This window comes from Schistocerca cancellata, chromosome 4 (assembly GCF_023864275.1).
Source record: "Schistocerca cancellata isolate TAMUIC-IGC-003103 chromosome 4, iqSchCanc2.1, whole genome shotgun sequence".
In the NCBI taxonomy this organism is placed as follows: domain Eukaryota; kingdom Metazoa; phylum Arthropoda; class Insecta; order Orthoptera; family Acrididae; genus Schistocerca; species Schistocerca cancellata.
Genome location: NC_064629.1, coordinates 319,275,396 through 319,347,484, shown reverse-complemented (window position 1 = coordinate 319,347,484; position 72,089 = coordinate 319,275,396).

The following is a 72,089-nucleotide window of genomic DNA, read 5'->3' as shown; positions in this document are numbered from 1 at the left end:
CATGAAATGTGCAATTTACAACAACAATATTAATAGTAAAAATAATTTCCATGTAGTCTTTGCAGCCTTTCCTAGGGCTCAGTTTACTTGTTTATCACAGTGTAAAACTGTATAACATGTTGCCAGCAGACACCAGGCATGAAACTGAAAATTACCAGATATTCTGTCACAAAGCATAAGAGGACATTATTAAGTACTTCTCCTATAAACTGTTGAAATATTTGGGCTACAGGATTTAGACTCTGATTAACAGCACTGTTCATATTAAACATGTTTTTAGCTTTCTCAGTCTACAGACAACTAAAGGGGCTTTAAAATCAATGAAATTGCATAAATGCTTAATATGAAGTAGAAAATAAAAACAGTAGTTTGGTAGTATAAAGGGAGAACAAATGGCTTTTTTTCAAAGTAGCAGTTTATTTCTCTTTATGTGTATACCTGAAATAATCTAGAAGTAATTCCTGTAATTATCACTGTGAGGGGATTGACAGTAAGTCATGATTTGTCATTATGTTGTTTTTTAGAACAACCCTTTAGTGACTATTTATGCCAGTAATCGTGCAGCTCGACTCTTTCCACATCTGTAGAGACTTTGCTTCATGATCAAATTTTGAGAACATGACATGAGACTGAATAAATGAAGAATGAATGAAATCTTCATTCCACAGAGGCTGTACATAGAGATTTCATATAGGTAAAAGGGTATTCAAAAAGGAATTTCAGATCACAAAAATAGAAATTACATTACAGTAAGAATGAACTGCACTGCAGTGGTGTTTCATGTACTCATAATTGTTTAAATACGTATTTACAAGATTTATGTCTTTGAACTTGTCTCACTGTTCTTATTATACTTCTCTTAGGAATGAATGATTCAAGTTTCATTGAAGCATTATCTCAGAATATAATGTGGTGGGAAATTAATGTAAGAACATGACGTTTACATACTGATTTATGTCTCCATGTTATTCGCATTGCAAATAAGGTAAATGTTTGATTTTGAAACTGTCATCAAATAAGTGTCTTAGAGTTCTAATAAAATGTAGCCATGCCAACACAAAATATGTTGCCACATTTAATGATAGTTTTAATGATCTGTATTTGCTACTGTGCTATTTTTAAGCAGTACCCAACTTAATGAACTGCTTCTATTGAAAAATTCAGAGAACACTAGATTGAGGAAGAGCAATCCAGCATTTTTACAAAATGTCGTTTATAGCCTAATTTACTCTGTAAACGCTTCTTTATTTGTCTCAACAGCAGTTATTGTATCATCAATGAAAAGAGATAACTGATTTTATGTCTTAGGAATTGTGGCCTTCTGTTATAATAAATAAACAAAGACCATCTGGATCACAGGATAACATCATTTTGTGTGTTGTTGGTGGTATACACTACTGTTGCAATACTGCACTTTGTGGTGTCAGACCAGAAGATGACCTGCAAAGCAGACTGAAACCAGTAGTTGATATATAAAACATTTTATTCCAGACAGTGTTTCTTTATTTATTATAAAAAGATATAGTTTTGACTCCAGCTTCAAATAGTGTGGTACATAACACATTTATGGAAAAACAAGCCGTGACTACTTACTTTAGCAATCATTCTTCCCCTAAGTGATGGCTCTGTCTCAGATAAGCTTTATGTTAATGAAATAATAAAAACTGAAATATCATCATCTTCAAGCTTTTATACTTAATGATGGCCTCCTGTCTGTAAGCTGCTTAAAGTGCTTGTTATAAGTTTATGAATTAGTTTTTTAATATCAGGTAACTCAATCCAGTTTTGTACTTATATATAGCAAACATAATTTGTTGTAACAGGATGTTGAAGTTCATACAGTCAAATACTCTGAATAAGTAATAGAAATTCCCAACAGTCGCTAAGCTCACCAGAGAAATAATGGAACAGAACAGAATAGAATAGAATGGATTTATTCCATTTGATCATTTTGCATTCAGTCAGTGTCATCAGAGTTTATATGCAACTATAATTACAGATATACTTTACACTTTAGACTTTACACATTACATTAATATATTTGCTGTCGTATTGGTTCAAAAAATGGTTAAAATGGCTCTGAGCACTATGGGACTCAACTGCTGTGGTCATAAGTCCCCTAGAACTTAGAACTACTTAAACCTAACTAACCTAAGGACAGCACACAACACCCAGCCATCATGAGGCAGAGAAAATCCCTGACCCCGCCGGGAATCGAACCCGGGAACCCGGGCGTGGGAAGCGAGAACGCTACCGCACGACCACGAGATGCGGGCTGTCGTATTGGTGTTCAGTCCAAATACATGTTTTGTGCAGCTCTTCATGTTACACTATCCAGTGAAAACGTCATCTCTGAATAACTACTGCAACTTACATCCTTCTGATTTTGCTAAATGTATTCATCTTTTGGTCCCCCCCCCCCCCCCCCCTGTGATTCTTACTTCCAACACTTCCCTCCAACACTAAATTGGTGATCCCCTGATGTCTCAGAATGTGTCCTATGAACCGCTCCATTCTTCTAGTCAAGTTTCGCCACAAATGTTTCTCTCCAGTTCTGCCCAGTACCACCTCATTAGTTACGCAATGCACCCACCTGATCTTCAGCATTCATCTGTAGCACCATATTTCAAAAGCTTCTATTCTCTTTCTGTATAAACTGTTTATTGTCCATGTTTCTCTTCCATATATGGCTGCATGCCATTCAAATACTTTCGGAAAAGACTTCCTAATATTTAAATCTGTTTTCGATGTAAAAAAAATTTCTTTTGTTCAGAAACTCTATTCTTGCCATTGTCAGTCTTCATTTTATATCCTCTCTACTTCAGCCACAGACAGTTATTTTGCCGCCCAAATAACAAAACTCATCTACTACTTTAAGTATCTCATTTCCTAATCGAATCCCTCAGCCTCACCTGACTTAATTCGACTACATTCCATTATCCTTATTTTGCTTCAGTTGATGTTCATCTTATATCCTCCTTTCAAGACATTGTCCATTCTGTACAACTGCTCTTCCAAGTCCTTTACTGTCTCTGGCAAAATTACAATGTCATCACCAAACCTCAAAGTTTTTATTTATTCTCCCTGAACTTTAATTCCTACTTGAAATTTTTCTTTTGTTTCCTTTACTGCTTGCTCGCTGTACAGATTTAATAATGCTGGGGATAGGCTACAACCATGTCTCACTCCCTTCTCAACCACTGCATCCCTTTCATGCCACTGACTATTTTAACTGCTGACTGCTTTTTGTACTAGTTGTAAATAGTATTTTGCTCCCGGTATTTTACCCCTGCTACCCTTAGAATTTTAAAGAGAATATTCAACATCTACATCTACATCCACACTCCGCAAGCCACTTGATGGTTTGTGGCGGAGGGTACCTTGAGTACCTCTATCGGTTCTCCCCTCTATTCCAGTCTCGTATTGTTCATGGAAAGAAGGATTGTCGGTATGCCTCTGTGTAAGCTCTAATCACTCTGATTTTATCCTCATGGTCTCTTCGCGAGATATACGTAGGAAGGAGCAATATACTGCTTGACTCCTCAGTGCAGGTATGTTCTCGAAATTTCAACAAAAGCCCGTACTGAGCTACTGAGCGTCTCTCTTGCAGAGTCTTCCACTGGAGTTTATCTATCAACTCCGTAACGCTTTCGCGATTACTAAATGATCCTGTAACGAAGCGTGCTGCTCTCTATTGGCTCTTCTCTATCTCTTCTATCAACCCTATCTGGTATGGATCCCACACTGGTGAGCAGTATTCAAGCAGTGGGCGAACAAGTGTACTGTAACCTACTTCCTTTGTTTTCAGATTGCATTTCCTTAGGATTCTTCCAACGAATCTCAGTCTGGCATCTAATTTACCGACGACTAATTTTATATGGTCATTCCATTTTAAATCACTCCTAAATCGTACTCCCAGATAATTTATGGAATTAACTGCTTCCACTTGCTGACCTGCTATATTGTAGCTAAATGATAAGGGATCTTTCTTTCTTTGTATTCGCAGCGCATTACACTTGTTTACATTGAGATTCAATTGCCATTCCCTGCACCATGCGTCAATTATCTGCAGATCCTCCTGCATTTCAGTGCAATTTTCCATTGTTACGACCTCTCGATGTACCACAGCATCATCCGCAAAAAGCCTCAGTGAACTTCTGATGTTACCCACAAGGTCATTTATGTATCTTGTGAATAGCAACGGTCCTACCACACTCCCCTGCGGCACACTTGAAATCACTCTTACTTCGGAAGACTTCTCTCCATTGAGAATGACATGCTGCGTTCTGTTATCTAGGAACTCTTCAATCCAATCACACAATTGATCTGATAGTCTATATGTTGTGGACTGGCAAGACAGCCAATCCACTAGGAGGAAGCCGAAAGGCACGCGTTTAAGCTCACGCAGGCTGGCGTGAGGTCTGGAACAGGACAAGGCCGGCCGGTGTGGCCGTGCGGTTAAAGGCGCTTCAGTCTGGAACCGCGTGACCGCTCCGGTCGCAGGTTCGAATCCTGCCTCGGGCTTGGATGTGTGTGATGTCCTTAGGTTAGTTAGGTTTAATTAGTTCTAAGTTCTAGGCGACTGATGACCTCAGAAGTTAAGTCGCATAGTGCTCAGAGCCATTTGAACCATTTGAACAGGACAAGGAATTTATAGAAGCAAAGAACGTACGTAACTACTGGAATACTTAACTTTAATCCATAATAGGTGAACATCGCTCTTGACGGTACATGTTTTACAGCATCAATAGTAACTGGTAATGGCGCCTTGCTAGGTCGTAGCAAAGGACGTAGCTGAAGGCTACGCTAACTATCGTCTCGGCAAATGAGAGCGTAATTTGTCAGTGAACCATCGCTAGCAAAGTCGGCTGTGCAACTGGGGCGAGTGCTAGGAAGTCTCTCTAGACCTGCCGTGTGGCAGCGCTCGGTCTGCAATCACTGATAGTGGCGACACGCGGGTCCGACGTATACTAACGGACCGCGGCCGATTTAAAGGCTACCACCTAACAAGTGTGGTGTCTGGCGGTGACAACACACTATATGCTCTTACTTTGTTCATTAAACGACTGTGGGGAACTGTATCGAACGCCATGCAGAAGTCAAGAAACACGGCATCTACCTGGGAACCCGTGTCTATGGCTCTCTGAGTCTCGTGGACGAATAGCGCGAGCTGAATTTCACATGATCGTCTTTTCCGAAACCCATGCTGATTCCTACAGAGTAGATTTCTGGTCTCCAGATAAGTCATTATGTTCGAACATAATACGTGTTCCAAAATTCTACAACTGATCGACGTTAGAGATATAGGTCTATAGTTCTGCACAGCTGTTCCACGTCCCTTCTTGAAAACGGGGATGACCTGTGCCCTTTTCCAATCCTTTGGAACGCTACGCTCTTCTAGAGACCTACGGTACACCGCTGTAAGAAGGGGGCAAGTTCCTTCGCGTATTCTGTGTAAAATCGAACTGGTATCCCATCAGGTTCAGCGACCTTTCCTCTTTTGAGCGATTTTAATTGTTTCTCTATCCCTCTGTCGTCTATTTCAATATCTACTATTTTGTCGTCTGTGCGACAATCTAGAGATGGAACTACAGTGCTGTCTTTCTCTGTGGAACAGCTTTGGAAAAAGACATTTAGTATTTCGGCCTTTAGTCTGTCATCTTCTGTTTCAGTACCATTTTGGTCACAGAGTGTCTGGATATTTTGTTTTGATCCACCTACCACTTTGACATAAGACCAAAATTTCTTAGGATTTTCTGTCAAGTCGGTACATAGAACTTTACTTTCAAATTCATTGAACGCCTCTCGCATAGCCCTCCTCACACTACATTTCGTTTCGCGTAATTTTTGTTTGTCTGCAAGGCTTTGGCTATATTTATGTTTGCTGTGAAGTTCCCTTTGCTTCCGCAGCAGTTTTCTAACTCGGTTGTTGTACCACGGTGGCTCTTTTCCATCTCTTATGATCTTGGTTGGCACATACTCATCTAATGTATATCGTACGATGGTTTTGAACTTTGTCCACTGATCCTCAACACTATCTGTATTTGAGACAAAACTTTTGTTTTGAGCCGTCAAGTACTCTGAAATCTGCTTTTTGTCACTTTTGCTAAACAGAAAAATCTTCATACCTTTTTTAATATTTCTATTTACGGCTGCAATAATCGATGCAGTAACCACTTTATGATCGCTGATTCCCTGTTCTGCGTTAACTGTTTCAAATAGTTTGGGTCTGTTTGTCACCAGAAGGTCTATTATGTTATCGCCCCGAGTCGGTTCTCTGTTTAGCTGCTCAAGGTAGTTTTCAGATAAAGCACTTGAAAAAATTTCACTGGATTCTTTGTCCCTGCCACCCGTTATAAACGTTTGAGTCTCCCAGTCTATATCCGGCAAATTAAAATCTCCACCCAGAACTATAACATGGTGGGGAAATCTACTCGAAATATTTTCCAAATTTTTCTTCAGGTGCTCTGCCACAACAGCTACTGAGCCAGGGGGCCTATAGAGACATCCAATTACCATGTTTGAGCCTGCTTTAACCGTGACCTTCACCCAAATTATTTCACATTTCGGATCTCCGTCAATTTCCTTCAATGCTATTGCACTTTTTATCGCTGTAAAAAGGCACCCTTTTCACTGTCCAGCCTGTCTCTGCGGTATACATTCCAATCTGAGTTTAGAATTTCATTACTATTTGGGCATTTTGACCGTTTGTTAATGAGAGCACTTCTGGAACCTTTCTATAGACGCTCCAGCAGTTTACTATTACCACATTAATATTGTTATTCGCTGTTGCGTTTTGCCTACTACTACCTTGCCACGTCTCAGGAGGCGTCTTGTCGGGCCTAGGAAGGAAATTCTCTACCCTAAAAAACCCACATGTGCACTCCACACGTACTCCGCTACCCTCGTAGCCGCTTCCTGCGTGTAGTGCCCGCCTGACCTATTCAGGGGGACCTTACATTTCTCCACCCGATAGCGGAGGTGGAGAAATTTGCACCCCAGATATCCGCAGAATCGTCTGAGCCTCTGGTTTAAGCCTTCCACTCGGCTCCAAACCAGAGGATCGCGATCAGTTCTGGGAACGATACTACAAATAGTAAGCTCAGATTCCACCCCGTGAGCGAGGCTTTCCGCCTTCACCAACTCCGCCAACCGCCTGTATGAACTGAGGATGGCCTCTGAACCCAGACGGCAGGAGTCATTGGTGCCAACATGAGCAACAATTTGCAGTCGGGTGCACCCAGTTCTCTCTATCACCGCCGGCAAAGCCTCCTCCACATCTCGGATGAGACCCCCCCGGCAAGCAGACAGAGTGAACACTGGCCTTCTTCCCCGACCTTTCCGCTATTTCCCTAAGGGGCTCCATCACCCGCCTAACGTTGGAGCTCCCAGACAGAGCGGGTGATGCCACACGGCCAGCCTCCACATTGACCCTCCGCCTCGTGTGCCGCGAACGCCGCTGAACCCGCCACTTTCCTTGTGGAGAGGGTGGCCCAACCGCGCCCCGCACCCGCGAAGATGTCTCGACAGCAGGGACAGTGGGTGAAGCATGTAACACTTGGGGTGTACCATGCAACACACCAGACTCCCCACTGCCGCTACACTCCGAGGCAGCAGCCTGAAGATGGCTGACCGCAGCTATCAAAACGTTCAGCTGTTCGCGAACAGTGGCCAGCTTCTCCTGCATCCGTACACAGCAGTCACACATCCTATCCATCCTAAGAAATCAATTTACTATAGAGAGTTAATCAACTTTTAACTAGACTGCTAATTCACTAAAGGCGGCTGATAGCTGACTAAACTGTGGTTACTAGACCCTTCTTGTTGAAAACAATGAAAATAGCACTACCTGCCTATGGATTGTGTTCAAAACAAATACGAGCTCTACTGGCACTATGGCTGGCAAAAGGGACTCTCTCTGACTGTATTCAAAACAAACACGAAATCTATGAAACACTATTACTAGCACTCGAAAATTAAAGCTTTCTAAAAGCAAAAACGCACGGAAGATGAAGCGACAAGTAAGAAAAATACAGTTAATACTTAAATTAACGTAGCTCGCTGCGCAGCAGGCGTGACGCAGATGGCAGTTACGACGACACTGCCACTATTCCAGTCAACACTGTCAAAAGCTTTTTATAAATCTCCAAATGCTGTAAACTTAGGTTTGCCTTACCTTATCCTATTGTCTAAGATAAGTTGTAAGGTCAGTATTGCCTTGTGTGTTCCTACATTTCTCCAGAGACCAAACTCATCGTCCCCAAGGTTGCCTTCTACCAGTTTTTCCCTTCTTCTTCACAGAATTTTAGGTAGTATTTTGCAACCATGACTTATTAAGCAGATGGTTCAGTTTATCCACATGTGTCAGCACCTGCTTTCTTTTGAATTTGAATTAGTACATTCTTTTTGAAGTCTGAGGGTATTTCACCTATCTTATAAATCTTCCATGCCAGATGGAAGAGTTTTGTTATGGTTTGCTCTCCCATGGCTGTCAGTAGTTCTGACAGCATGTTGTCTCCTCCTGAGGCCTTGTTTCCACTCAGGACTTCTAGTGCTCTTTTAGATTTAGTATAATATCTCATATCTCACCTTCATCTACATCCTCTGCCATTTCTATAATATTGCCTTCAAGTCCACATCCCTTGTATAGACCCTTTATCTACTCCTTCCCGTTTTCAGCTTTCCCTTCTATGCCTAGTAGTAGTTTTCCATTTGAGCTCTTGATATTCATGCTGCTGCTTCTTTCTCGAAAGGCCTCCTTAATTTTCCTGTAGGTGGTATTTGTCTTTCTCCTAGTGAAATATGCTTCTAAATCTTTACATTTGTCCTCTAGCTGTTCTTGGAGCCATTTTGCACTTCTGTCAATTGCTGCATTTTTATATTTCCTCCTTTCATCAGTTGAATCCAGTATCTCCTGTGTTATCCGAGGATTTCTTCTAGGCCTTGTCTTTTGACCTGTTTGATCCTCTGCTGCCTGCACTATTTCATCTCTCAAAGCTACCCATTCATCTTCTACTGAATTCCTTTCCACTATCCTACTCAAGCATCGCCTAGTGCCCCCTCTGAAACTCTCAACGACCTCTGGTTCTTTCAACTTATCCAGGTCCCATTTCCTTTTTTCCTACTTTTTCTCAAGTTCTTCAGCTTTAATTACAGTTCATAACCTGTAAGTTGTGCCCCTGGAAATGTCTTACAGTTTCAAATCTGTTTCTGAAATCTCTTTCATAACATTATTTAATCAATTTGAAACCTTCCAATGTCTCCAGGTCTCTTCTACATATACAACCTTCTTTCATCAATAGTCAGCCAAATGTTAGTGACGATTAAATTTCGCTATGTGAAAAATTCTATCAGGTGGCTTCCTCTTTCATTCCTTTCCCCCAGTCCATATTCACCTGCAAATTTTCCCTCTCTTATTTTTCCAGATATTGAATTCCAGTCCCCCTACACAATCAAACTTTTTTCTCCCTTAACTATCAGATTAATTTCTTTTATCTCATCATACATTTCTTCAATCTCTTCATCATCTGTGAAGCTACTTAACGTATAAACTTGTACTACTGTGATGGATGTTGGCTTTGTATCTATATTGGCTATTATGAAGTGTCCACTATGCTGTTCATAGTAGCTTGCTGACATTCCTAGTTCCTTATTCATTATTAAACTTGCTATTGCATTACCCGTATTTGCTCTTGTATGTGTGACCTTGTATTCACCAGATCAGTAGCCATGTTCCTCCTGCCACCAAACTTCACTAATCCCCACTATATTTAACTTCAACCTCTCCATTTATCTTTTTACATTTCCTAAATCACGTGCATCCTTAAGGGATCTAACATTCCATACTTCGATCCCTAGAACGACAGTTTTGTTCGTCCTGATGATTACATCCTCCTAAGTAGTCTCCACATGGATTCCAAATGGGGGACTATCTTATCTCCATAATATTTCACCCAAGAAGATGCCATCATCATTTAACCATACAGCAGAGCTGCATGCCCATGGGAAAAATTACGGCTGTATTATCCCCTTACTTGCAGCCACTCAGAATACCAACTTAGCAAGGTCATATTGGCTGTTATTACAAGACCAGATCAGTCAAGCATCCAGACTGGTGCATTGACAACTACAAAAAAGGCAGCTGCCTCTCTTCAGGAACAACACATTTGTCTGGCTTCTCAACAGGTACCCCTCCATTGTGGTTGCATTTGTGATATGGCTATCTGTATCACTGAGGTCTATGGTTCATGTAGGGTGGACTAAAATGAAGGGCGCCAACGCACCCATTGTTCTCAGGCAGTCACCCATCCAAGTACTAACCAGGTCCAGTGTTGCTGAACTTTGGTGACTGGACAAGAACCAATGTATTCAACATGGTGTGGTCATTGACTAATATATTTATATCAGTTAATTAACACAGTTATGGTAATACATAATGTTTGCATACTAGACTTTAAATATTACATCTACATTACATAAATACTGGTCATCCCGATAAAAGAACACAATGGTGACACCAGAGCCCTGTGGATTCTGTAGAGCTGGTATTAGGCGGCCTGTGACGCTCCACCACTGATGTAATTCATGGCAGTGAAATGGCGTGCAGTTGTCGGTCAGTTGTATTGAGCCAGTACGGTAATATGGGCTGATGTGGAGACATGGCAGAATGACAGAAAGGAATTGTCATGTTTGGACATGCCAACACCGCACTTGCTAGTTTATCAACATGGCGAGTTCGGCATGTCAACAAGAAACTATGTAGTACTCGCAGCTATGTAACATGTCATAAGAACTGTGGTCATGAAAAGATCCTAACCGACAGGTACCACAGACAGACATCATGCCTAGTTGATAACAATTGGTTTCCAACCCAATAGGAGTCATTATGTTAGTGAGTATAAATGAATCACAACTAGTTTCCAAGGGAAGATTGTGAATGAAACTGCATGCAGTACACACTTGGAGCCAGATACCTCACAAAATGCCATTTCAATACCTATTTAAAGAATTTCTGCAATGGCTGCAATTTTTATTTTTCATGAGCTGCCAAAACTACAATTTTAGTAAAAAAAATTGATTTCATTTCTGTGCCAGGCTATTTTAATTATGTCATTTTGTGCTGTAATATAAACATAAGACTGCTGTTATCCTTCAGAACAAAGATTTTATTTAAAAATTTACTTTTCTCTTACAACTCTCACTCTTACAACATATAGGCAGGATGTAGATCTCTTAAGTCTTTTTCTTGTGTTTACAGGATCTGCTTGCTGAACCAAAAGGGACTGATGAATATTATGCTAATGATGCAGAAAGTACAGTTACAGAAAACAAGGTTTCATTTCTCAGTATTAAGCATCCATAACTATGTCATCCTTTATTTCAATAGTCCATGATGTAATAGATAATTTAGAGTTCCATGCTATATTGCCTTTTATTGCCTTCCGTTGTTTAGTCCTTGGTGTAAAAACCTACTGAGTAAAAACTTGTGATGGGTCATAACTCTGCTTTGAACATATCTGCCCACTTCTTGTAAAATGAACATTTGAGCTCACTGTACCTTTCCCTCTTTAACGTGCTCAAGATTCTGTCTTCAATTTCTCCTTCTTGAGAAGATTGTCATACATATACAAAGTGGCCAAAAACAGTCAGAAAAGCTTCTAAGGTTGTTGAAGAGTAGTTCATGCTGAGAAATAATTGTTCAGAAAAAAATTCAATACTTTGCACCATTTCTAAGTTGATTAGCATTGAAGCTAGCCACTCTGGCTCTTGCCCACACAATTTCAAGCAACCCACCAGGTATGGTGTTGCCAAACATGTCTTTCATTTGGTTTTCTAAAACTGAACAAGAGAAAGATACAAAAATTGGACATGAGATGGTAGTAAGGATTGAATCTGAGCCAAAGGTTCAGCAGTCTAATGTGCTATCATCTATGCTATAACATCAACTGACACTAATTGTATCTGGCAGGCTGCATGAAGTTGCAGACAATGGCTAATTTGAATATTAATTAACCTGGAAATAGTGCAATGTATCAAATTTTTTTCTTAAAAGTTATTTCTCAGCACCACTTACCCTTCAACAACCTTATGAGCTTTTTAGACTGTTTCTGACCACCCTGTGTATATATACTTGCCCAGACATCTCCATTCCATTATTTACAGCACATAATCATAGTCTCTGAAAGAGCTGAAGCTCAAGTAAGATGATTGGTTGATTGGTTGCATTGAGGTTAATCTTTCTAGTATGACAAGGGTCAATATGTCCCTATAAGCTCAATTGAAATGTGTATCTGTCTTGTTTCTAAAACTATTATCTTCAAAATATATAAATTTCTCCCTCTGACTCAATTGTATACAGTGACGTTTGTTCAGTTTTATATTTACTACATATTAAAACTTATTGAAGGTTTTGGGCAGAATATGCCAGAGATCAATTTTTTAATATAACATTATGAAAATAGCATGATGACTGTTACACTGAACAGCTATTATATGAAACACCTGCATCAATGTAAATAATATTTCCCACTTATTTTTGTATTCATTCATGTAGGTCTTGTGTGGAAGGAAGAAGCTAACTAAAAAATAACATAATTTCTTATAGAACTAGGAACATCTCTAGTACAGAAAAACCTAAGTCACTGCAGCAAAGTCCCTTCTCTTCCTCTTCCTCTCCATCAGTATAAATGCAAAGGGGGCAAAATGTTGTTGGTGCTCCCTATGTAAATGTCCCATGGATAGAAGATATCCAGAAAAGTGCAGGAGATGTGTTTTTTTGGCTGTAAACAACACTAAGTGCTACATCTAAAAGTGCCTGTACACATAGTTTTCCTATTTTCTATGAAGTAATGTATTTTTTATGTCAGTTCATTAAACAAACTGAAATTCTGTCAATATAGCCTGCATAAATTATGTGAGGTCTTTGTGATCCCATTGGTACTCTGTGAAGCAAAAAGTCCTGTAAGTAGCCATAACTGTGGGTTCTTTGATTGCTCTGAGAGAATGCTCATTAAACTACACTCCTGGAAATGGAAAAAAGAACACATTGACACCGGTGTGTCAGACCCACCATACTTGCTTCGGACACTGCGAGAGGGCTGTACAAGCAATGATCACACACACGGCACAGCGGACACACCAGGAACCGCGGTGTTGGCCGTCGAATGGCGCTAGCTGCGCAGCATTTGTGCACCGCCGCCGTCAGTGTCAGCCAGTTTGCCGTGGCATACGGAGCTCCATCGCAGTCTTTAACACTGGCAGCATGCCGCGACAGCGTGGACGTGAACCGTATGTGCAGTTGACGGACTTTGAGCGAGGGCGTATAGTGGGCATGCGGGAGGCCGGCTGGACGTACCGCCGAATTGCTCAACACGTGGGGCGTGAGGTCTCCACAGTACATCGATGTTGTCGCCAGTGGTCGGCGGAAGGTGCACGTGCCCGTCGACCTGGGACCGGACCGCAGCGACGCACGGATGCACGCCAAGACCGTAGGATCCTACGCAGTGCCGTAGGGGACCGCACCGCCACTTCCCAGCAAATTAGGGACACTGTTGCTCCTGGGGTATCGGCGAGGACCATTCGCAACCGTCTCCATGAAGCTGGGCTACGGACCCGCACACCGTTAAGCCGTCTTCCGCTCACGCCCCAACATCGTGCAGCCCGCCTCCAGTGGTGTCGCGACAGGTGTGAATGGAGGGACGAATGGAGACGTGTCGTCTTCAGGGATGAGAGTCGCTTCTGTCTTGGTGCCAATGATGGTCGTATGCGTGTTTGGCGCCGTGCAGGTGAGCGCCACAATGAGGACTGCATACGACCGAGGCACACAGGGCCAACACCCGGCATCATTGTGTGGGGAGCGATCTCCTACACTGGCCGTACACCACTGGTGATTGTCGAGGGGACACTGAATAGTGCACGGTACATCCAAACCGTCATCGAACCCATCGTTATACCATTCCTAGACCGGCAAGGGAACTTGCTGTTCCAACAGGACAATGCACGTCCGCATGTATTGCATGTATTCTGTGCCACCCAACGTGCTCTAGAAGGTGTAAGTCAACTACCCTGGCCAGCAAGATCTCCGGATCTGTCCCCCATTGAGCATGTTTGGGACTGGATGAAGCGTCGTCTCACGCGGTCTGCACGTCCAGCACGAACGCTGGTCCAACTGAGGCACCAGGTGGAAATGGCATGGCAAGCCGTTCCACAGGACTACATCCAGCATCTCTACGATCGTCTCCATGGGAGAATAGCAGCCTGCATTGCTGCGAAAGGTGGATATACACTGTACTAGTGCCGACATTGTGCATGCTCTGTTGCCTGTGTCTATGTGCCTGTGGTTCTGTCAGTGTGATCATGTGATGTATCTGACCCCAGGAATGTGTCAATAAAGTTTCCCCTTCCTGGGACAATGAATTCACGGTGTTCTTATTTCAATTTCCAGGAGTGTAGAATACATGAAATATTAATTCACTTTAGTACATAAATGAATAAAAGATTGTCTTAACTTTGCCACAGTATTGCTTGATAATTTGCAAGTGTTACTGACTGTGAAAGCACCACTTGATGCAGAGATTTATGTACTGCTCTCTTGCATTACAAAATGCAACATTTACGAAAGTACATTTCATCAGAAACTTGAACTCTCACTGTCCTACATGCTGATGTTGACTATTGTAGCTGAGATCTCGAACTGGGCAGTGGTCTTTCACGCTCTACACTATACTGAACTCAGCATGAGGGTGCTGCTATACTGAGAGGGAGGGTGTGTCTTCTCGACTGTCTACCATTGGTTGTTACTGACTGTAGCAAGCCCTCGCTAATGGCTACAATATCATTTCACATTGCCATCTTCGGTGTAGAACCGCGATCTCTGGACAATACCACTCAAACTGTTTGGTCATCAGTCTCTCGTTCACATGTAAGCCCTAAAATGGTACTGTTGCCAGCTACTGGTAAAGGCCATATGCTTGTATTACATTAGTATGAAGTAGTGATAGAACCGAAGCATTTGGGTAATGATGATGCTTAGGGTTAAAGTAGTTGCACAGGGTACAAAATGAATGTAGTGTCACATTAGCTTGTAAGCCAGGGAGCTGATATGAACCCTTGGTGCTCATCTCTGGTGAGAGGCACTACACATACACAGAAAAGCCCTCGTTTTTCTGCCACTGGGCTGCAAGTATTACCTTGGTTTCCCAGCTGCTGATGAAGTTTGGACAGCTAACTAATCCAGCCCTAGTATTCAATAATTTAATTGAATATTCATTTTTAAAGGAGCACCCAATTAAAGATGAATCACAGGTGTTTAGATGCCAGTCACTCATCTAAAATTGACTTGGTCTCTATATTTGTGCATCTACATCTACATCTACATGACTACTCTGCAATTCACATTTAAGTGCTTGGCAGAGGGTTCATCGAACCACAATCATACTATCTTTCTACCATTCCACTCCCGAACAGCGCGCGGGAAAAACGAACACCTAAACCTTTCTGTTCGAGCTCGGATTTCTCTTATTTTATTTTGATGATCATTCCTACCTATGTAGGTTGGGCCCAACAAAATATTTTCGCATTCGGAAGGGAAAGTTGGTGACTGAAATTTCGTAAATAGATCTCGCCGCGACGAAAAATGTCTTTGCTTTAATGACTTCCATCCCAACTCGCGTATCATATCTGCCACACTCTCTCCCCTATTACGTGACAATACAAAACGAGCTGCCCTTTTTTGCACCCTTTCGATGTCCTCCGTCAATCCCACCTGGTAAGGATCCCACACTGCGCAGCAATATTCTAACAGAGGACGAACGAGTGCAGTGTAAGCTGTCTCTTTAGTGGACTTGTTGCATCTTCTAAGTGTCCTGCCAATGAAACGCAACCTTTGGCTCGCCTTCACCACAATATTATCTATGTGGTCTTTCCAACTGAAGTTGTTCGTGATTTTAACACCCAGGTACTTAGTTGAATTGACAGCCTTGAGAATTGTACTATTTATCGAGTAGTCGAATTCCAACGGATTTCTTTTGGAACTTATGTGGATCACCTCACACTTTTCGTTATTTAGCGTCAACTGCCACCTACCACACCATATAGCAATCTTTTCTAAATCGCTTTGCAACTGATACTGGTCTTCGGATGACCTTACTAGACGGTAAATTACAGCATCATCTGCGAACAACCTAAGAGAACTGCTCAGATTGTCACCCAGGTCATTTATATAGATCAGGAACAGCAGAGGTCCCAGGACGCTTCCCTCGGGAACACCTGATATCACTTCAGTTTTGCTCGATGATTTGCCGTCTATTACTACGAACTGCGACCTTCCTGTAAGGAAATCACGAATCCAGTCGCACAACTGAGACGATACCCCATAGGCCCGCAGCTTGATTAGTAGTCGCTTGTGAGGAACGGTGTCAAAAGCTTTCCGGAAATCCAGAAATACGTAATCAACCTGAGATCCCCTGTCGATAGCGGCCATTACTTCGTGCGAATAAAGAGCTAGCTGCGTTGCACAAGAACGATGTTTTCTGAAACCATGCTGATTACGTATCAATAGATCGTTCCCTTCGAGGTGATTCATAATGTTTGAATACAGTATATGCTCCAAAACCCTACCGCAAACCGACGTCAATGATATAGGTCTGTAGTTCGATGGATTGCTCCTACTACCCTTCTTAAACACTGGTGCGACCTGCGCAATTTTCCAATCTGTAGGTACAGATCTATCGGTGAGCGAGCGGTTGTACATGATTGCTAAGTAGGGAGCTATTGTATCAGCGTAATCTGAAAGGAACCTAATCGGTATACAATCTGGACCTGAAGACTTGCCCGTATCAAGCGATTTGAGTTGCTTCGCAACCCCTAAGGTATCTACTTCTAAGAAACTCATGCTAGCAGCTGTTCGTGTTTCAAATTCTGGAATATTCCATTCGTCTTCCCTGGTGAAGGAATTTCGGAAAACAGCGTTCAATAACGACGCTTTAGCGGCACAGTCGTCGGTAACAGTACCATCGGCACTGCGCTCTGAAGGTATTGACTGCGTCTTGCCGCTTGTGTACTTTACATACGACCAGAATTTCTTCGGATTTTCTACCAAATTTCGAGACAATGTTTCGTTGTGGATCCTATTAAAGGCATCTCGCATTGAAGTACGTGCCAAATTTCGCGCGTCTGTAAATTTTAGCCAATCTTCGGGATTTCGCGTTCTTCTGGACTTCGCATGCTTTTTCCGTTGCCTCTGCAACAGCGTTCGGACCTGTTTTGTGTACCATGGGGGATCAGTTCCATATCTCTTACCAATTTATGAGGTATGAATCTCTCAATTGCTGTTGCTACTATATCTTTGAATTTGAGCCACATCTCGTCTACATTTGCATAGTTAGTTCGGAAGGCATGGAGATTGTCTCTTAGGAAGGCTTCTAGTGACACTTTATCCGCTTTTTTAAATAAAATTATTTTGCGTTTGTTTCTGGTGGATTTTGAAGAAACGGTATCGAGCATAGCTACAACGACCTTGTGATCACTAATCCCTGTATCAGTCATGATGCTCTCTATTAGCTCTGGATTGTTTGTGGCTAAGAGGTCAAGTGTGTTTTCTTAACCATTTACTTTTCGTGTGGGTTCGTGGACTAACTTCTCGAAATAATTTTCGGAGAAAGCATTTAGGACAATCTCGGAAGATGTTTTCTGCCTACCACCGGTTTTGAACATGTATTTTTGCCAACATATCGAGGGAAGGTTGAAGTCCACACCAACTATAACCGTATGAGTCGGGTGTTTGTTTGTTACGAGACTCAAATTTTCTCTGAACTGTTCAGCAACTATATCATTGGAGTCCGGGGGTCGGTAGAAGGAGCCAATTATTAACTTAGTTCGGCTGTTAAGTATAACCTCCACCCATACCAATTCGCACGTAGTATCTACTTCGACTTCACTACAAGATAAACCACTACTGACAGACACAAACACTCCACCACCAATTCTGCCTAATCTGTGTTTCCTGAACACCGTCTGAGCCTTCGTAAAAATTTCTGCAGAACTTATTTCAGGCTTTAGCCAGCTTTCTGTACCTATAACCATTTCAGCTTCTGTGCTTTCTGTTAGCGCTTGTAGCTCAGGGACTTTCCCAGCACAACTACAACAATTTACAACTACAATTCCGACTGTTCCTTGATCCAAGCAGGTCCTGTATTTGCCATGCACCCTTTGAGATTGCAGCCCACCCCCATACTTTCCCGAGGCCTTCTAACCTAAAAAACCGCCCAGTCCACGCCACACAGCCTCCGCTACCCGTGTAGCCGCCAGCTGCGTGTAGTGAACTCCTGACCTGTATGTGAAATAATATAAGTAATTATTAGCTTTGAGAAAAAATTAACAATTGGCTTAATGATAGATTGTGCCCTCTCCCCCCCCCCCCCTACCACCACCACCACTCTGCCAACACTATGGGAACCTTCAGGTGACATGGTGCAGGAATGAAACATTGCTGTAATAAACACTACACATCTGGACTGTTGGTTGGGTTGTGAACGCAACTAAAAGGGGAAGAGACTAAAATATAGTAAAGACCAGAAATACACAGATGATAGTGAAACAAGGTAAAAGTATAGTCTGATATGTGGAGTAGACAGTTGGGAGGTACCCCTCCCACAGCTGCCGCACCTCCCAATCAGGTATGCCCAACGCATTGAAGTTGGAAATAAACCCACTCTCTGAGACCACACATCATAGGTGAGTTATTAGAGCTTTCCAAGGCTTTTCATACTGTTGACCATAAGGTTTTTACTAAACAGAGTTCAGTCATTAGCAATAAGAGGTGTAACTATTTTCTGGATTTGATTATACCTAACAGATAGGGTACAAGGAGTAGGACTAATGCAGACCTCAAACAGGGCTAAACTTTAAGGAAAACACTTGTAACAACTGAAATATATTAATTTAAGAGTAGCATATTAGGACCAATACTATTTCTAATCTGCGTCAACAACTTTCCCAATAGTGTTAGTCATGGAAAAAAATCATCTTTTCTGCTGAGAGTAATCTTATAATGAATAACAAAACAAAAGAACTCGTTGCAGAGAAAGCAAATGAAATCCTCAAGGGAAGTTTACAGCTGATTAGTATAGTTAGAAGGCACAGTGAATACAAAGGAATCGAATGCCATTAGTTTCAGCATAAAGAGACAAAATGACACTGTTAATTTAAATGTGGACGCTACCTCCATAAACAGCATAACAAACAAAACATTTCTAGGAATGAATATTCATTTTCAACTGAAATGGAATGGTGTGAACACACAAAGATTCTTATAAACATAATGCCATCAGCATATTATGCATGAAGAGTCCTTTCCTCAATTCATAGCCATTGATTCTTCTTTTTTCGGGGGTGGGCGTGTGGGTAAGGGGGGCAAATGCACATGATGTGTACACAGTTTTCAAACTACAGAAAAGGTTCATAACAAAATAACGAAAATTACACTGCAGGAAAAAAAAGTAGTACACCTGTAAAGATAATGTCGATTGTGATCCAATGACAGCATACATCGCCTGAGGGTAGTAGATGTACTGATAATGGTTTCAGTGTCATCCACCAACAGATACTTTAGTGCCGTAACTACCAGAGTGCCATCTGTGTCTACCCTTTAATATGGAATGCTCACAGCCAGTAGGCTCAGTGTGGTGAAACGTGTGAAGCAATCAGGCAACCATGCCACAGGGATGCACCCATGTTTCCTACAGCTACTGATGACTATTCAAATCTTTGAGTAAGGAATTGTCAAGCTTTATGATGCTGAACACCCTTATTGATGTGGAGAAGGGCAAAGTTTTATAAGGAGCTGACTGTGGACATAAACTTCATGTTAGTCAGCACAGTAATATACTCTAAGATAGGAAATTGGTAGATGTAATGTACATGTACATACAAACAAATGATTACAAGTTTTGAAAAATCGGGTGATTTATTCAAGAGAAAGAGCTTCACAAATTGAGCAAGCCAGTGATGTGTTTGTCCATCTTTGGGCTTTATGTAAGCAGTTATTCGAGTTGGTATCGATTGAAAGAGTAGTTGGATGTTCTTCTGAAGGATATTGTACCAAATTCTGTCCAATTGGTGCGTTAGATCGCCAAAACTCCAAGATGGCGGGAGGGCCCTGCCCGTAATGCTCCAAACACTCTCAATTAGGGAGAGATCTGGCGACCTTGCTGACCAAGTTAGGGTTTGGAAAGCACGAATACAAGCAGTAGAAATTCTCGCCGTGTGCGGGCGGGCATTATCTTGCTGAAATGTAAGCCCAGGATGGTATGTTATGAATGACAACTAAACAAGGTGTAGAATATTGTCGACATACTGCTGTGCTCTAAAGGTGCCGCAGATGATAACCAAAGAGGTCCTGCTATGAAAAGAAATGGCACCATAGACCATGACTCCTGGTTGTTGGCCCATACAACCGGCGACAGTCAGGTTGGCATCCCACTGTTTTCCAGGACGTATCTAGACACATCTTCGCGGGTCATCATGGCTCAGTTTGAAGTGGGACTTACCACTGAAGAAAATTCTACCCCAGTCAATCAGATTCCAGGCTGAAGACGTCTTTTATTATTCCATCTAGTTCACTATACATAATGCTTTAATTCAGTGTGGAATACATGTTGCCCAGTATGGTACTTCTCAGATGATGAACATTAAAACCAAAAACAAAAATAGTTCCCCTATCCAATTAAAATATCCTTCAGGAACTTATTCTACAAATGAATCGTGGCGTAACTTCATCGATATTACTTTTATTAGAAAACAAGGGGTGATGTGAAGTGGCAACTCTGCTACGAAACTGTCACGCAACATATTTCAGAAAATCATTGTACACATTTCCCTTAATCAAAGCCGCGTAGTTTGAGGCACCATGTCACAGATTGCACGCCCCCCCCCCCCTCCCTGCTGCATAATAATTGCAATTAGGATTCAGTACCACCAGTGGCCGTCCATTTTATTACCTTCTTACCACTTCTATTTCTAGTACAGGGAAGAGACTCTGCAGTTGAGAGCCTACAAGCTGGCTAGCGAAAGATAAAAGAGTCTTAAAACGAACTGACTACCATAAAAATGTTCAGAGCACAAGGCTCAATCGTTGCCTCAAGTAGACAGACTGGAATTTGCGTCCCCTCATCTCACACGCTGTGGGCAGGACCCAAGACAGCTTTTTCTGTTGAAAAAACAGAGCGTTTTTCATAGAAGCCTTTTAGGAATATTAGAATTTCTATCCAGGTATCGACTTCCAGAGACTGGCATGTGAATCACAGTTACTTCAGGAGAGATGCCACATAACAACATTTGGTTTAAATTTTAGAATCCAGTGTTATTGTTGGTTCTTAGTGTTATTTTTGGTAGAGCAAGCCCTTTCTCGTCTGTGCCTACGTCTGCCATCTCATAGGTCTGTTTTGAATTTTTACTATGGAGTTGGAGAGATTTTCTACTTGCTTCCCCGACCCACGGCTCTATTGGTTGAACATAGCTTAAATCTGCAAGACTAGGAGATTGCTTAACATCTATACTTGCCACTAATGGTCGGAAAGTTCCTACTCTGGCTAAAAAAAGTCAACTTACGAAACCAAGTAACAGAGCCTCCAGAAAGAGAACACTTCATGTTAAGAGATGGTGGAGTAAATTCTTGTTGTTGGGTTACTGATAAGCCAAGGCATGCAGTTGCAGACAAGGATGCTTCCACCTGAATACTGGGTACAGAGAGAGAGTTGAAATCAGAATATCCAGCCGCTACTAACGCTGCCTTTCGCATTACGCTATGAGTTGTATAATTTAGGACAGCATTCCGTATGGGAACGATGATAGTTCAGTCCTTTCAGAAGCCAGTTATTCCACTTTAATACCTCACAGCCAGCTAGTTTGCTCTTAATACCAACTTTGGCAATCTAGCTTGTGTTCAAACCTATTTTCCCGTTTTCTTCTTCTAATTTACTAACCACGCTTACAGTTACTGGTCGTATTCATGCATTATTTGCGTAACTTAACTTTTATTGTGCACACCCACCTGTGCCAATATTAGAGTTCATCATTAGAATCCCTTATGCAAGTAAGTAACTGTACTTTTGTTTATCTCAGTGGGTAACTCGTGTTTTGCTTTTCGATAATAAATCTGATTGTTACCATCACCATTTGTTTCTGTAGTTGACTAGATGTTCCCTCCTCTCATTAGTATGTCTGTGTTTATGGTGTGATACCCGTATTGTCATATTTGATTGGGCCACCCTCGTTAATTATCATTCAGGAAGATGTTTCCATTGTGTAACATTATAAATTCCTTTAATTAATTTTCATGATCGTTTTGGGTGCTACCCATCTCTGTGGGTCACCAGAGACTGGACTGTAACATCTAGTGGTATACAAAAAGCACAACCAACCCCCCCCTACAAGGCCATCATTTGTAACTGGTTCTAGAGGACCATCCGAAGACAGCATTCTCGGTAACCTGGGGAGATTATCAGTACTGGAGGATTCCGTTTGGACTGGAGAATGCTCCTACAATGTTTCAGCGATTGTTGGGCAGAGTATTGAGGAGACTGAAGCCCTGCTAACTTTTAGTTTACCTAGACGACATAATTCTGTAAGCAAAAGACATAGAGGAACATAGGCAATGGCTGAGAGAGCTATTTAAGAGATTGCGGGATGAATATCTGTTATTAAGTATGGAATTTTCTCATTATGCATGCAGTGGAGCACATAGGTTATTTAGGGCATTTGATTACCAAGGCCAAGGTGAGAACGGATCAAAGACCAATGGGATCAGTACAGAATTTCCCGGTTCCAATGTCTAGTAAAGAGCTACAATCGTTTTTGGGAGTCTGTTGTAGTAAATCTGTGAGGGTGTCCGCTGATATAGCATGACCACTCACGTAGCTGTTGAAAAAAAAGATGCAACATTCATGTGGATGGAGGAGTGTCCATATTTGTTCAGAGAGTTGAAAAAAGATTAGTTAACGTCATGTTCAATTTTTCCCGTTTTTAGAATGAGTTTATATTATCCTGTGATGCATCCAACCTCACTTTGGGTTGCGTCCTGAGTCAAGATATCAGTGATGAGGAACATTCTGGGGCTTTTGCATCGAGACAGTTTATAGAGCAGAGAAAAACTCTTCAACACAGAGAAAGAGATGCTGAACATCAAGATATCAGTGATGAGGAACATTCTGGGGCTTTTGCATCGAGACAGTTTATAGAGCAGAGAAAAACTCTTCAACGCAGAGAAAGAGATGCTGAACATCATATATGGAATCATGTATTTTCGATGTTAGGCCTACTGTTACGGAAAAAAATAGTGACTGACCATGCCAGTCTGAAATGTTTATTATGGCTGAAAGACCTGTCCAGCAGACTAACAATATGAGTGTTATGACTTATTAAGTTTGACAGCAAAATAATGCAGAAACCTGGAAAGAAACATGTAAATGTAGATGCTGTGACAGAAAGACAGAGATAGTACGAGTACTGGCTCATCGCCTTGATGAATGCTGAAAGTCAAGGTATATAAAATGCAATCACACTTTGGCATATGCGATGGTTTGTCGTTTAAAGTAACTAGATTAGGGCTGTTTGTAGTAGTGCTGGCTAAGTTGATTGACAACGTCCTGAGAGGGGCACATGATCGTGTTTTATGGTCATGCATAGTAATGAATATAGGTGGAAGGGAATGAAAGGAGATGTGGATGAGCCGCGCGGGATTAGCCGAGCAGTTTAGGCGCAGCAGTTATGGACTGTGCGGCTGGTCCCGGTGGAGGTTCGAGTCCTACCTCGGGCATGGGTGTGTGTGTTTGTCCTTAGAATAATTTAGGTTAAGTAGTGTGTAAGCTTAGGGACTGATGACCTTAGCAGTTAAGTCCCATAAGATTTCACATTTGATTTGAGATGTGGATCAGTGTGTGAAAAATTGTGTGCAATGTCTGCAGTGTGTGGACTTGAGTATGAACAAATACCATTATAGAGACTCCTAAGAGCATTGAAACCATCTGAAATGATTGGAATGGATACATTAGAACTGTTTACCTAGACTCTAGCAAAGAGTGGTTTTATGTTGACAATAATAGATCACTCTTCTCGGTATGTGGGGATGATTGGTATGCCAAACTAGCAACAGTTACAATTGCACAGCTGTGCTCATCAGTTGGATACATAAGTTTGGTTTGTCAGAGACGATGACTGAAGATCAAGCGAAAAATTTTATATGAGACTTGATAAAGGAATCATCACTTGCTGCATGTCAAAAAAATGAGAACTCGCTCACTCCACCCACAGTCAAATAATAGAATGAGATAGGTGCATTGTACAACTGGAAGGATGTTAAGCTACTATGTGAGGAGAACACGTGGTGGAGTGCTGCCGCAGCCATGTGTAGTTGGGGAGTGCAGGTGTTATCATTTTGGTTACAGGAACCAAACTGTAGAATATTTCGAGATGGGCCATGGTCATTCAATAAAGCCTTCCAGCACAGTAGTAATGCACTGGGTTCTACACATGTTGCTGAAAACGTGTCTGGAAGCGGCGATAAGGGGGCCAGGTTTGTTTCAGGTGGCTGCTAGCGTAGGGGTAAAGTCTTTGGACATGAAATTGCAAACTGCACTTGCTGTCGATCAAATACTGGTGGCGACAATAATGGTTCAAATGGCTTTGAGCACTATGGGACTTAACAATTTAGGTCATCAGTCCTCTAGAACTTACAATTACTTAAACCTAACTAACCTAAGGACATCACACACATCTATGCCCGTGGCAGGATTATAACCTGCGACCGTAGCAGTCCCGCGGTTCCGGACTGCAGCGGTGGCGACAATACTTTTTCCTCCTCTGTAAAATAGAACCTCGAAGGCAGATCAAAAGTCAGTAAGGACATCGAATGAAAACCTCTCCGCCATTATATCGCTACCTCTGTTCTCCAGTCCATGGATGCATAGACACAACATTTACAGAATTGCACACATGTTAATCCCTTTTTTCTGCTTCTGTCAATAATATTGACTTCAGTGTGGCACTGAATGTTTTTTTAACTTTCTCTTGCTAATTCGTAATGATTTGTGGTATTTTGTCTTAAGAAGGCAAATTTTTTGTAACGTTATCATTATAAGTTGTAATCAATTATTATTGCTATATTGCATACTGCATATGGTCTTTTCGGTAGTTTATTAAACACGACACACAAAAATGAGGGATATATTAATCAGCAGCAATGCAACTCCCATATGATTCACAACAGTCTGACGAAGTCATCTGTAAAGCAAACACTTGACATTTAACGGCAGACATAATATCCCTACATTTTGAATAGTGTTTTACCTCCAGATTTCGCATTTTACAAGCATCGTTGCTAGGGGCAAATAAACAAAGAAAAGCAACATGATTTCTGCTCTCAAATAAAGGTTTCAGCAATTAATTTAATTTTAACGTGATGAACGAAGAATTGGAGATTTCTGACATTAAACCGAAAAGTATTCCCTATACTTGGAAGGAACTACCTAATTACTATATTTGGGCAGATGGTTCTAAAAATTATCAAAGAGCATATACCTTTCCTTCAATCACATATGTACTAGCAGCATAATGAAGATAATAATACCAATCATGAGAGTAATCATCTAATTATCTGGTAACCTCACATGCTGCAGTTGTATTTCTCGAACTAAAACATTAGTCGTCATAGAAAAAATGTAATATTGGCATCAAATCGGAGCTATGAAGACTAGAATGGTCCTCACATCACGCAGTCATGAGATTAGAATAATACCCGCATTAGAAACTAACAGGTAATTAACCAGTTAATCGACAGAGCCGGATTTTTTCATAGCTTCTAGGCGCATCGTCGGACAGAACACAATCAGGAGGGAGCCAGCTGTGAGTTGCAGTGGTCTGCTGGGTTGATCGTAGTTTGATAATTGCGGGGTGTAGGTTCGGTTCTCACTCATGGCGCCCATTCTTAACATTCACGAAAATATCTGATTCACCTATGGTAACGCTAAGTTCAGTATGTTAGGTCGCACAGTGGTTCAGGATCCGCATTAAACATAATATCCCTTCACCACCAACAGCGTGAGAGCCTGTTTAAATGGCACCATAACAAAGACGTCAGCTGTCGAAGGCACTACCTCTGTCGGCAGTACACTAGCACTAAAAAGTTTATTTCATTTAATTTAGGATTGGTTATTTCGTTCATATGTAATTTGAACGTGAGACGTTGCAATTTTTGGTCCTCGACTGGAATTCGAATTCGGATCTCTAGGAATGGAACGTATGTGGGGTGCAATCCTGGTCCAGCACAAACATATTCATAATATAATATTACGCCCTAGCATGTGCGCACTGACCTAATACCGAAAAATAATCTGCATATTTTATGTCTGTTCATGAATTGTCAACAATAACGATAGGTACCGTTATTTCTAATGAAACATACGAGCATCTCACTACTGATAGTTAACGTTTATTTATGGATGGGAAATAGCGACAGTACGCGCCGGGTTCGATTCCAGGACAAGCAAAACAAATTACACGCTCATTTCATATGGATACAACTCGCTGCTGATAAATAAATTCGATTTCTAACGTCTGATTTTACTTACTTGACAATCCGATTACGTGATGGGGAAAAAATCACGTCAGAATATTTTTAATCATAGCATTCCAATTTGCAGCACATGCCTACTTGGTTACTTGTGAAGGAGAGTATATTAAACGTCTTTCGTGGTTAGTTAACAGGGCAATAATGGTTTTGATGTAGTAGAAATAATTTCGTCATTTCGTTTCCAGTTCAAATGTGTTAACTAGTACTGGTGAAAACCTTTATGTTTCATGTCTCTTTATGGCTAGTCAGCACTGATGATCGTTGCCTTGATCAAGTCCCGGGCAGGTGTGGAAGTGTATTTTAGTTAGTAGTGGCTACGTCTGCTGCGTTTCTGTCCAGATCCAGAAGAAAAAGTTTCGTCATGTCATTTATAGTTCAAACATATGGGCAAATAATTCTTCATGAATAATAGTACAGTGACGTTACTGATTATACTCCATTTTCTATAGAGTGTTTACCGCTGTTTATCGCGTTTTCTTTCACTAATTCCGTTAACGACCAGTTTATGCAAAAACCAATCGTCACTGGGACATTTAGCAGGTGCGGAAAACCTTAAACAGAGAAAAAATTCTTCGAACTGTCATAGACCTTTATTAGTCCAGACATTGTCTCAGACTATCTTGTTCATGCAAACATTTACTTTGTTTAAGGATTGCTACATAGTTTATGTGCCATAGTTATTTGTTTCAGATTGTAATGAGATGGTAACGCTTTTGAAAATCATTGTAGCCTGTACAAGCGTTAGGGACTAACTCATCTCTAATTACGTGTTTTTCTAGTTTTTGCAGTATCATGGTCTCATTTTGCATCGCGCTGACTGCTTTAAAGAACAGTGTTGTCTAGTGGTCTCTTGTGGTATCCATTTTGTGTAGTCGAACGACTGTACTGAAAGCGATTTGAGGACCCGCCAGACAGCTACGTTATGTTGGTTGCATGCAAATCAGGCGGATCACAATTCAGTTCGTTACGATACTTTTGCGCATGATAGTACATGGTTGTAATGCCCTGGGGATTCTTCTTTCATGCTGCGTCTCCCAATAATAGGCCCTATCATCTGTTGCAGCCTCCAACCGAGGTAAATTTGGTGTCACATGCAATTTTGGTGCGTATCCTAGGCTTTGGCGTTCTCTTGTGGCCACTCCACTCATAGAATGACGACTAAAAACGCGAGATATTTTGCAAGAATCCATTGCTCGCCATCAGCTGTGTTCCTCTGCAGAGCTGTGATCTAAGCTTTCCGCCTAGTTGCGTGTTGCTTATCGTTTGGAAAGAAGAATTTGTTTTCAGGAGAGGAGTTGCTAAATGTGAGTCTACAACCCAATTAACATGTTAGATCCACTTCTACTGCTGATATTGATCGAAATTATTCCCTTTCAAATCTGCGCTAACCATTGTAGATGACATCGTGTTATTTCAGGCTATAAACACCTCTCCAACTCTTTTTCACGAAATACGTCCAACTCAGACCTAAAACTCACAGGAGCCCAGGGCAATAGATTGAAGCTTATCGACTGAAGCCAATTCCATCTGCATCGATACATAACAGGCGTAGTCTCTATCCATCTTAGCCTACATTCCACTATTCAAAAATGAATATGGTATTAATAGAAGTACTACTGCCATGCTGGTTCTGGATATCACTTATGAATCCACGATTTGACCATTACTAACTATTGCAGTGGCCGGTAGTTCAAATTTAGTTGGCGACTGTGATGCTTTGGTTTCGTGAAGCTACACAACATAGCTACATAACGCTACAACAACAATCACTGAAGACTCAAACAATTTGCGAAATGAAAAGCGGTACTCAACAGAAACGACAAATAAACAGCCAATGATCCTTTCCAAGCAGAAGCACGCAATAAAACTACACTCGTGCCATGCGCTCTGTACAAACAAAGAACTGCAGCCGCTGTTGCTACTGCTACTGGTACTGCTCACGCCAAGGACTGGACAACTTCATTACAAAGCCCGTTCACGTGACTCTAACGCCCGCAAACTACGCAGTAATTTAGGAAAAAATGAATAAACACAGATAGAGTTACTTTTCACTCCTTCAAAAATAAACGTAAGATGACGACTAAACTAAGCTAGGTACAAGCTGTGCTGCCTGTCACTCACTGCGACTGGACTACTACTGCATTGCCAATATCTCCAAAGAATTCACGGAGAGCTCCAAAGTTCATAAATCTGTTTGAACAGTTTCTTCATAAATCACTATTTGACAAACGTTCCATTGCTATAAAATGCACTCTGATAAGTTCCATACCTAGGGAAACAATACATTGGGATTAGGTGGTTTTGGAAGATGCACTTGACTTTAAGCTATATTTAATCGGAGATAAAATGAATTTCTTAATCATTTTTTAGCTGCAAACATATTACACCACAGAAACCATACATAGAGTTTAATAACCCAAGTTACACAAAAAGTGGATTTGTGCGGTTGTGGAGCCCTGTGTATTTATGTTCAACTATTAATGAAGTAAGGGGTAGGTTGACGCACTACACATTGGCATGTTTACAGAGGAAGCTACTGTTCAAAGCTCCAAAGAACGTGCAAGATAAGTCTCTGGACCCTGTTTTGAAGTCGGACAGCCCCGAGAAAGGAACTGTGAACGTCATATTCAAATTTTATTGGAGATAAAATATTAATACTACATTTTAATTTATTTCAAAATATGATTACAATATACGCATATTTACCATGCCCTTTTTTGTGGATTCACATTTTTTCTGTGCTCAAGATCTGTAAGTAGTATAGCAGGGCAAGTTGAAGCACAGGTAACGATTTTATCTCAAGATCACTGATAAGATAAGCGAGTATCAGGTTACACATCTGGTGTCAGGCTACCCTCCAGGCTGACTTATAATCACGTTCGCTCCCCCCACCCCTCTCCCTTTGGGAACCACCACGAATTAATCAAGGTCACCCACGGGAAACTCCACATACCTTAGGCAATTGTGCGAGTCATATTCAAGGTCATGGCATATAACTAGATGCTAGTCACATGATATAAAATTTGCAGTAAAACCCTCCCATCTCCCTACCTCTCTCAGCCATCGAGAGCACAAGAAAATGGTGGGAAGCCCAATGGACCACTAAGATTCCAGCTCCCCCCTCCTCCTCCCCCTTATCATCATCCTTTTGTAACCAGCTGAACTGTGTAGGTCTCTTCATTCGAGGTCTGAGCATCATGGAGGAGAGGCTCAGGTTTGTTATGAAGAGAGGCCGGATTATACACATCATAAAAGCCTTAAAATATGCATGCAAATATGCATGAAAAATGCTTAAAATGCATGAAAAGCGTCGAAATATGCAAATCAAATATTAAAAAAAGATGATAGTTACTGCTTGCATTATATGTTAAGGTCGAACTTGTGCATATCAATAACGAGGAAGAGTGCCAGCCACGGGAAAAATCGGTACATTTAGAACGCTGATACCATTTTCCGAATACTTTCTGGTAGAGGTTAGGAAGGGGGCCTTTCTGGAATTGTTTTCCAAAAATCTGCAAAACGGCGACGCACACCGTGTTTCAAGCATTGTTCCTCCTTTGCTATTGTTGTCGGCAATAAGCGGATGCGATGCGAGTGAATCGCAGCGAAAGAATCGATATGTACAGGACTAACTCTGAGATATATCGAACGAAGAGGGGCACGCTCAAAGACTCCGTAATATTTTATTTAAAAACAAAATACAATCATAAACTTTTTGAGCAGCATTAACTTTTAATTAATCCTATTCGACCAAAGCATCATTTACAATTTATTTTATATTTTTTTACTACTGTTAACATAAACGACCGAGTACTGTTCCAAATGTTCGGTAGTAAGATTGTGTCTTTGATCACTCAAAACATTTTTATAAGCAGAAAAGGACCGTTCTACATCAACTGAGGTAACTGGGCAGTATTTGAATTTGGATGCTATGTTGGCACTTACTGTTTCTGGTAAAAGTTCACCTGCCCCATTAATTAAATTATCAATTTGGCACAAGGGTTCAAAGCCTGGGTTATTGATTAAAATGTATTCAAACTTTTCTTTACTTTTTCTTGAGAATACCTCTGACAGTGAGGAGTTCGCTAGAATAATTTTATTCATTAACTGAAAAGATTCGTTCAGCGCCAAACCTTGAGCTTCAAGCTTTTTAATTCTTGCAGGTATATGGTAAAAATGCGTGCTAATCGCAGCAATGTATCTTTTAATACCGGAATTATTAAAAGCTTCCTTGCACTGGCAAACTGCCAAAGCCTCTGAACTATCGAAGTCGTTTATTATCCCTCTAATGGCCTCGAAATGTTCACTGTAAAACAACGCAGCTTCGATCCACGTACCCCAACAAGTTACCACTAGTTGGAGAGGTAAAGGCACATTTGATACTTCTTCTTTGTAGGTATTGATGCGAGTAGGAGCATTTCTTTGTGGATGAAATTAGTTTATTTACGTTCACAAACTTGGAACGTACTTCTTCAGCAATGCGATGTACTCAATGAGCAAAGCACGTCAGATGAATCAAATTGGCATAAAATACTCGGAGGGCTTTTTCTGCTTTGATCATATAGGGAGCAGCATCTGAAATAAACACAAACACCTTTTCATCAGCAGAAGATTCTGGAAATATTTCTCTAATACCCTCATTCACAAATCTTGCGATCCTAAAATGAGTTACTTTTTCAAGTTCTTTGCAGGCTGCTAAATAGGAAGAAGGAGCCTCTCCTTTTAAAGCACCAAAAAATAAATTTGCAATGTAACGGCCACAAGCATCTGTAGTTTCGTCAACTGCAATCCAGATAATGCTGTCCTTGAGTTCATTGCGTATTTTTTCCAGAACATTTACGTAAATTGTCGGTATGCAATTTTTACGCAATGTTGATTCATCTGGTGTATTCTGATTTAAGCAATATTTGCGCAGGAAGCCTTTGAGGATGGGGTTTGTAAGTTTTTGAAGAGGAATATTACTTGCAATGAATTCTCCACATAGATCAATGTTAAAATGACCTTTTTGGTTACCTTTGGACAAATCCCCGCTACTGAAACTTGCTCTTGTCAGAAGTTGTGTTCGTGGTCCTTTCTTCTGCATCCTGCGATATGAAAACTTGTCTCGAGATGCTGGTCTACTTGAAAATTTTTTTTTGCACGAACGTTATTCTAGCAAACTCGACAGCATAAAACAATTCCGTCATATGTAAATGTTCCAGGATGGTCATCTATCCACGAAACGACGTTTCTTTTTTCGGGGGGCATGGCGGACAACACGTTACACACTGCACGTCGTAAACACGTTCAACTGTGTACAGGTAAATAGGAAGCTAAACTGAAACAATGGACGTGCGACTAAAAGCTTACGTAGTTTAATTTAATTGTTGCCGACGCGTACGGTATGACTGCGGATGGGATTGACCAGGAGCTGTTCCTATTCTGCAATGATTTCGCTAGGCAATCGCCTCTCTCTTAGCGATTGCACGCAGTTCTAGGTAGCGGCCAATCTGTGAGACATCAAAACTAGAGACCGCCTGTCTAAATTTTTAAAATATTGTAAACATAAAGCGAAAGTATGCATCATCACTAGTTTTTAGTTAAAATATTCAATAACCGGTGAAAAGGAGCCAAATATGCAAATGCATATGTAACATGCAAATGCATATAATCCAGTCTCTAGTTATGAACGAGGCAAATTAAGTTCTGGATTATCAACAATTATTTTCTCTCTCTCAGTAGTTCAATTGCATGAGCCTAGTCAGTTGCACCCCGCTATAAAAGGATACGTAAATAGTTACAATGATGCAGAAAAATAACTTATTGTCTGTTGACCAGGGAAAGTTGGTCTAGCGGCACCAGGTGAATAAAAACACAAAACGCACACACAAATATATATATATATATATATATATATATATATATATATATATATATATATATATATATATATATATATATATATATAATATTTACACACCCGTATTGTGTGCAGTCATGTACATGGTACACAATATATACAGTATATGCACACATAGTGTAAAGTCAAGTACTCATATTCACAGACACACACCAACTATGAAATGTGATTCATTCAACTATTCTGCACACACTCGCACAGACACACTTCATTTATTTACAAATAAATACACAGCCACACACTCAAGCACTCCAATGAATAGTGTAAGTACAGTTAAGTGAGAGCTTGGCCCCACTGACGAACCGTTTGTTGTTATGATGAGACAGACCTACTTTCAGCTGCAGTGCACCATGTATCTCATGGGTTCTCAATCGAAATATTACCTGGGGCACCATATGTGGAGCGCCTTAGAAGAGGCACCTCTTGTAATCTTCAGTCGCAAGAGCCTTTGAGGCCACACTATCCACACCCTTCACCCTTAGCCCGCCGCTGGGTGACACCTCCATTCATATGGTATGTGATTATCTTGGATCACCGGCCGGAGTGGCCAAGCGGTTCTAGGCGTTACAGTCTGGAACCACGCGACCGCTACGGTTGCAGGTTCGAATCCTGCCTCGGGCATGGATGTGTGTGATGTCGTTAGGTTAGTTAGGTTTAAGTAGTTCTAAGTTGTAGGGGACTGATGACCTCAGCAGTTAGGTCCCATAGTGCTCACAGCCATTTGAACCATTTGAACCTATCTTGGATCTAATCCCCACAAAATCCACATCTGCGACCCATTCGCTTTTTATTTCATCACGCCAATAACCTTTTTATTAGATGGTGTTATTCCAAAACGATTATCTCCGCAATCCAGACATGTCGAGTGTTTTGGGACTGTACCTAATTACTCCACATGACTCACTGCCTTTCACCCAGTAGATGGAACTGTTTGTATCCATGTAAAGTAACTTTGGTAGGAGAAGTCTGGCTTCGTAAATTCTTAGTGAAAGTGGTACATGTGGAGTATGGAGAGGTCCAGAACATACATATGGATATAGAGAGGGAGTACTGAAGCCTTGGCCACTTCGAAAGCGAGTAGTTCTTCACTGAAGATGGTGACCCACTTGAAATTTGATCTGGCGATGTAATATCTAGAACCATAGCGTCCATCCCACCAATAAATTAAAGTAGTTTTGTGGTATTCTCTAACTTTCTCCATGTTCTTTCCGCGAACTGAATAGTTAATTAACTTGAGAAATCGTCTTCAAAATGATACTTTGTGAGAGCCCTCTGTTCAGTGTTTAAATCATTGTACTCCTCCAACCAAGGACGCTGCTTGAAGCAGATTCCATAGGTGATATAAGCAAGTTCCATACCAAACTTGAGAAATTGCTCGAGATTTCTGTAGTGGTTCCTCTGTGTTGTCAACAGTTTCGGGACGGAACCATTCCATGGGACTAGGCGCTCCAGATATAGCAACAAATCGCTGTGCTCTTCACGCAGATGGGTGCGGTATTCCAGCCCTACCTCCAGAACATATTTCTCTTCAGCATCCTCAGCCATATGTTTGATCTTTTCATTCAAACTAGTGGTATCCCCGCCGGACATCCCTCAGAATCCTCCAAGTGGTAGACTTGATTGCATAGCTTGCTGGTAGAGGTTGTTTACATCCAGGTAAAGGACGTAATTTAAATTGTCAGATGGCCTGTACTACACCTCACTCATCTACGAGTTATTTGCCATCGTGTACCTATGCGCGCACTGGCAAGGCACCTTGCAAATGCTCTGCTCGAAGAATGTCAACATGTCAACAGCAGTCAACAAAAAAATTGGCTCTGAGCACTATGGGACTGAACATCTTAGGTCATAAGTCCCCTAGAACTTAGAACTACTTAAACCTAACTAACCTAAGGACATCACGCACACCCATGCCCGAGGCAGGATTCGAACCTGCGACCGTAGCAGTCCCGCGGTTCCGGACTGCAGCGCCAGAACCGCTAGACCACCGCGGCCGGCAGCAGTCAACAGTTTGAGGCTGACACTTGTCTTCCGTAACACTGCGTCCCACGGAAGAGCCGGGACAGTGAAATAGTGAAATACATCTAAATCTACAAGCATACTCTGCAAATCACTTAAGTGCCTGACAGAGGGTTCATCAAACCACCTTCACAACAGTCCTCTATTATTCCACTCTCGACAAGCGCGCGGAAAAAACGAACGCCTATATCTTTCCGTGCGAGCTCTGATTTCCCTTATTTTATTATGATGATCGTTTATTCCTATGTAGGTCGGCGTCAACAAAATATTTTCGAATTCGGAGGAGAAAGCTGTGACTGAAATTTCGTGAGAAGATCCCACCGCAACGAGAAATGCCTTTGTTTTAATGATGTCCATTCCAAATCCTGCATCATGTCCGTGACACTCTCTCCCCTATGACTCGATAATACAAAACGTACTTCTCTTCTCTGAACTTTCTCGATGTACTCTGGTAACCGTATCTGGTAACGATCCCACATCGCGCAGCAGCACTCCATAAGAGAACGGACAAGTATCGTGTAGGCAGTGTCTTTAGCAGATCTGTTGCATCTTCTAATTATTCTGCAAATAAAATGCAGTCTTTGGTTTGCCTTCCCCTCAGCATTTTATACTTGTTTTTTCCAATTTAAGTTGTTCGTAATTTTAATTCCTAGGTATTTAGTTGAATTTACCGCCTTTAAATTTGATTGATTTATCGTGTAACCGAAGTTTAATGGATTCCTATTAGCACTCATGTGGTTGACCTTACACTTTTCATTATTTAGGGTCAATTGCCAATTTTTGCACCATACAAATATCTTTTCTAAATCGTTTTGCAGTGCTTTTTGGTCTTCTGATGACTTTACTGGAGGATAATCGACAGCATCATCTGCTAACAACTTATGACGGTTGCTCAGATTAGCTTCTGAATCGTTTATACAGATAAGGAACAGCAGAAGGCCTATAGCACTACCTTAGGGAACGCTAGGAATCACTTACGTTTTACTCAATGACTTTCCATCAATTATTACTAACTGTGACCTCTCTGACAGGAAATCACAAATCCAGTCGCATAACTGATACGGTATTCCACAAGCACGCAATTTAATTAAAAGCGGTTTGTGAAGAACAGTGTCCAAAGCTTTCTGGAAATCTATAAATACGGAATCAACTTGCAGTCTCTTGTCCATAGCACTCAACATTTCATCTGAGTGAAGAGCTAGTTGTGTTTCACAAGCACGATGTGCCTGTATTTTAGTGGATTACTCCTGCTGCCCTTCCTGAATATTGGTGTGACCTGTGCAACTTTCCAGTCTTTGGTACGGATCTTCCGTCGAGTGAGTGGTTGTATATGATTGTTAAATATGGAGCTATTACATCAGCACACTCTGAAAGGAACCTAACTGGTATAAAGCCTGGACCGGATGACTTGCTTTATTAAGTGATTTAAGTTGATTCCTTACTACGAGGATATCTATTTCTAAGTTACTCATGTTGGCAGTTGTTCTCGATTCGAATTCTGTAATATTTACTTCGTCTTCTTTGATGAAGGAATTTCGGAAGGCTGTGTTTAATAGCTCTGCCTTAGCAGCAATGTCATCGATAGTATTTCCATTGCTGTCGCCCAGAGAATACATTGATTATGTCTTGCCACTAGCGTACTTTACATACGACCCTAATCTCTTTGGATTTTCTGCGAGGCGTATCGACAAAGTTTTACTGTGGAAAATGTTATAAGCATCTCGCATTGAAGTCCGCCCTAAGTTTCGAGCTTCTGTACAAGATTGCCAATCTTGGGGATTTAACATTCGTTTAAATTTGGCATGCTTTCTTCGTTTTTTCTGCAATAGTTTTAGACCTGTTTTGTGTACTGTGGGGGATTATCTCCGTCGTTTGTTAATTTATTTGTTATAAATCTCTCAGTTGCCATCGATATTATTTCTTTGAATTCAAGCCACATCTGGTTTGCAAATAGATTGTTAATTTTGAAGGAGTGGAAATAGTCTCCCAGGAAGACGTCTAGCGAATTTTTATCTGTTTTTTGAATATCTACATTTTTTGTTTATTTTTGGGGGTTTGGGAGTTACGGTATCCAGTCTCGCTACGACAACCCTGTGTTCACTAACCCCTGCATCCATTTTGATACTCGTTATTAGCCCAGGGTTATTTGTTCCTAAAAGGTCAAGTGTGTTTTCACAACCGTCTACTATTCGAGTGGGTTCATGAACTAGCTGCTCGAAATAATTTTCAGAGAACGCGTTTAGCACAATTTTATGCGTACATCTGGATTTAAACATGTATTTTCGCCAACATAGAAGGCAGGATCCCGGAGTATGTGCCCAGGCATACACTCTGAATCTTCTCAGAGATGTTCATAAGCACATTCACGTCAGTGTTCATATATAAACTAGCATATTCTCCTAAATCAGGGATCCCAAACTCCTACCAAAAATTCACCGCTTACTCATACCCCGCATCTTTTATAGCAGTGCCTGTTAGTTTACTGGAGAATGCGGCTATGTCGGGCAATGCTGTATTCTGGAATCTCCCCATCGAATCCAGGTGTTCATATGGGGAGACCCCCTTCCTTATCACAAGACGAAACTTTGCATCATTGGTATATGCGCCTCTAGTGGTGTGTATATCCTCCTGGTACATTATCTCAAAGTCTCTGAAGAGATGTGTGCATGAAACGAAGCGAATCAGGAAGCAGAGCATTATTCTTGGCGTGATTCTTTTTGAAAACGAGATGGACTTTGCAATTGTGTCAGGAATGACAATGACATTGTTACCCTTTAACCCGAAATCACGCGACTGCTGATCATCATATTCGCTCAAATTGTTGAAACAGACGGGCAAGTGGCATAGTAGCTGGTGTTTCAAGCTGTATGCATTGTAAGATGTGCCGCGAAACTTCCCCATTAGACGACAACGGTCTCTATGTGGAGTTTTCTGTTCTCTGTCCAGCGGCACCCTACAATTATGAAAATCAACTGCCTGCTCAAACAAGGTATCATTCCCCTCTGAGTTGATCACGGGGACATTGTCACAATAAATACTATCAACTTCCCGTACAAGATTTTCGAGCTCAGTGAGCAACCATCTCGCAGGATTATCTCTAATGTAAGATTCAAATCTGTTGTGACTAGAGTCATACGAGCATATAACTTGATGTACTGCAGCACATCGTGTGTGCTGTTCTGCGAAAGTGGTATGGCAGGCAGAGAGTTCACTTTCAAAATGTGCCACAGGAGCTAGGAGGCACTTAAAGTTGGTCTAAATGAGGAAGGAACATTGCTCCTGGTTGTGGGTATTCTTAAACTTTAAGAACTTCGTAATTCTTGGTAGGCATTTCCACAAGTACCAACTCCTGGCTCAATCAGTGAAGAACGTTTCAGGATTCTTGCTCTTGGTAAACGAATTGGGACATCTATGCTAAAAATACCTTGCTCATTTTCTTGTACACATTTGGGAGGAAAGTTGCAGACACATGCTTTCGATCCACACAGTGTTTTCCATCGCCCCCAGAGACTAAAAACAGGTCAACATGTTTGAGGTACTTATTGGCTAATTTGAGAAAGTTGAGGGGCCAAACTCCTTTACGCTTGACGTCTTTGTTTTCCACAGTTCGCTCATGGTCGTCTTCTGATTCATCAACTCCCGTGTTGTGTACATGAACTGAATTATCACAGTTCTGCCTTTTGAATTTTGAAATGTCCTGGAGTTTTACAGGAAATGAAATGATGAAATTACTACGTCTTAGACATCTAACGTTGCATACTGACTTGCACACTGTGCGTTAGTTGGGTAGCTTCTATTGCTCACCAGATACTAACATTCAAAGCAAAATACATCCCCCTAATCAAGATTATGGAATTTAATGCATGCACGTTTAGTAGAAATGTCATTCAGATGAGGTATGTAACCTCCAATTAGTAGATCAAAGACATGCGAGTATGTATCGAGATAGAGAACATGATTGAGTGGCTTACTGGTCCCTCTTTCCTACATTTACGAAAAATGTCTCAGTACGATGCTCTTGGCAAAAGTTCTTAACTACATAGTGATTGACTACACCAAAATATTACCCCATTAGATCCCCCTACCTTTCCCCAAATTTGAATGGTGCTCTTCCCTTGAGTACCAGCACCGTTGCCATATTTCGTGTGGTGTGTCAGTTCCCTATACATAACTGCTTTGCACTTAATGGTGAGATATCATGGGTCACTGTCATATCCCGGGAGCTCTCTTTCCAGAACTTCTTAACAAGCAATAAGGAAAGTGGCTAGATCTCAGTAGCCCACATTCAAGTTACCAACATGGTCAAGTAAGATCCTGTCCCCAAATATGCCAGCAGTCAGTCCAGTGTGGCCACAGGAGTTACTTGGTAATCCATAACAATACGGGCAGGGGTACTGCTGCTGCTAGACCGAACAGGATGTTTCGGCAATCTCCGATGGTGATATTCGTGAGTTGAGTCAGAATGCAGAGAGTGTGGCCCTGACCACAGGAAATGGGCTGGAGTCATGATGCTGTGCCATGAACTGGCTTGGGGTGTCAACAGCCTGGCCTGCACTGCAAATGACGACAGGCCTGGCTGCTACTGCTGTGTTACCAACTGTGGGCACATCGTAAGGGGTCGCACGCCAGGCTACTACACAGCCAGCTGCTGGTATATCATGGGTGGTGAAACAGCGAGCTGCTGCTTCTGTACATTTTACAGATCATTTTATAATCGTAGTTAGATCATCAGTATTGTATGAGCCAGGAAGAATCTCCATAATTCTGCCGCTTCCTAGGTGAAGTTTATTGATTGCCTTTGTGATATTTGGAATGCTGTTATAAATTTCTCGACCGATCAGTGCAATAATCTACTTACCCTTGCTTGGGTCTATTGGAGGGGAGGGGGGTAATTTGCACTGAAGACGGATTAGTGCTCCTTAAAAGTCAAATTGTGTAACACTTGAAGCTCAACTACTGTGGTGATGTGCATGTTGCTTGTTTTTGTGCATTTGTTAGGAGAAACGGTAGACAGAAATGTTCACAGAGGTGAGAATCAAAGTCTTGATAGCATCGAAAATAACAGAACATGCAGCTACTGGTGAAGCAGCAGCACAGTTCTTCCAGCGGGCGTAAATCCCGATACCATCTTTCGAAATACGCAAACCATTACATTCCAGATCCTCTTGCAACGTCTACATTTGCAGTCCCACATTTCCCGCATTTCCAAATCTTCTTCAGCAAAGTATTCTGCACAAAGACACCAAGAAATCTTGGGATTTTTAGTTTCTTGACGAATTTAAGCAGATTAGTATTGGTAAGTCGTTTTCGGGTAGTATACTTACGGAGCTTTATTAAAAAAAAACAGCCGAAGCCCTTTTCATATGGTTTTAAATATAGTCCTTTAGAGATAGTGATAGTCTCTATCATCCTATCATGCCTTTTAGATTCCTGTGGTTGCTCCTGAGCGTTTTGTGCATTCTTCACTGTTTGGGTATGGTGGCGGCTCCTCTCACCAACGATCCAATTGCCGATAGCCCCGCTAATGCCAGAATTAGTAACGGGATAATTCCACTAGAAGTATTAGGTATTGACAGAACCCTAGGCATTTTAACACATCTTCCTCTTACAGCCTTCTTCTTCTTCTTCTTTTTCTTCAAGACACTTTTTGTTGATGCCACTGCCGATTGGATACAATCTCTTAAACACCCAGTAAGTTTCTTCTTTTTTACTGTGTGACGAGCTGCGTTCATTATTTGCTTGAAATTTATTCGAGCACAATTTAAGTTTGGTATGCATTGTTTTATCAACTGTGAATGCCGCATTACATTATCCGATGCATGTGTCCCATCTTCAAAGTATTTCCTTGGCTTTATTGTACAAAATTCGATCGGCAGCATGATCTTCCAACAAACCTTGATTTGCAGCTCCTGCCAGGCTTTGTCAAGTAGATTAATCCCGTTATCACTATGAGCCAGACACTTTCTCAGTTTGTTTTAGGTCCACAGAAATTGTATATGGGAATTTAAAGTTCAGGTGGAAGTTTATCGATAATACCACTAACACCTCTGCTGATGTGTTTCCTAGCACTATTGGTATGCTGCTGCAGTATCTGAGGTTTGCAAATCCTGTTATATAGCAAATCACGAGCAGCCGCTCAACTATTTTGAGATGCTGGAAAGCCAAGCCATTTCACTAAAGCTATGTTACTGTGACCTCTTATGATGCACTCTACGAAAAACATGTGCAATTCAGAACTTTTCTGTAATTTCTCTGTGTAAAAACTCCCTGCAATTTCTTCATCATTGCTGTCCTATAAGATGTAAGTTCTCAGGTTTATCCCCTGTGCTTTGAACACTGCAAATATCTCCATTGACAAGTTATGAAGGTAGGACATATCCAACGCTGTTTTGTATTTCGAAATTGCGCCAAATCAGCCACATTGACCTCCTGCTTGCATGTATCTGCCAACTTAACACGATTATTTGCCGTATTTAGAGTTCCATTGTCATATACACTGATAGCCCTCCCCTTAACTGTGTGATGCTCAGTTAGATTATACTCCCAAACAATTTGTGGGAGAATGTCTAGACACGTGCATGTACCACGAAAATTAAATTGCATTCACATAATGGTTTTAATGGTCCTGTCCAGATGTTCCACAATACTGACTTCCATGTGGGAGAATGCTGAATTATGGTTTACTCGTTATCCCTCCATTACTGACTTGAAATACCTACCGTAAATTTTTCCTCAGTGATCGGTGTGCAGTTTGTCAGGACACCAATTCTTACCAGTATGTAGCAGTTGTTCAAAGACCTGCGCAATGTCCCTCCCAGTCTTTGCCTTCACAGGAAGGGCCCAAGCGAATTTGGAATATCTGTCAGTGACGGTTAAAATATCGATCGTGACTGTTCTATCATATCCATACATTGGCGTGCCATAAATAATCCAAACCACGTATTCTGACACGTCTGTGTGAGAACATTTTGCTAGCAGGCCTCTGGAGTTAACGGACCACTGTCTCCATTATTCAGTAATTGTCAAAGCTCTGTTCACGTGAGCTGTATACCCTGCTGCGGCTGATTCTAACGGCATTCATACTCGGTCTATTACTTCGTTAGGATGATTGCAATATATACTCCAGTGGTAATGTGTTTAGTATTTTTGCTGAATATCAACACATTGGCCTTTGCTATGTTCACCACTTGACACTGGTCTAACAATGTTAATACGTTTCCTACTGTTTGGGCTTCTAAATCGTCTTTTAGGAGTGTCATCTCACCTATGTGCGTTAGTCATATGTAATATTTGAGTATACGATCTCTTCTATTTCAGCAAATACTTTTGCAGGTTCGAAATTTTTAGGTTTATTAGTTTCACTAAACGAAGTGTCAGCTCAGACCTCCTGTGTCCAACGTGGATGGCGTCCTTCGTTAAGCATGTAGATATGTTTCCCAGCAAATATGCCTGATCTCGTCTGACCCCATATGTCGTACTTAAATCGCTAATATTGTGACGGTTGATAAAATCGATGACAGAATACCCTTCCTTGCCCTCTTCTTCTTCTTCTTCTTCTTCTTCTTCTCTTCTCTTCTTCTAACGCCATCCAACACTGACACCATAGGTGAGAACTGTTTGATACTTGCTGTTATGGGTCTAAACGTTTCAGAGAGATACAGTTTTAAGAGCCGCAGTTTCTGACAAATGGATTTCTGCGCCTCCGTGACTTTGCGTTTTCTGAACATTCTGTTGCATACTGATCACACGTCGAGATACTATGCATCTTATATATTCTGGAGGGGCTAGTTGTAATGATATTTCACCTAGTTAACTCTACTATCTCAGATCCAAATCGATGGACTCTTTCATTTGTCTCCCCCATCACGGATTCGTACATCTGAAGTTTCATAGCTGTTCCCTTGACAAACCAATCCAGTTCAGTTAATCATGCATTGCCACTTCTTCTGTTGAATGTTTGAATTTTGTCGTTCTACATAAGACTAATATCGTTGGATTCTGTCATTCAACACTTCAACTTTCGTAGCTTCTGCGTTGAGAAAGCCATCCATTTCCTTTAACCTTGTGTTGATTGCTTACTCATTTTGCTGGATTCTGCCAGTCAGCTGAGATTCACCTTTCGTAGCTGCCCCCTTAATACTGTTATCCAATTGCGTTAACCTTGTGTTGACTGCTTGGTCACTTCGCTGGATTCTGTCATTCAGCTGAGACTCACGTTTGCAGCCACTGCCTTGACACTGCTACCCATTTCCGAAAAATTTGTCCAGAGCCTACAGTACATTGACAGGGTTACGTTTGGTACTCTGCCTTTTATGCAAAAACTCATCGAAGTTTCGCCTACATCGCCCTTCATTCAGTTTCCTCGTTTCATGAATAATCAGAAAGCCATACTGCGAATTGCCGGCCGTGATGGCCGAACAGTTCTAGGCGCTTCAGTCTGGAACCGCGCGACCACTACGGTCGCAGGTTCGAATCCTGCCTCGGGCATGGATGTGTGTGATGTCCTTAGGTTAGTTAGGTTTAAGCAGTTCTAAGTTCTAGGAAACTGATGAGCTCAGATGTTAAGTCTCACAGTGCTCAGAGCCATTTGAGCGATACTGCGAATTAGTCTAGCATTCCCTGCATATGGTAACGAATTAATTGAATGATATGTTGCTTCCTACATGTGCTTGGTACACATACTTTAAATTTAGATTGTCCTATTGGAAAGCTATAATAAGGTTCACATTATCATGGATAAACTGCTTCAGGATCAATGAGTATGTCTGACTCCAATGAAATGTATCGACTTTCATATAGTGCCCAAAGCAAAAATATTTCTGGATCTCATCCTGTATTTCCACTGCTATGTCGTCAAATATAAATACACACTTTGGCTTTACTTTATCAGGAGTGGAATATCGTTGCTTTTGCTGAACGTATGGTATGTTACTCCCTCAGTTCCATGCAGTATCTCCCACAATTAGAGATGGGCAAACTGAAACACGTAAATGTTTCGAAACAAATGAAACAGTACAATGTAATGTTTCGATACGGTGTTTCGAAACAGTGAAACAGTTTGTTTTGTAATCTAATAAACCTACACATTTTATCATCTTGAATGTCTACTGTATAAGTATGTCCATATAAACACAAATGAGGTGCGAGAGCGCTAATCATATCGCAGAAAGTATGAAACTATCACTTAGGCGTCTTGGCAGTTTCGTATTTCCTGCAGCAAATGCGCTGCTTTTGTGTCATGTAACTTTCATACTTTTCAATTGGCTGAGGAAAGCCTTAGCTGAAGACAGAAGAACCACCACGAACGGAACTGGAGGTGGGAGCAAACTGCAGAAACAACAGATATGCTACTGGGATTCCCACATTCCATTAGTATGGCTACTATACGCATCCTGCTAATTTCCATGCACACAAAGGGAATCGTTGTGGATAATAGACACAGTGACTATAGACTCACAAATAACGCCAAATAATTCGAATAAATAACAAAATATAACAGAAAAAAATTGTGTTTCAAGGTGTTTCGAACCGTTACTATGAATTTACGATGTTTCCCGTTCACCATTACATCATCAGTGCAGAACTAGTCGGTTACCACAAGACTCTAGTGAAGGGGATGTTTTGTCCATTCTATCATGACGATGACTGAGCGTCCACATTGGCATACAGAGTATATTATAGAGAATACATGCATGTAACTTCAATTTTTTTTATTTATGAACACATATATATTGCAAGGTAGTATATGAACAGACTAAAGTATGATTGCATTTCTATGCCAAAATCTGGCACACTTGGCTCACGCGTTTCTACCTCCATTCTGGCACCACATGAATCATACAGCTGAGCGACGGTTTCTCTCAATGGACGCAAAATTTGGCGAACAGACTCGAACGCTGTACTCCACAGTGTCTCTTAGAATCATTGAATGTATGTTTGCCCCCTTATTCGACCTTTTTAGCATACTTCATGGAATAAATTGTGTATATTAGATTCTTAAACGTCTCTCTGCTGTTGCATATTTTAATTCTTTCGGGGAAGTCCTCTGCTGAGACTGTATGATCTTCCAATGTTGCTTACGGCGAATGATCATTGCCATGGAATAATACGGAAATATGAAATGACTTATCACAAAGCCGATACATTCATTTGAGGATAATATCACTGTATGATCACCAAAACATGGGTTTGCTAATACAACTACCAGACAGAATTCTCAGTCAGGTACCATACCGTCATTGACACGTTTACAGCCTGTGTTCTTTAAACTGTAGCTAATGTTAAACAACATAATTATCACGTCATGTGGCTGCTTCATCTCACCTGCTGCTGCTGCTGCTGCTGCTGCTGCTGCTGCCACGCACCTTGACATCTTAGCCCTTTGCCGGTTATTTCACAGCTGTGTGAACTATTCATTGATCGCTATTTATATACATTATTTGCAGCAGTGTACGCAACATTTAAAAAATAAAAAAAAACTGAGTATAAAAAACCAATTCACTCGCCTCTAATGCCAGTTCATAGTCAGAATGAACAAGGCAATGATTATTTGTGGAGCGACTGTGCTTGTCGTTAACTTAACTTGAGGGGAGTGAGCGTATATAGTGAGTGAGGTCTGTTGATGCACCGACCATTATCTCGCTATTTAACCTGCCCAAATATCGTGTATTCAAGAAAACGATCTGAGCTAGACATTCTGAATATTCCTGAATATGTTATGATGATTCAGTTGGAGGACTATGGCATTCAAGATGATGAAGAGCAACTTACTACTTCCTATTCCTTGTTGGAGTGGCTAAAATCACGAAATATTTGTAAAGTGTTTTTGGATATTTATAGAAAACTTACCAACGTATTCTACCAGTTTAAATGCTGTAGACTATTACCTGTTCTGCACACAACTTATACCTCAGATTTAAGTTACTGTCTTCAAGTACTTAAAAATGACGTGCTTCTTTCTGAGCCCTGCTACGAACATTGTGAAGTGAGGGAAAAATGCCAGACTGATGGACCTCCTTCCATTAAACTGCACTGTGTTGGCTGTAAAATAGAAAATAATGAATGATGTTTTCCGCCTTATGTATTTGTTTTCAAAAAATAAAATGTGTATGTGTGTAGACACGGCTGTTTAGCAAGTACGTGAGACTCTACTGACTAAGCCAAAACTATTATTTCTCTAAGACATTCTTAAGCCTCGCTCCATCCATCCATTACTGAAATATAAACTGGCATGGGTGGGCTTCAAACGGTAAGGTTATCGGATCCTGATAAGCCGCTAGCCTCAACAAGCGCTGTATGTCAGACAGTCGTTCGCGCCTATTTGGCAACATCGGAGGCAGCGCAAGCGGCGATGTTGGAAGCAGGGCCGGGGGCGGTGGCGGCATTGGCAGGAGCCAGGGGTGGCTGTAGCGGTGGCACTGGAGGTGGAGCATGAGCGCTCTGATTCCCAGTAAGAAGCTATATATATTGTTTTTATTTGATAGCTAGATATGAAAATCGTGGTCTGTTTCTGAAACAGTTCTTGAGGAAATACACTATGCTTTTACGGATGGAATGACACAGGTTCAGAGACTTTACTGGTCTTATACAGATATGATTTTATGTACATAGACTGAAGCAGTAAGTGAAAATTTGTACCAAGGCCAGGGATTGAACCCAGGCCTCCTGATTACGAGAAGGTGCGTTAGCCACTAAGCCAGCTTTGTACAGCGGTTCACACAACCGCCTGCTTAGCTGGGTGGTAACGTGCTTGCCTCCCATGCACCGGGCCCGGCTTCGGTTCCCGTCCGGGTTGGAGATTTGCTTCGCTCGTGGACTGGGTGTTGTGTTGTCCTCCTCATCATTTCATCCTCATCTTTAGCCGCATGTCACCCAATGTGGCGCCGCCTGAAATAAAATGGCGGCCGAACCCGACTGGGACCTCCCGGCCAACAATGCTGTACGATCATTTCATTTCACATCCCTGGCACGCCTCCCTCCTCGACCCAGATTCTCACTGCCGCCCTAGTCTAACTCGTCTGTAAGGGAGAATTTGAAGTAGACTGGGGCGGCAGTGAGAATTTGGATCAGGGACGGAGGCATGCCAGGGTAATCCTTGCAGGTGTGCGAATCGCTGCGCCGAGTTGGCTTAGTGGCTAACGCACGTGCCTAGTAAGCAGAATTCTCGGTCTTGGTACAAATTTTCACTCACCACTTCAGTCTATGTACATAAGAACACTATGTTTTATTGACGGCTTTTTATAAAAAATTTGTTGCATTGTGGTTACTCAAAATTTTCAAAAAAGCTGGTATCAGTAGGCCTTAAACTCGGCCTGTATGGCATTCAGACCAATGACTGGCATTACCCACATAGGAATTCACTATGTGAACTCGCCCTCTACACTCTTTACAGGTTCTACAGTTGCACACTTTTCCTATACAGGAATTTATACATTGTTCCACGTGCCTCACTGTAACACTATTTTTGATGATGATGATGATGATGATGGTTGGTTTGTGGGGCGCTCAACTGCGTGGTTATCAGCGCCCGTACAATTACCCAATCTTTACTCAGTCCAATTTCGCCACTTTCCTGGATGATGATGAAATGATGAGGACAACACAAACACCCAGTCATCTCGAGGCAGGGAAAATCCCCGACCCCGCCGGGAATCGAACCCGGGACCCCGTGCTCGGGAAGCGAGAACGCTACCGCGAGACCACGAGCGGTGGACACTATTTTTGGTCAGAGGATCTACAAACTCCTAGTAAGCAGCTCTTACATAGGACTGCCAATGGCACAATCTTTCTGTGGCGATCGATAATGCAAAGTGCGTATCATCTAACTTAGCACCACTTAAAATATTTAAGTACATGCTTTTTTGTTATAAAGTTAATTCTAACATGACCTCGCCGAACATGTCAACTTTGAGACTTTAGGGACCAACGTATAAACATCAGTTCGTGTATAGGATGGATCACACTCGTGCCTCATCTTACTATATCATAAATATTTCCACTCGTACCATGAATATTGAACTCTATCGCCATTGTGTTGCGAATTTTCAACTGCAATGACCACAGCGAAGACATTGTCCAGTGACAGATCCACATTTACTCATTTCAACCCAAATGTAGTAACGTTATAAATGCAGTGGAGAACGGTAGTACTCTTGATAGGGGACTTGCCCGCGGTTCTATGAATTGTGGTAGCTGTTGCTGCAGCTGCTGTGGCGGTGGTACAGTAGTTGAACGACAGAAGCTGCTGCGGTGGTACAGTATAGTTGAACGCTATCAGGTCCAATAAATCAGGAAGACCAACTGAGGGCTGCTGCTGCTGTGGTGTGCGACTAGTAGTATGTGTGTGTCCTCATACGACAGTTACGCAACCATCAGTTCAGGGTTGCACTGCGCTGCTGGAGCAGTAACAAACCGTAAATATTATTGATATATTTATATATATTTGTTAATCACAATATCAATAATTATATTATTATTAGATACTTACTTTCTGATCTAAGAGTCTCATTCCTGTTCTACAAGAGCACGCTGGCTGATCCCTGCTACACTTGCTGGCACTTCATCATCCTCTCACTATGAAAATCATACCTCAAACGATGGGGGCTTGGCCAGCTGGATACAAAATACAGGGTGCTCCGCATAAAACCGGTACGTCTCATGTACTGGCTAGTCATCTTGCTTGTGAAGTGGCAACACTGCATTTTATCAGAAAGTTGAGTACAACTGTGTGTTCATGAGTCAGATGCTGTGAGAACCTCATATTGTTGAATTGTTACAGAAATGAGGCAGTTTGCGTTAAAACAGCGAATTGATATTGTGGGGTGTTACATACAGACTCCGTCAAGGAATGCAAAGAACTGTTTCCAGTTAAGTACCCTGGCAGGAAACTCCCCACAACCGTCACTACTCAAGATCTGTGCAGGAAATGGAGGGCTGTAGGATCCGTTCAAAATGTGACAGGAATAGGCGACCGTCAGTGAGGACTCCTGAAAAGATCGATAGACTCCACACAGACATTACGAGATGTCCCTGCAAATTAGCAAGGAGTTTATTGCAGCAGGTGTTGTATCTCGAACATTGTGTCATCATGTACTAAAATATATGAAATTAAAAGACTATCGTGTCAGTGTGGTGCAAGAGCTGACATCTGAGAATCAGGAAAAAACAGTTCATTATTGTAATTGGCTGTTAACATCATTTGCTAACGGTTACTTGGACCCCTTGCAATAGACGATCTGAGACGGAACATTACTAGAGAAATTAAACACATCTTACCTGCACAATTACAGCATATTGCTGGTATCATCATCACATGAAGTTAGCGATGCTTGGATGCCCATGGCCACCACTTCCAGCACCTCTCATAAACAGGTAACTACATGTTATTTTTCAATGTTGCTATTATACACTGAAGAGCCAAAGAAACTAGTAAATCTGCCTCATATCGTGTAGGACCCCCACGAGCAAGCAGAAGTGCCGATACACGACGTGGCATAGACTCGAATAACGTCTGAAGTAATGCTGGAGGGAACTGACACCATGAATCCTGCAGCACTGTCCATAAATCCGTAAGAATACGAATGGGGTGGAGATCTCTTCTGAACAGGTATGAAATTCCTCTTTTTCAAAATTTCTTTTCTTACTATTCAGTTAACCATCTCTCTATTTCGTCTATCAGTTATCTTGCTGCCTACATAGCAAAACTAATTTTTAGTGTCTCCTTGCCTAACCTACTCCCTTCAGAAAAACCTCAATTAATTCGAATACTCTCCGTTACCCTTGTTTTACTTTTTCTTGTATAACTCTTGGAACTTTTTTCAAGATTCTACTACACTGAAGAGCCGAAGAAAATGGTACGCCTGCCTAATCTCTCTTTTCTTTGTGATTTCCTAAGGGACCAAACTGCTGAGGTCATCGGTCCGTAGAGTTACACATTACTTAAACTAACTTATATTAAGAACAACACACACACACACACACACACACACACACACACACACAGCAATGCCCGAAAGAGGAGTCGAACCTCCGGCGGGAGGCGTGTGATATGGCGCCTCAAAACCGCGCGGCCACATATCGTGTAGGGCCCCCTTGAGCACACACAATTCCGTCTGAAGTAGTGCTGGAGGTAATTGACACTATTAATCCTGCAAGGCTGTCCATAGTTCCGTAAGAGTACGAGGGGGTGGAGATCTCTTCTGTACAGCACGTCGCAAGGCATCCCAGAAATGCTCAATAATGTTCATGTCTGGGGAGTTTGGTGCCCATCGGAAGTGCTTAAACTCAGAAGAGTGTTCCTGGAGCCACTCTGTAGCAATTCTGGACGTGTGGGGTGTCGCATCATCCTGCTGGAATTGCCAAAGACCGTCGGAATGTACAATGGACATGAATGGATGCAGGTGATCAGACAGGGTGCTTACATACGTGTCACCTGTCAGACACGTATCTAGACGTATCAGGGGCCCCTTATCACTCCAACTGCACACGCCCCGCACCATTACAGAGCCTCCACCAGCTTGAACAGTCTCCTGATGACATGCAGGGTCCGTGGATACCCGTACACGTCTATCCGCTCGATACGATTTGAAACGAGACTCATTCAACTACGCAACGTGTTACCAGTCATCAACAGTCCCCTGCCGGTGCTGACGGGCCCAGGCGAGGCGTAAAGCTGTGAGCCGTGCAGTCATGAAGGGTACGCGAGTGGGCCTTCTGCTCCGCAAGCCCATATCGATAACGATTCGTTGTATGGTTCGCACACTGACACGTGTTGATGGCCCAGCACTGAAATCTGCAGCAATTGATGCAAGGGTTGCACTTCTGTTACACTGAACGATTCTCTTCAGTCGTCCTTGGTCCCGTTCTTGCTGGATATTTTTCCGGCTGCAGCGATGACGGAGATTTGATGTTTTACCAGATTCTTCATATTCGCGGTACACTCGTGAAATGGTCGTACGGGAAAACCCTCACTTCATTGCTACCTCTGAGATGCTGTGTCCAATCGCTAGTGCACCGACTATAACAACACGTTCAAATTCACTTAAATCTTGAAAACCTGCCATTGTAGCAGCAGTAACCAACCTAACAACTGCACCAGACACTTGTCTTACATAGGCGTTGCCGGCCAATGCGCCAAATTCTGCCTGTTTACATATCTCTGTATTTGAATACACCTGCCTATACCTGTTTTTTTTTTTGGCCCTTCAATGTATATTCTTTTTTAGTTAGTTCATTGTTACTTGAATCTCGGATGTGTGGTGTAATGGGTCTGTGCGGGACACCCTGTATAATAAAGGGAGGGAAGAGCAGATCCCGTATCCTATTGGTCCAGCCTTCCTACTGATCAAGGAGAGATGGGAGAACTGGGGAAGGGGGTTTAGCCTGGGTGACTTTGTTCATTTCCGAGTAGTTCCCTGGGAGGAGGGGAGTGCATGGTGGGCTTGAATATAAGTCAGCCGAATGGGTAACCCGACACCAGATGCGTAACCTCATATCCCCTTATCTTATCAGTGACCTAGAGATAACATTGTTATTTGTCCTTCAACACATTCTGTTATAATACTCCAGAACCACTACAGTTAGGACCCTGCAAACCAATTCCTCTTCACCTTCTACGGAAATTTCGTACACCAATGACTTAACATGACGTCATAGGAAAAAATGCGCCATGAACTTATTAGGTAGTAGCAACACGATTGTTGCTGGATGTGTTCCACATGCGTTGTTCATACAAAACACTGTACCACCTGGAATACTCATTTCCTACCCTTTGTTTCTTTTCTGAATATACTCTCTTTAGGATCCACTACCGCCTCTAGAATTTTAACCCCTTAACTTCAGGAGCACCCCATGTGGGCAAGATTTACATTCATCACAAAGAAATTACCTTCGTACACACTGAAGCGCGAAAGAAACTGGTATAGCCATGTGTATTCAAATACAGAGGTGTGTAAAGAGGCAGAATATGGCGCCTATAGAAGACAACAAGTGTCTTGCGCAGTTGTTAGATCGGTTACTGCTGCTACAATGACAGGTTATCAAGATTTAAGTGAGTTGATCATGGTGTTATCAACGCATTATTTTCTAATCTCGGAGCATGTTAGTTCCCTGTTGTTCGGGCGTCAGTCACAGTTCTTTGAATACTAAAGAACTGTGACTGACGCCCGAACAACAGGGAACTAACATGCACCGAGATTAGAAAATAGTGGATTGATAATGACTAGGCAATAGCCGAAATCTGGATTTTCGTAATAAAAACTGCAAAAAAAGGACGACTGATTGCTGCGTTCTATAATTTATAAATCACATAACAGTCCCTCAGTGCACCCACTTTCCGAATGGAAGGTAGCCTGATTTGTTCATTTTCTGTGGCTTTTTTCGTTGTGAGGTAAAAAAAAAAGAAAAATAAAGAGAAAAGTGATGCGTTGGGTAAAAACTGATTAATAAAACGAGAAACATATTCTCCAATTAAGTTACTCTGTAAAGGGCGGAAAATTGATATGATAATTTCAGGATAGAGAGAGAAATATGTTTAATCCTCCCATTACTTGCAACACCTTCGACTAAAAATCAGGACGTTATCATCAGAGAAGCTGCAAGACCAAACGAGAGACTGAAGGAAAATTGCGATTATACTATGGAATACTTGAAGTACTCATCTATACACAACTGTGTTCACTTGTGTCCTTCAAATCTCCCTGCCACAGACTGATAAACACTTTTTATTCTTTATTCCTTTTGCCTTCTCTAGCTGATTTTGGGGCGATTTTTCTTTTCAATAACGAATGTTTGTCTGAGATAGGGTCAGTTGCTTTGTGTTTTACTGGAAATACAATTTATGTGACATCTTATTTATCTTGCCATGCTAGGCTTTTGATTAAATTCTCTAGGAACAAGGCTAGTTTTCATATACTCGAAACTTTTCCAGCAGTTTATAATAGATTTGGTTCATGTCGCTCGATATAGTGTCGATAAGAATATCGATACATCAACGTTTCTTTGAATAACTCAGCACGTTGTCCATACACACGCTCAAGCATACGCATTTTTGAATGCTTACAAAAGCTTACACGATTGAAAACCGATCAAGCCTCAGACAGCTCGAACAGTCCGAATGCTTGCACAACGTGCTAAATCATGCATGCTTGTCAAACTTACATTTACATGTGTGCTCACATCAGCCTGAAGTTCCTTCCTCATCACTCAGCGTAACTTAAGGTACCTACAGACACACACACACACACACAACCGAGCGAGGTGGCGCAGTGGTTAGACGCTGGACTCGCATTCGGGAGGACGACGGTTCAATCACGCGTCCGGTCATCCTGATTTAGGTTTTCCGTGATTTCCCTAAATCGTTCCAGGCAAATGCCGGGATGGTTCCTTTGAAAGGGCACGGCCGACTTCCTTCCCCGTCCTTCCCTAATCCGATGAGACCAATGACCTCGCTGTCTGGTCTCCTTCCCCAAAAGAACCCCCCCCCCCCCCCCCCCCCCACACACACCGACCAATTTCGTGGCAGCCTAACACACGTCTCGACCGACTGCGTGTTTGTGCTCTATGAGATCCCGCTTGCTTTTACACTGAAACAGAAATGGGGGTTTGACTTGGCTGTTTTAGAGGTTACAATGCCCAAGAAGTCGAGAGAAAGCTGTGGACAAAGAAGTGGCTAATGCAAGGAAAGACATTCACCCAGGTTCTGCTACTTAATCAGTTGGCAGCTGGATTCCGGTGATTTTCGTAATTACCTAAGACGGGATGAATCATGCACTTCATAGCTGCTAAACATCATAAAACCATCCTTAACGAAAGAAAATACAGTCATGAGAGAGGCTGTAAATGCGAGAAGTGTCTGTTAGCTACTTTATGGTTTCTAGTCACTGGCAGAAGTTAAGAGAACCCCAAATTCAGTGCTGTTATATTCCCACAAGTATTAACTAAAATGACTACTCAAATGTGCAACGTGGTTTATACTTGAGTGAAGAAATACATCATGCTAAGGCAAAATAAATGAAACAAAAGACGTTCATGTACACGTTATTAACTGATTTATGTATATATCATAAAAAATTCCTTTTATGTTAAAGAAATTCATTTCAAATTCGTACAATAATGACTACACATAGTGGTGACACACAAAATCTAATAAATCCAACAACAGATACAAAAGAAATGAAACAGTTAACAACTATTATCCTGAAAAAGAAATCCCACACTCTGCTCTTCATAGCACTGAGCTTGGATATAGGCTGGACTTTTTTAACGCTTATAACAATGAAGCAAGTATATTTTACGAATTAAGGTCCATTGAATGTCAGTATGACTGTTTTGAGATTCATTTCCGATAAGTATCGGAAATGCAGAGAAGTACGTAATGTCACCGGACTTTTATTCACTCTAGCGTCATTCGAAACCATTAGGAACTCGTCATAAGAATGAAAAATTTGCTTCATGTCTTGCATATATATTGCCATACTCCTCGTACGACGTGTCCCACAAACATCTGCACTCTTTAAATTTCTCCAGAAACTATGTTCTTCAAGTTTCGTCCGCCTCGCACCTTATCTCTATGTATGAAATGCAATGTCCCGTCTGACTGACTCATCATCGCTCAACCAAAACCGCCAAGGATAGAACTTGAAATTTGGAAAGGGTGTTGATTTTATAAGACAGGAGTCACACAAGAAGAACTCTGTCGAAATTCCAGGGTGAAATAGGAAATGAGTGGTTTTTTGAAAATTAATCGCTGTTAAGGCAATTTTGAAGTTAGACCTACGAAAACTAGTATTTGGATTCTCGATCAGAAATAAATAATTACGTATTTCAGCACTTTTGGAAATTTGGGAGGGGGGGGGGATAGTGGGTGAATTTTTAAAAAATATAAATCATTATGAAAGAACTAGTGAAGCATTTTTAAAACTACAGCAATGAAAATTGGTATTTGAATTCTCGGTTGGAGATAAAAAAATATGTGTTTCAATGCTTTTGGAAATTCACCACCCTACGGGAGCTAAATAGGGGATGAAAAGTTGAATGAAATTATTTCTTTATGAAAGTATTAAAAAGCTCAACCTACGAAAACTTTTACTTGGCTTCTCCGTTAGAAATAAAAAAAATGTGTTTCGCTGCTTTTGGAAACTCAACCGCTAAGAGGAGAAATAGGGGGTGAAAATCTCACGCAGTGACAAAAGACGAACTTTTGTCGGGAGGGTGGCACGACAGCGCTACACACAGCACAATTTGTTGGGTGGAGTGGCTGAGGTAGGCCGTCCTGTGGTGCTGCCTGCCTGATATTCCAACAACGTATGTTCGTCAGTCGGTCGGTCAAATCACCAACATACGCCCAATTTGTCGGTCGGTCAATGCGTGCCCGGAGCAAGGGGGCGCTCGAATACCAGCGATGGTATTTCCCGTCCCATGTCTATAACACCAGGTAGTAGTCAGAAAACAACGGCATTGAATGAGCACAACATGCGTGGCTTAAGGTGTAAATGCTGGACCCTTTGTCAGCAACATGGTCTGTTGTCATCTGGGGTAACTGGCTTAGTAAGTATCATATGGTGCCATACTCTTGCTTAATGCTTGACAGAAGACTGCAGGGTCTCTCTTACCAATAAAGGATTAACTTCTTCCACAGTCTACTACATCAATTTCTCGTCCATGGGAATCAGCAGACATAAATTTCGTTGTAGGCAGAGCCCAAATAGAAAACTGCAGTGTAGCACCACGGTTTATATTGTGTTCTACTGTACCTGCTGCTGCGGATATTGTGACAACATTCACGAAACACTTTGTCATGTTAGTTAGCCGCTGAAGAATTAATTTTTTTTTCGTTAGATTCGGTAGCTTGTGAAGATCACCAGTATTAAATAACTAGTAAGAAGGGTGGAGACAAAATTAAAAGCCCTAGTTCTCGAATCTCACATTGTTTTGCATCCAATGCACGAGACAGTGGTTATTTTAGTTAGTGGGTGTATGTAATTTCTCCCCCTACTTACATGAGGTCACATATTTGGATGGAAACTCCTAAAGCCTTCATTATTGAATAGAAAATAACACCTATATTGACTTTTGGTTCAATACTTTGAACATTGAGAAAACCGGCCTAATTTTGTCTGTCCTAATGACTGAAACTATTTTGCGAACCGGTCTACTGCACCAGTGGTGAAAGCATCCCGCAACGAATTTGCCAGCTCATTCTCAGTTTCACTTCACGATATTAATGAAACTTATTTTGTTGTATAAAATAGTAAAAAAAGTCGGTAATTCCAGTGCTGCAGTTACTCATTTCACGTAGAACAATTTTAAACTAGTATCTTTCATTTGCAACTCTTGCTGCGGTAAAGCGTTATTCCTACTTTTACAGCAAGCTCAGTCTGAACGCTTGTGAAATTAAGTTAATGTTACTGAATGTGCAATTCAGGCGTGTTTCATACAAATTTATTATACTTAATGAAAAATATTAACTGCTAACGACATAAACATCAAAGTACTGCCGATGTTAATCATTTAAATAAAATTTGATATTAAAGTGCTGATTACTTTGTGAAGAATATTTCCCCCAAGAAAGTCATAAAAATATGAATGCGGAATGGAACCAGACTCGTCCTAGTCAGAGTATGAGACCACTGGATAAGCTTAAGAAGTGGTTCTAATCATTAGAACTTCCACAACAAAGAAGACTTCTACGTCAATATTTTCAAAGTTCGAAGTGTTCAGCTGAAATCCGAAATAAGTGTATACATTTGATTGGACTTTCAGTCCTTCGACAAGTTCGTAAAATTTACGTTAATTGACAACGTTCCAGTAATATAAAGTAATACGCACGTAGTGGGCAGATTGCTACTGCATAGGAAAAGAGATTAGTGTCTAACGCCCTGTCAACAACGAGATCATTGAGACAGAGCACATCTTAGGATTAGAGAAGGATGGAAAAGGAACTAGGCCGTGCCCATCAAAGGAACGATCCCGGCATTTGCCTGAAGCGATTTTTATAAATCAAGGAAAACCTAAATCAGGATGATAGGATGCGGGTTTGAATCATCGCCCTCCCGAAGGCGAGTCCAGTGTGTTAACCACTGCGCCACCTCGCTTGGTTAGGGAGATTAGCGACATGTGGGAGCTAAACTTAAGTTTCAGTCCATATCAAATGAAAGTTAGAAATGCTAATTGGAGGCTACAGTAATGCCACTTGCAGATTATGTTCGAATCAGCGTCACAAAGCGATGGAAGAAGCGCCAGTTTCGGTAACTGTGCGAATATGGAGACGGACTGATACGCACAGTAGCTCAAGGTTTGGGTTCCTTCAGTTTTTTTTTAAGACAATTTCAAGAAGGTTCCTTCAGTTGCCGCAGTCGCATTTAAAAAGATTGTCTAAACAACTTTGTGGCATATTTTCAGACTATACTGATTTTTTAGATGGGTAGGCAGGAATATGAGTACAGCCTAAAATTTAAGGAACTTTACCTTCTGTTTGACAGCTTTCTGCACAACTATATTTCATTATGCCATTGCATATTTTCAGACAGTCGACGTGGCAATGACGTTTATCGAAAGTCATTTTTCCACTGGTTCTTCCATCTTTCCCTCTCAGTCAACACCATTCGTGGCGACCGTTACCCAGTATTTTGCATATTCTTAAAATATAATTTTTAGTGCGCTTTATGGCAATTATTGATTTAAATGAACACAGGTATTAATCTAAATTTCAGTAACCTACATATAATTCTAATACACCCCAATCTTTTAATTCGCTGTGCGCGGATTCTTAAGTTTTTGCTTCATGTACGTTAATGAATCTACATCTACACCCATACTCCGCAAGCCACCTGACGGTGTGTGGCGGAGGGTACCTTGAATACCTCTATCGGTTCTCCCTTCTATTCCAGTCCCGTATTGTTCGTGGAAAGGATTGTCGGTATGCTTCTGTGTGGGCTCTAATCTCTCTCATTTTATCCTCATGGTCTCTTCGCAAGATATACGTAGGAGGGAGCAATATATTGCTTGACTCTTCGGTGAAGGTATGTTCTCGAAACTTTGACAAAAACCCGTACCGAGCTACTGAGCGTCTCTTCTGCAGAGTCTTCCACTGGAGTTTATCTGTCATCTCCGTAAAGCTTTCGCGATTACTAAATGATCCTGTAACGAAGCGCGCTGCTCTCCGTTGGATCTTCTCTAGCTCTTCTATCAACCCTATCTGGTACGGATCCCACACTGCTGAGCAGTATTCAAGCAGTGGGCGAACAAGCGTACTGTAACCTACTTCCTTTGTTTTCGGATTGCATTTCCTTAGGATTCTTCCAATGAATCTGTCTGGCATCTGCTTTACTGACGATCAACTTTATATGATCATTCCATTTTAAATCACTCCTAATGCGTACTCCCAGATAATTTATGGAATTAACTGCTTCCAGTTGCTGGCTAGTGCACTAGTCATTTCAAACATGTAGCAACACTGTGAACGATTTCACTTTCGGAGTGATTAAATTAACTTGTAAACGGAAGAACTGCGTCTCTATATGGCATGTTGCTGCTTTGTGGTTGTAGAAGTAGAACTTGATTAAGGATGATTGTGTGTAGAGTGAGAGACGGCCTAGCTTCTTAATGATAACCTTTTTTTGTCAGTGGTGCGCTGTGTGCCGAATTTGACTTTTGCTCTCCATAGTGGGTAATCTATTACACAGTTACTACCTAGGCTATCTTCTTTAACATATGCTGCTTTACAGTAATTCCTTCTCGCTCGTTTATGGTGACTAGCCAACTTGTGAAATTAGTATAAAAGTATTTGGACGTGTCTGAAACTTTTACCATTTTATTTAGTTTCTTAAGTATAGTGGCCAGTGACAGATGATTGAAAATCAACTAGAAAAAAGTTTGCCTACTTACGAAATACAATCTGAAAGACATTTTGATTATGCAGATTGTAAGTGTGACCAAAAATATAGTTCTAAGAAATGGTTAAACTGATAAATTCAACGTTGAGTAATGAAAGATATAATGTGAAGCAGACATACATTGCAATCTTAAATCTCTTGCACTCATGGAAAATGGGAAGTTGTTAAATTGTATGGAATTGAAAAACGACTTTTAGTATACAAAACGGTATTTGGTTGTTAAAATTACTCTTAGTGAACGATTTACTCTGATTTAGTATATCATTTTCCCGAGAGTGCCATTACGAATATTTCGTATTTAGAGAGACATAACTTTTGATGCAGTGCTCAAAGATTATGCCATAGTTTCCAGACTGGATATGCACGGTGTAACTAAGGTGGGTGGTTGGTTGGTTGGGTGGTTGGTTGGTTGGTTTGTGGGAGGGGACTAATCAGTGTAACTAACGTATGGTCATTTTCTTCGTCCGTAGAAAAAAAATATGCTTTACGGATATGGGACCGGAAATACTTAATTTCCGAATTTCTCATTTTCTACAACTTTTTAGTTCCTCCTGGGATTAATTGACGAACATGAAATGCTTTCTTAGATAATACTCTACAGGTTCAAGTGGATGAACCATTATCTGTGCGACGAAATGTTTACTCGATGCATTTAGGAGCTGCTCATTAGTGTTAATGCCTGTCGGCTGACGGGTAAATACGAACACGTGGAGCGATTCCCTGGTCACCACGTTCTTCGGATCAAAGCCACTAGACTTAGCTTTGAGGCATATTGAAACTGTTACAGAACGACGGTGCCAGATGATGTCTTCATGATCTGTCAGCCTGCGAAACAATAGGCAGCACTCCAGCGACTAATCAGCCCGTCCGATATTCAATGTGACGAAGGACTTACACGCGCGTCAATTCTAACTGGGATTTTGAGAACTTATGAGAGCGAGTTTTATGTGACAGGATGGTACGTTCTGTTCCTATTTCCCAGCGTTAATGAAATATGTCGTGGTGTAGTAAAAGTTGTAATATGGAAGTAAAGCGTTTCTGGGCTCACGTCCATATGAACCATTTTCGTCTATGTGAGGAATACGTCCGTACCTTGGTTACACTCTTTATCTACGCAGATAGCGTTTTTGACTTGAGCTTACATATTTGGATGACATTTCAGCTTCTGGGACTCTACCACTCAAGACCTATTGACGGGGTCATCAGTCTTTTGACCAGTTCCATGCAGCCGACTAAGAATTTCTCTCTTAAATTGTGTAGAACTTGCACCCAGCGTCCTGTTATTTGTTGCATATAAAACAGAGGTCAAAGTTGATGACGCAAAGACGTATTTTCAAAGGTAAACATCGAAAGATCGCCTAAAACCAAACATTGCTATTGTTGCGGGGTCTAAAGCTGATAGTGCTTGAGTAGTTAACGTTTTTGTTTTCACGCTGTAGCTTGGGTGTCTGTTATTCAGTGTGACTAATAGAGCGAGGTCGGCGATCAAGTTGTAAGAAAAAAGTGGTAAAGGCATTAGGCTACCGAACCGACGGTCCGTCTTCGAGTCTAAGCTGTGGCATTTTTTAATTCGATATTTTTTCGTTGCATCTGATAGTATTCAGATAGTAAAAATACTTTTCTTTAACTTTTTAAAGTAAAACATCGGTAGGTGCGATTAATAATCAAATAAGTATATGTAATGTATAGGCAGCTATTTTCATCGTGCTACATAGTAAAAAAATTCACCTGAAGTATATTTTTGCGTAATCCGAACTGATCGCCTACTCGTGAGTGTTCTCGCAATCAGTGGGGTGAAACTTACCATAGAAACAGGCAAAACATAAATATTACTAGCAGCATGCGCAACACGCAAACGAAATATCGTCGCATTGGCATGTTTTACGGTACATTATTTGTGGAGAACATATGTGATTTACGATGCTAAGAACATATCTGTCAGATTCCAATTTGGATGCATACCGAGTGTATAAAAGCACTTCTTGAGATAAGTGTAGGCATCTGGATATATCCCCCCAAGGGATTCACAACTCTTCGGTGAGTTCATGCTTGGCTACCATGGGACCACAGCCTTTGCAGCATCTTTTCCTTTCCGTGTTGCATGTCTATCCCCTCCCTTGGGGAACATGTCTGGAATACTTTTGGGAATGTGTTCTGCATTTTCAGTAGCCTAACATCAGAACAATCCCCACACTGTTTTCCCTTTCTTTCTTCGTTCTCCATCTCCTATCCTCCCTCCAGTAAGGCATTTGAGGGTCCGCTTTGTTTCTTCTTTCTGGGTGTGCGCTCCTGAAAGCCGTGCCACGCGTCTGCCGCGTAGCAGGTGACTGGGTATCGCGTAATTCTCAGCCCCGTGTCGACAGCTAGGATTCGCACATACTCTCTGCTACAGGCCAGGCCCAGGGATGGGTGATTGATTTAGCTGTTACTTTCCAAAATAACCAGTTGGTCCCCCTGTCCAGGAGGTGTGTCCTGAGATGTGAACCATTACCTAAGGCAGGTGAGCGCCCCCCCCCCCCCCTGCGGGGGCTCCAAGTTAGAAGGACCACGCAATTGGAGACACTGGCAATCATGGGGGATTTTTCCCGCAGTGAGCCAGTCACCATCTCAGTCTGCGTCTACTGAACGTAAATGGCATGAGGCTAAAGATTTACAGTTGTACCTCAGTTTCTCATGCTATCATGTACTGGAGGTGGTCAGCCTTTCCTACAGTTAATCCGCAGGCCCTGTGAAATCCTGCTCTTCTTTATGTAATGACATTTTGCATTTGGAGGCGAATTGTGATTTTCAAGCACAACATCTGCTTGCAGCTTCACTCCTCCGTGACTATCCTGTTTTTGCTGAGGCCCATCGAATGCTGAATTCTTCGCATGATGTTATTTCTACTAGTCTGCTCAGTTGTCTGACTGAGGGAGAAATCCAAAGTTACCCATCTGAGCAGGGCATCACTGCAGTCCACCGGACAATGAAAAAGCTAGATGCAACCTTAGTGCCTACATGCACTCTTTTTCTCACATTTCTAGGATAGTGCCTTGATCAAAGACCAGAGAAGGATATGAAGTCATAGTCCGATCATACATCCCAAACCTGAAGTGTTGCTGCCAGTGTCAACGCTACAACCACACTCGAATTGTCCTGTCGAGCCATCCCGGAGATCTGGGTGAAGGAAAAAAGTGGCTTACCATGTCGATCGCAAGTTGTTGGCTAGGCGATAGCCCTGCGTTTTACCAGCTGGCACATAGAGTACTGTTCTTGCTACACCTTGCTCCATGAAGGACGCAGCTATGCAGACTTGCGACCTCAGATTCAGCACCACGGTTGTAAAAATCGCCCAGTGTCACTATAGCATCCCTGTTTCCATCTCCTCCTCCAGTTATGCAACAAGCAACCACATCTTCGCCTCCAGTGGCGAAATCAGCTGCTAAACAACCGGCAGACGGGAAAGGAATACTGCCACGCATACTTTTTGCGTCCCTCCAGCCCATAAACATCAGAGTCTTCCTCCGCCAACCGGAAAGGCTTCAAGAAATCAAACAAAGGCAAACGGTCTTCTCCTTCGTCGACTAAGTGATCTTCAAAAGTTCTTCTGCCCTGGACTCTGCAGGTCAACCCAATGAGAATGGCGACGACTCTGTAGATTTCATGGAAACGGATCATCCAGCCTCAGCGCCTTGTAGCACTGAGTCTTCGAAGATTGGCTCTCGGCAGCCGTCGACGTGACAGCCCTTCATTTTTCCCTCCCCCCCCCCCCCCCCTTTCCTCAACATGACTTTCCTCCAATGGAACATTCGCAGCATTAGATCCAACAAGGAGGAATTACAGCTGCTCTTGGAATAACAGCATCCACTTGTTTCCTGCCTCCAGGAAACTAAACTGCTTCCTTGCGACTGCTCTGACCTCTCGCATTTCTTTCCCGTCCACTTTACGTCCTCCCCCCATCCCCCCAGATGGCATTCCATCTCATGGGGGAATCATGCTGATCATCTGAGATGATGTTCATAGTCGAAACATCTCACTGAACACCCGGATGCAAGCTATTACAATTCGCATTTTCCTATCTGGCTTCACCTTTACTCTTTGTAATATTGACATCCCTCTGTCGTTTGATGTCACCATGGAAGACTTCCTCCAGCCTGTTGGTCAACTCCCTCACCCCTTTCTGCTGCTCGGTGACTTAAATGCAGACCATCCCCTCTGCAGCTGTTGCACAGCCTGTCAGAGGGCACCTCTTGGCTGGCTCTCCCCCCCCCCCCCCCCCCCCCGAGGGTCCAAGGTCCAAGGGTTTGAATAGGTCCAAGGTATTCTGTATGTCGTAAAAGGCGACTAAAAGGAGTCTCTCACATTTCGGCCTTTATTTGATGGTTCCCTGTAGGGTTTGACCTCCAGTTTCCCAAATTTTCCTAAAGAGCGAGCAAATTGGAGAAGGGCGCCTTACATGGTGCATCATGTCCATCATGCACTGAGACCTTCAGCATAATTTATCATCATGGCTTTGCAGTTCTTCTCATTCTCCTTCTCTTGGGTGAGGACACCTTCCTTGATGTGTGTTCCTCCACCACTATGCAGTGTCGCTTTCTGCACTGACAATGACCATGAACTTCTTAACACCTCATATCCAGCACGGTAGCAAGTCTGCTGTGGTGGGGCCGCCATGTACCCTGTTGGTTGTAGCCCCTGACTACAAAGGGATCGCTCTGCTGATGCCTACACTGTTAACTCCCCACATATGCCAAGGAGTAGATGCCTATCACCCCGGGGCATCAGGACTCCTGGCAATGGACATCCTGCCAGGTGGCCTTTGCTGCGACTGGGTGGCACCTGTGGGGAGAGCCCCTGGTCGGAGTGGGTGGCATCAGGGTTGATGACACGCCATGAAGCGTACTACATCATCTCTTGCTGGTGGTCCAACGCCAGCACACTCTAAGCATTCGAAGTCTAACTACAGTGCGAAGAAGTATGACCCCAAATTGTTCCTTTCCTTGGCCATGCCATGGGAGGAACGCCAGGCTAAGGATGGCAGCGAATCTTATTTGCCGCAGTACCTTGTATGTTCGAGAGCTGATGGGGAATCTTTCATGACGATGAAGCCTCAGTTTTTTGTGGAGCATTTAGAGGACGAGTTTAGGGAAGTGGAGGGATTGTCCAAAATGAGAGCTGGATCTCATGATAAAAACAGCATCCTCTACCCAGTCATGGGCACTACTCGCCTGTGACAAACTGGGGGATGTTTGTGTTGCCATCATGCCTCATAAGAACTTAAATATGGTCCAGGGTATTATATTTCATAGGGATCTTCTTTTGCAGTCTAATGACGACCTGCACGCCAACTTAGAGCGATGGGGTGTTCATTTCGTCTGGCACTTACATAGGGGTCCAAAGGATAATCAGGTAGCCACCGGTACCTTCATCTTGGCCTTAGAGAGTGATACACTACCCGAGGTCAAGGTGATGGTACACTGGTGTGATGTCCAGCCATAAATCCCTCCTGATGCAGTGCTTTAAATGCTCGAAGTTCGAGCATATGTCTTCCTACTGTACTTCAAGCATCATATGTCGCAACTGTGGACATTCATCACATTCCAATACTTCTTGTGACCCACCTCCCGTCTGTGTTAGCTGTGGAGAGCACCAGTCTCCTTGCTCACTAGACTGCAGGATTTCCCAGAAAGACCAGAAAATCATGGAATACAAAACCCTGGACCAACTGATCTACACTGAGGCTAAGAGGAAATTTGAACGCCTACATCCTGTGCCTATGACATCTTTTTATGCCGCCACTACCAGAACAGTTATAGCACCATCAGTTCTGCCAATTCCAATCATCACTGAGCCGTAAGACAACAATTGCCCCCATGATGATGACACTTCACATCCTGTTGCTCCCACGTCACGTACCTCGGGAGCTCTGCCCCCCCCCCCCCCAACCTTTGGGGACATTAGTCCCCACTTCTCAGCTGGAGAAGTGTAAGTCTTCTTTGGCTCCTCTCGCTAGGAAGGAGTCCTTTGGGTCCATCCCTTCCCAGGTTCCTACTAGTGGGAAAGATGACACTCGCCAGTGGATAATGTGCCCAAAATCAGCTTGTTGTAGGGCTTCACGATCCTCCTCAGTCCCAGAGACAGACTTAGTGAAGCCCTCCCAGCCAGAGAAACCCTAGGAGTAGCAAAAGAAAACCAAAAAGGTCCCCAAGACAAAGGGAATTGCGGTGGCACCCTCACCACTACTACCTCCAAGCTCTGCATCTGTGAATGAGGTGGAGATTCTCGCCTGACCCTCAGACAAAATGGATATAGGGTGCTCAGGCAAAACGTCGGTGGCAGCAGGTGACCCTGAGGTGTAAACTGCCTCATTGAATGTTCTGTACCTTCCCAGTCTCATGATGTTATCCTCAAGTGGAATTGCGGCGGTATTTCCACCGCCTGGCTGAGATACAGCAACTGTTAAGCTTTACACCTGCTTTCTGCATTGCCCTCCAGGAAACCTAGTTCCCGGCAATGCAGACCCCTGCCCACCGTGGCTATAAGGGATACTACAGGAACTATAGCGACTGCAATCCGAAAACAAAGGAAGTAGGTTACAGTACGCTTGTTCGCTCACTGCTTGAATACTGCTCAGCAGTGTGGGATCCGTACCAGATAGGGTTGATAGAAGAGATAGAGAAGATCCAACGGAGAGCAGCGCGCTTAGTTACAGGATCATTTAGTAATTGCGAAAGCGTTACTGAGATGATAAACTCCAGTGGAAGACTCTGCAGGAGAGACGCTCAGTAGCTCGGTACGGGCTTTTGTTGAAGTTTCGAGAACATACCTTCACCGAGGAGTCAAGCAGTATATTGCTCCCTCCTACGTATATCTCGCGAAGAGAACATGAGGATAAAATGAGAGAGATTAGAGCCCACACAGAAGCATACCGACAATCCTTCTTTCCACGAACAATACGAGACTGGAATAGAAGGGAGAACCGATAGAGGTACTCAAGGTACCCTCCGCCACACACCGTCAGGTGGCTTGCGGAGTATGGATGTAGATGTAATCGGGTGTCAGGTTGAGTTTGCGTTTATGTCCTGAACTCGGTATGTAGTGAACCTGTGCCCCTTCAAACTCCTCTTGAAGCTGTGGCTGTCAGGATATGGACGACATAGGAAATACTGTAACTGTCTGCAATGTATATCTCCATCCAGATGGTGCGGTACCCCTGAACGTATTGGCTGCACTGATTAATGAACTCCCTAAACGTTTCTTACTTTTGGGAGATTTTAACGGCCATATCCCCTTGTGGGATGGCACCGTGATTACTGGCGAAGGAAGAGATGTCGAAAATTTACTGTCTCAGCTCGACCTCTGCCTCTTAAATACTGGGGTCACCACACATTTCAGTGTGGCTCATGGTACTTACTCGGCCATTCATTTATCCCTCTGCAGCCCAGGACTTCTCCCATCTGTCCACTGGTGAGTTGACAATGACTTGTGTGCTAGTGACGACTTTCCCATCTTCTCCCCCGGCACCATTTCCTCAGACGTCTACCCAGATGGGCTTTAAACAAGGCGAACTGGGAAGCTTTCACCTCTGCTGTCACCGCTGAATCTCACCCATATGGTACCATCGATGTGGTGGTTTAGCGGGTCACTAGAACGATCGTTTGTGCGAGGGAAAATGCGATCGCTTGCTCTTCAGGGTGCCCCTGGCGAAATACAGTACCTTGGTGGTCGCCGGAAATTACTGAGGCCATTAAAGGGCGCAGGTGGGCTCTACAGCGACATAAGTGGCACCCATCCCTAGAGCACCTAATAGCTTTTAGACGGCTCCGTACCCACGTTCACCAGCTTATAAAACTACGGGAACAGGAGTGTTGGGAGAGGTACGGCTCGACCATTGGGTTCCATACGTCACCTTCCCAAGTCTGGACGAAAATCAGACGTGTTTTTGGGTACCAGACCCCAACAGGTGTCCCAGGCGTTAACATAAATAGCGTGTTACCTACCAACGCAAACGTAATTGCCGAGCACTTTGCTGAGCACTATGCTCAAGCCTCTGCTTCGGAGAATTATGCCCAGCCTTTCGCACCCTCAAAAGACGAATGGAAGCGAAGGTCTTTTCGTTCACTACACGCTGCAGTGAACCCTATAACGCCCTATTTACAGACTGGGAGCTCCTCAGCGCCCTTGCACATTGCCCTGACACACTTCCTGGGACAGATCGGATACACAGTCAGATGATTAAACATCTATCGCCCGACTGCAAGCGACATCTCCTTGTCATCTTCAACTGGATCTGGTGCGAAGGCGTTTTTCCATCGCAATGGCGGGAGAGCGTCGTCATTCCTGTGCTCAAAGCTGGTAAAAACCCGCTTGATGTGGATAGCTATCGGCCCATCACCATCACCAACGTTCTTTGTAAGCTGCTAGAACGTATGGTGAGTCAGCGGTTGTGTTGGGTCCTGGAGTCACGTGGTCTACTAACTCCTTGCCAGAACGGTTTCCGCCTGGGTCGCTCTACCACTGGTAATCTTGTGTCCCTCGAGTCTGCCATCTGAACAGCCTTTTCCAGATGCCAGTGCCTGGTTATCGTCATTTTCGATTTACGAAAAGCTTACAACACGACCTGGCGACATCATATCCTTGCCACATTATGTGAGTGGGGTCTCCGGGGCCTGCTTCCGATTTTTATCCAAAATTTCCTATCTCTCCGTACTTTCCATGTCCCAGTTGGTGCCTCCTATAGTTCCCACCTTATCCAGGAGAATGGGGTCCTGAAGGGCTCAGTATTGAGTGTATCTCTATTTTTAGTGGCCATTAATGGTCTAGCAGCAGCTGTGGGGCCGTCAGTCTCATCTTCTCTGTATGCAGACGACTTCTGCATTTCGTATTGCTCCTCCAGAACCGTACTGGTGTTGCCGTGCGGCGCCTACACGGAGCCATCCACAAGGCACAGTCCTGGACTTTGGCCCATAGCTTCTAGTTTTCAGCCATGAAGTCGTGTATCATGCACTTCTGTTGGCGTCATACCATTCATCCGGAACCAGAACTTCACCTTAATGACGATCCACTCATTGTAGTGGAGACATATCAATTCTTAGGACTGGTTTCCGACGCCGAATTGCCTTGCCTTTCTCACCTTCATCTGCTTAAGCGGAAGTGATGGCAGCACCTCAATGCCCTCCGCTGCCTGAGAAACACCAACTGGGGTTCAGATCGCTCTCCGCTGCTGCAGCTCTACAGAGCCCTTGTCCCAACCCCGCCTTGACTATAGGAGTGTGGTTTATGGTTTGGCGGCGCATTTACTCGACCCAGTCCACCACTGTGGTGTTTGACTAGCGGCGGAAGCTTTTAGGACAAGTCCGGTGTCCAGCGTCCTGGTGGAGGTCGATGTCCCTCCATTGAAGGTTAGGTGTACACAACTGCTCTCCAGTTAAGTTGCACACATTCGTAGTTCTCCTGAGCATCCACATTACCGTCTTGTTTTCTCAACCACAGTGGTTGGGTTGGATTTCCCACATTGGTGGCCCTGGCCAGGGATTCAGATTGCGGCTCGTGTCCGATCCCTTCTGTCTGAACTGGAGTCCTTCCCTGTACCACCTCTACTAGAGGTCCATCCACGTGCAACTCCATGATGTAGACCTAGGCTAAAGCTTCGCCTGGACCTTTCCCATGGCCCTAACGACTCAGTTAACACCGCGGCTCTCCTCTGTCACTTCCTATGGATTCTTGACGTGTTCCGGGGCTCTGAAGTGGTTTACACCGACAGCTCGATAGCTGGTCGTCATGTTGGCTACGCCTACGTCCACAGAGGCCATATTGAACAACATTCCTTGCCTGATGTATGCAGCGTATTCACTGCAGTGCTGGTGGCCATATCTCGTGCACTTCAGTGCATCCATTCATGTTCTGGCGACTCGTTTTTTCTCTGTACTGACTCCTGAGCAGCTTACAAGCTATCGACCAGTCCTATCCTCGCTATCCTTTCGTAGCGATCATCCAGGAGTCCATCAGTGCCCTGGAACGATCCAGTTGTCTCGTGGTGTTTGTCTGGGCCCTAGGTCACGTCGGAATCCCAGGAAATGAACTTGACCACTGGCTGGCCAAACAGGCTACACGGTAACTGCTTCTGGAGATCGGCATTCCCGTAACTCACCTGCGTTCATTATTATGCCGCGAGGTTTTTCGGCTTTGGGAGACGGAATGGCATAAACTCAGTACGCACAACAAACTGCATGCCATTAAGGAGACAACGAATGTGTGGAAGTCCTCCGTGCAGGCCTCTCGCAGGGACTCTATAGTTCTCTGCCGGCTCCGCATTGACCACGCTTGGGCAACCCACAGCTATCTCCTGCGCCGTGAAGACCCACGTCACTGTCGGTGCGGCGCCCGGTTGACAGTGGCACATATTTTGTTGCGCTGTCCTAGTTTGGCTGCCCAGCGGCATCATCTTCATTTATCGGACTCGTTAGCGTTAATTTTAGCAGACAGCACCTCATTGGCTGATTTGGTTTTAAGTTTTACCCGCGAGGGTGGGTTTTATAATTCTATGTAAGTTTTAGCTCATCTCCTTCGTCCCTTTGTGTCCTCCACGCAAGTGCTTTTAGGGTGGAGGTTTTAATGTGTCGCAGAGTGGCTGGCTTATGCTTATTATTCTCGTGATCAGCCAGGCATGGTCATCTGATCTCTTATTTTAATTCCTCCTACCTGTTTGTCCTATGTAGTATTGTAGTGTTTATAGCCCTTCCGTCATTCTTGTAGTTTTTTTCTTTCTCCCAGGTTTGTGTTGTAACTCTCGTTCGTTTTGTTCTCAACCTTGTATAATTGTTTTAATCGGTAAAAGGGACCGATGACCTAGCAATTTGGACTCTTCCCCTCCTCTTTAAATCAACCAACATTATTGGCTCACCTTCTCTGCTATAGCCATTAATCATATTACAGCATGCCTCCCGCCAGACATCTCTGCCTCCATTTCCGTCGACGATTTTGCCATCTATTGCACTTCTCCACGGACTTGCCTCCTTGAGCGGCGTCTTCAGCGTATGACTCGATCGCCTTTACTCGTGAAGCATCAACAATGGCTTTCGCTTTTCCACTGACAAAACCGTTTTCATGAATTTCTGGTGGCGCAGTGGGTTTTTTCCATCATCTTTACATCTTGGGCCTATTGCACTTTCGTTCGCTGAAACTACGAAAATCTGGGGTATCATGCTTGATAGAAAACTTCCTTTCTCCTCCCGCGTGTCTTACCTGGCTTCCCACTGCACCCAGTCCTTCAATTTTCTACGTATACTATGCGGTACTTCCTGTGGAGCAGATCGGACCACCCTCGTCCGATCCCTTGTCAGTTCGAAACTAGACTATAGGTGTTTCGTTTATGCATCTTCTCGTCCGTCCATATTACGCCACCTAAATACGACGTTGAATCCGTGTGGCCAGTGGCGCCTTTTACACTAGCACAGCTGAGAATCTGTATGCAGAAGCTGTCGAATTACCGCCGTCATAATGGCGTGATGTTCTGCTCAGCAGACACGCATGCTGTTTGTCTCCCATGCTCGTCCACCCATCCCATACCTCCTTTAGGTTAGGACATGAGCGCATATGACTTAGTTGTTTTTGCACCCTAAAACTAAACAAACAACAAACATCTGGTTATGGACCAACGCATGAATTTTGATAGAATCCGGCCTATCTTGTAATTCTTTGCTCTGCTGTGATGTCGCATTATTTTGAAGTTGTGGGATGACATTCTTTACCTATCGGAAAAAGTAAAAGTCACACGGTTGACAAAAGGAAGGAACATTTCGGTGGTATCACTTTCACGGTACAGGTTCGTTGTCGTCGTCGTCATCGTCATCGTCATCGTCATCGAAAGTCCTATCTAGCTTGTCATGTATCACGATGAAAATAACTGTAAATACATTCGATACATCTCATATACTTATTTTATTATTAGTCACGTCTCCCGATGTTTTACTTCCGAAAAGAGGAAAGAAAGGTATATCTGTTATCACGATATCAGATACACCGAAAAAAAAAAACGAATGGAGAAAAGCCACAACCAAGAATCGAACACGGACCAGCCGTTTAGTAGTCTAATGCCTTCACCGTTCGACCGACCGCCTAGCTCGCTCTGTTAGTCTCACTGAATGAAGGGTACCCAAGCTGCAGCATGATAACACAATAACGTTAGAAACTCGAACGTCATTACCTTTGGACGCCATATTACATTAATAAGAAATGTTTGTTTTTCGACGATATTTCGATGTATAGCATTTAAAAGACGATTTTTTGTCGTCAGCTTTGACCTTGATTTTTTTTCAAACTTAGGAGTGTCTAGTTAAGAGCCGAAAAAGTCTCTTTATTTTCAATACAGAACGTCCTTTCAAAAATTGAGCAAAATCGGGGACTCACACGTCATATCCTCCCATTGTGAATATTCTCATACAGTATCACAAATTCACGAGTGTGTAATGAACAGACTAATGTCGCTTCTCTAGCGATAAATGCCTCTTTTAAGCAAATTTGATAGAGTTTCGGAACACCACCACGCTTCCATGTGGCTCCTATCATTACTAGCAACACTTTGAAAACGTTTATGTTGCGTACGTTCCTCACAACGTCAAGAAAATAGAGGAAACTTTAAATATTGTCGGAACACAAATGAAGAAACAGTATTACGTTTCAAAAAACTTGCAAATTTACTGTTAGAGAAATACGAACAATTAGTTAAAACTTTTATCTTGGGATCAAAATTTGCAGGTAGAGGAGGAAGAAGAAAGTTGGATGCGTTTTATTGCAACGTTCCTTCGTATCGTCATCTGAGAAGTAACACCTAGTCTCACCCGCGACCGCAACCGGAATCCAAGCGGTCTTGGCATAGAAAAGCTAAGTGAATGTGTATGTAAAGATGGTTATGTCCAAATGTGTATTGTTTATCAATTTTAATGTATCGAAACTGTTCTGTTGTCGTTGCCAGATAGTCTTTTAAAAGTCTTACATGGGTTCAAAGGGTATTGTACTAAGATGTTTGCTTAAGAGGAAAAACTTTTGCACTAAATGCATACATTTAGTCAGTAAGGACGCTGATCTTGTCATCGAGGGCCCAGAAATTGTCCATGTTGTATTTTACCGTCTCTCGAAGTACCACCCGATAAAAAGTTAGGGCGCTTAGCTGTAAACAGTGGAAAAGTAGTTGCAAGTGCTTCATATGCCATTACTGCCTGGTGTGAGAACTATCAGTAATGAACTTGCTTCACTTTGTATATTCAGTTTTTGCGGCGACAATGTATATTTTCGTAGTGGTATACTTCTGGCCTGGTATTGTTGACGTCTGAGTCTCCAGTAAGAGCATACTTCAATGGCCATTAGCTTAGTTTTAGGACACTATTTTTTTGACTGTAATTTGTTACAATAAACACGGTTCTTGACGTGAAGGGAAACAACTGATAACTTTGTGCGAGTGGCGTTCACGAGTAAGTAGCAGGACACAGCTACTGAAAGAATGGAACAATACTTGGCGGGGCATGAATAGGGAAACACGCAAATAAGCAAACGTCGCGAGCTTCAATTTTTTGCGAAATATCTTTGTGATATTGGGCTTGTCATAAAAATTTTATGTTCCGAATGTTTAGCCATATTTACCAGATTTGAGTTCAAACCATTGAGTAGTTTTCAGTAATTA